Source organism: Argiope bruennichi, chromosome 7 (genome assembly GCF_947563725.1).
Source record: "Argiope bruennichi chromosome 7, qqArgBrue1.1, whole genome shotgun sequence".
NCBI classification, from domain to species: Eukaryota; Metazoa; Arthropoda; class Arachnida; order Araneae; family Araneidae; genus Argiope; species Argiope bruennichi.
In genome coordinates, this window is record NC_079157.1 from 10,072,943 (window position 1) to 10,133,890 (window position 60,948).

At 28.4% G+C, this 60,948-nt stretch overlaps 2 protein-coding genes across 12 annotated transcripts in view; both read left to right on the top strand.

Annotated features, from left to right (window-relative positions):
• Positions 1-7,633, top strand: part of LOC129975111 (retinaldehyde-binding protein 1-like) — a 248,683-nt gene extending 241,050 nt beyond the window's left edge. For all 9 annotated transcript variants that reach the window (XM_056088049.1, XM_056088046.1, XM_056088051.1 and 6 more), the window contains 3 exons: positions 1,781-1,974; positions 4,007-4,117; positions 5,563-7,633. In XM_056088049.1, the coding sequence (XP_055944024.1) occupies positions 1,781-1,974; positions 4,007-4,117; positions 5,563-5,736 (479 nt within the window). In that variant the 3' untranslated portion in view covers positions 5,737-7,633. The remainder of the gene's footprint in view (positions 1-1,780; positions 1,975-4,006; positions 4,118-5,562) is intronic.
• Positions 7,634-21,828: 14,195 nt separating this feature from the next.
• On the top strand, positions 21,829-59,297 carry LOC129975073 (alpha-tocopherol transfer protein-like). 3 transcript variants are annotated; one of them, XM_056087966.1, is made up of 7 exons: positions 21,829-22,122; positions 25,529-25,689; positions 45,288-45,467; positions 49,064-49,306; positions 52,433-52,626; positions 54,793-54,903; positions 56,785-59,297. In XM_056087966.1, exons 3-7 carry the CDS (start codon positions 45,308-45,310, stop codon positions 56,956-56,958), a joined length of 882 nt encoding a protein of 293 aa, XP_055943941.1. In that variant the 5' UTR covers positions 21,829-22,122; positions 25,529-25,689; positions 45,288-45,307; the 3' UTR covers positions 56,959-59,297. The 3 variants fall into 3 exon arrangements, with proteins under 3 accessions (XP_055943941.1, XP_055943939.1, XP_055943940.1); XM_056087964.1 differs by lacking the exon at positions 25,529-25,689; XM_056087965.1 differs by lacking the exons at positions 21,829-22,122; positions 25,529-25,689 and adding an exon at positions 42,162-42,333.
• The last annotated feature ends 1,651 nt before the right edge of the window (positions 59,298-60,948 follow it).

A 60,948-nucleotide genomic window follows, 5' to 3' on the forward strand; every position in this document is an offset into this window, starting at 1 on the left:
CTGTTTTGAAATAAAAATGAAGAAAGTAAAAAAAAAAAAAAAGGCAAATATTTACTTCTTGATACTACATATGATTCTCTATTTGCCTACAAATTTTCTTTAGATTGTAACATTTTTCATAATCAATTTAGTGTATCAATCTCATTGATCTCTGGTACCAATAATGGTAGCCAATTACTCACAGTCGCATTTTCAATTGAAAATTATAAGCTATTATTATGTAATAGGGCCATCTGATAAACAAAATTCTTTATTTGCTAATTTTTTAATATTATATCTATTCATGATTTTTATACAGAATTATTATATTTTAACCTGAATTTATGGTAAAAACATCAAGAGTTAGTGCAGGACACTATAATCATTTATTGGACACTTACATGACATTATATGTAATATTTTACTGTACAGTAATGTATGCCCGCGTGAGTACAGAAAATAAGAGACGAAAGGAAAAACAAAGTTTTTATCGACTGCTTTGTTGACAAGTGCAATATTTACAATAACTGACTAAACTTGCTTTCACCAACAGTGATTCATGCTTGATATTGTATCCATCAAAGATGCCAGGTTTTCATGTACACTTAAAGAAGCTGCGAATATTAGAGCAACGAGATTCTCATTTAAGCCAGATGTATTCACATTTACAAAGTTTTTCGGAAGTGCTCATAAAAAGTAATGGAGGCTGTATAAATCAGGAGATCGGGGTGGGCAAAGGACTCGTTCACCAAGCTCAATTCATCCCACCCCAAAAGCCTCTATTTCCTTTCCATTAAATTCATTTATCTTTCCTTCCATTTCTTATTTCCTGCGTTCGTGTCCCTCCGCGTCTCTTGCGACCATACATTCCAGAACAGCAAATGACAATTACAGCGTCCTGCACTAGCCCTTAAAGTTTGTACGGTGAATTCGGGATCACCTTACATAGTTTTCATATGGAATAATTCCTTGCTGTATCGGTTATTATTTTTTATTTATAAATAACCTATCAGAAATCTTATAAGCTGTCCGAAATTTAATACTCGAAAATAGAAACAACATTAAAATTAATTTAATCGGTATCTGACCGGTCTGTAGTTTAAGTATTTAAAAAGTTCGTGAATATTGTTTTTTATTTATTTGTCTACAAATTATCAGAATGCATAGCCAAGTAAATATCTACGATATTTCAAGCAATGATCTGCCCATGCTCATAATCAATTCTCTCCTTTCTTTTAGACAAATGGAATCCAGATGATCGGTTATTATTTTTTATTTATAAATATTCTATCAGAAATCTTATAAGCTGTTCGAAATTTAATACTTGAAAACATAAGCTACATTAAAATTAATTTAATGGTTATCAGACCGCTCTGTAATCTAAATATTTAAAAAGTTCGTGAATATTGTTTTTTATTTATTTGTCTACAAATTATCAGAATGCATAGCCAAGTAAATATCTATGATATTTCAAGCAATGATCTGCCCATGCTCATAATCAATTCTCTCCTTTCTTTTAGACAAATGGAATCCAGATGATCGGTTATTATTTTTTATTTATAAATATTCTATCAGAAATCTTATAAGCTGTTCGAAATTTAATACTCGAAAATAGAAACAACATTAAAATTAATTTAATCGGTATCTGACCGGTCTGTAATCTAAATATTTAAAAAGTTCGTGAATATTGTTTTTTATTTATTTGTCTGCAAATGCTCAGAATGCATAGGCGAGTAAATATCTACGATATTTCAAACAATGATCTGCCCATGCTCAAAATCAATTCTCTCCTTTCTTTCAGACAAATGGAATCCAGATGAAAGCAGCATATCAATCGGTTTGACAGCCTTAACTGCTCTCCTTTTGAGCATAGTGGAAAACCCAGTCACCCAAGTCTGTGGCGTCCGTGTACTGGTGGATGTGAAAGGATTTACCTTACGACAAATGCGCTCGGTCACGCCCAGATACATACATCTACTATCAAGAGCTTTAAGGGTATGTTTTAGCTCTTAATACAGAAAGATTATACTATTGAATTTCGAATAAGAATTTTATTTATTAAATTAAAAATATATATTACCAAAAGTTAAATGAAAACAAATTGTAATCAACTACCTGACGAATCAAAAGTTATCTGCGATTACTAGTTAAAAGTTTAGAATTAGAATATATGCCTCAAAACTACCTATGGAGCTAATAATAACTGGATAGGTTAAAAACTGGCAGAATCATAAGCAATAAATAAATAAATGAAATAAATTGTTTGTTTATTTCATTTTTTTTGAAATATTTGTTTAGTTAATAACGTCTTAAAGAATTAATATAAATAACTGACTTGCTGTATGGAGAAAATAATTGAGCCGGCGTCCTGGCCTACGGATAGCGCGTCTTTCCCATGATCTGGGCATCACGGGTTCGGGTATGGTTGTCCTTTACCCTGTGTTCTAACTGTGAGGTGTGTGAAAGAGCCCCCTCGTAAAAGAGAGATGTGCAAGCGAGTGTGTGAGTGTCATCTTTATATGAGCTAGAAGTCAAACCTTTGCCCTCGGATGCTCAGGGCCTTTACCCTCAGAAACTACTGCACAAACTCGCCTTAAATCGCTGACTTTGTCAGCGGGCTTGTTTATGGCAAGTACCATGAGTAACAACAACAGAAAATAATTTAGACGGAAATAGAAAGCTAAAGTTTTCTGAGTGGTAATCTCAAGGTAAAAAATTCAGGACTGGTGCCTGAATGCATCGATATGTCTGTAGTTCTAAATATCCTCATTAAGAAATGGCTATATTAAATATATTTAATATTGCTAATGTAACATTATTTTCTTCGTATTACCTTGCAATCAAACGAATTGAAAGAAACACTTTGCTTTAGTACTGTGTTAAAAAAATAAATAGAATGGAAGGCACGAAAAAAACATTTCTTTAGCTTCGAATTTAAACTGATTGCATAATTTTATGTACTATGTCAGAAATTGCTTGTATTTTGAAAAAAAAATACTATTATTTGTAGATAGTATAACTTTTCACAAAACTTTTTCATGAACATTATGAATTCTTAAATTTTAGACATTTTTAGCTGTGTTTATTTAAAAAAAATCACTTAATTTTCTAAATATTTTACATTTAAAATCTTATAATATAGGAATAGCCAACAAACACTTATTTTTGACTCTAGAATGTATATCATGTATATATAAATCATATTTGTCTGAAATAATACAGAAATGTTGAAGTAATAATATAGAAATTTAAAAAATAACATAAATTTTTTTTATTGCATTTATTTTTCCGAAAAAAATCATGTTACATATTTATTTCATTTCATACGATGTGCTAAAAATTACAGTTTTCTAGGTTTAGTTTGCAGTGCTAGTTAACTTAATCTTGTAGTTTGAATTTTTGTTCCAGCGATGACGACACCGTGATAAAAAATTAAATCTTCTTATACACGAGTAACATGATCGTGCGAGTTAAATTTTATTTTTATTTTATATAAAATATCTTTTTGGAAAACATGCTTAAGATATTTTTTCTAAAATTGATTAAAAATAGATAAAATATATAGCAAAATAAAAGATATCACTGAAAGGATTTTTTTTATTTTTAAATTTTAATGTGATGAAAAAAAAATCATTCTTCTATTACAATATTTTCAGAAATTATCGTGGAAAAATGCCGAAATTTAGTTAAAAAATAATTTTAATTAAGAAAACTCTAATTAAAAAATCTTTAAATATGCCCCTGAAGTGCGCATTCTAATCCTTTCGTTTATATACATGTGTGCCAAGTTTGAGAGTTCTAGGTCAAACGGCCTAGCCTGTAAAGTAGCAACACACACACACAAACATTCATCTTTGTTATAAATAAAGACAAGTAGAGATTGTGATGATTTATATTTATTTTCAATATTACTGTATTTGAAACGTTATAAAATTATTTATACAGTCTTTGCATAATTTTCTTTGTTGTATATGTAGTTCATCTTTAAAATAACTTTTCAGACTGTAATAAATGTTTCTTGTTTCAGAATTGTTTTCCTATTCGATTCAAAGGAATTCACTTTTTCAATGAATCAACTATCTTTCAATATGTCTGGTCTGTTCTGAAAATTGTCTTAACTGAAAAAATTCGAAAAAGGGTAAGTTTTAGCATTTATCTATCTATGCTTTGATAAAATTAATTAAAATAATAAATTTATTTTCTTAGAAAATCTTTTGGTGCTTCTAAAGTGTTTTAATCTTTATTACATGATTTGAAAAAGTACAGGGTGATACATAAAGTGGTATACACTTCCCAAATGCTGTAAAACAACTGTCAAAGATACGAACTATCTTAGCTAATCTTAAGTTAGATGTACTCTTAAAGTTTGTGTCTCACCCTTGACAGAAGTCACATAAGCAGTAGCACGTGTATCATGTGATGATTAGTCAGTCGAAATGGCGACGTCTGCAGTGGAGAAGGTTTTTTGTGTTCTTCAGTTTAGCAAAACGGAATCCGCAACTGTTGTGCAACGGCATTTTAGTCACAATTCAGAAAAGAAGTTCCAATTATAAAATCTATCTATCAATGGCATGAAAAATTTAAAACTACGGGTTATTTGTGCAAAGGTATAAGTCCTGGACGACTGACTGTATCACAAGAACTTATCATTCAACGAAGGCCAAAAAAAATGAACGCAGAGGGTGAGTCTCGAAGTGCAGATTTATCAACCCACTGTCCGGAGAAGTTTGAGAAAGAAACTGAAAATGATTCCATATAAAGTGCAGTTGTTGCAAAATCTGAATGACTTTGACAAATAAAAGATCTTTGAATTTTGTGCCTATATGCAGCTTCGTTTTGAAAATGATGATTTTGCCGATCACATTGCTTTCATTGATGAAGCAACATTAGATATCAGTGGGAAAGTGCACAAGCACAGTGTTCCATGTTGGGGAAAAGAGAATCACAAATTCACAGTGCAACACTTGCAAGATTCCTCTAAAGTAAATTTGTTCCAGAAAGAAAATGTACGGCCTCTTTTAAGGGGTCACACATAGAGCATCTTGGCCTGTTTCTAATAAAACTTAAAATAACCCCATACAATTCTGTTACAGGTATCTTGCATTGTTTTGGATTTATAGGACATTGAAACTATATACTTCTTTATCCATCGCCTTGTTTTTGAAATCTAAGCATGGATAACTAAATTTTACAAATAGTCACCTAAAACTGATAAAAATTGCAATTAGAGGGAGGGGGGGAGTTAAATGATGGCTAAATGCTATCTCTCAACAATAATCCTTTGTGAATTTTTTTGTTTCGAATGATCAGATGAGAGAAAACTAGATACTCCTAAGCTGGTACCAGTTTATATGGATCGTTCTGTACTTGTCATCGCCAAAGGAATCTATGTTTCCATAAACGGTACATTTCAGATCTCATAAAATTGAACGAAAGCTGAAGAATATGTATATCTTTTTCTACTTATTTTGGTCCATCTTATTGTTGAATTCAATGTTAAATGTTATAATTAATTTTTTAAGGGTTTTATCAATTATTTAAAAGTGGTTTGCAACTGACTAAACTTTATGTTTGTTTTTACAGGTACACTTCCACGGAGACAATCAGAAAAGCTTGCATAAATTAATACCCAAAGAAATTTTAAATGCCGAATATGGCGGCGATAATATTTGCTACGACGGTGGCGAGTGGTCTACGGAGGAAATTAACAAGTACGCCCCAACATTCCAGATGTTAATGACACAAGGATATTATTAGTAAGATATTCTTGTCGTCAAGGTGACACTGAATCGGAGTCATTTTCATATTACATGTATTAAAATTCAAAACAGTTTTAATCACGAAAGAGGAATTGTAAAGCACGAACTGCTTTATAAGGAGAACCATTTCTGTGCTTATATTTTTCCAGAGATATTCCTACTTCGGAATTTCTTGAAGAAAATGTGTATTTAATCACCAGTGAAGCCTTTGCATAGTGAATCAAAGTGATATTTGAAGTGATATCAACGAATTTTGAGTGAGAAAACTTATATGCATATTATTACTTCCCAAAAGAGAAAATGGAAATTCACGGGAAAATTGATATTTTCTGTGTTTTATTAAATAACAGAAATTTTCTTTGGAACGGAGAATCATTTCAGGTGAAAACTACTGAATAAATGTCTTTTCTACTTAACCACATCAGCTAAGATATTAATTTATTTATTTAACCTTTGTTAGTTTCAACTCTCTAAAAAGTATATAATGCATCTTATCAAGCGGAAAATATTCATAACAACATGAATTAACATAAGTATAAATTAGAATAACATGGAAAGTTATTGAATTGTAAATTCTAATTGTTTTTGTTTTTATTCTAACATAGTATATAGGAGCACAAAAGTAACTACAAAGCAATAGTATAAAATTTAGGTAACCGTAAACGAGATACTCAAGCCTTGCCTTGGCATCCTGGGTGAACTGAATGATAAGACCGCCATGATATTAAATCAGACACTGAGATGAATTCACCATAGCCCTCATTACGCCCCAGCTCCTGCTAAAGGGCACGACCCGAGTTAATTCAACCCCAACCAAAGTGAGGCCCCGTCGTGGAGGCAATTTAACCCCACACCATTTCTATACCTACCTGCAGACGAGAACCTGCTTACTTATATGGTAACTTCTGATCACCATATCTGAGAGGAGGCTCCCAGTGGGATAAAATGCAAATAAAATAAGTACCCTTTCAACCATTAAATTAATCCCGAATGCCACTATAAATCTAAAATACATATTGTTCAAAAAATGCGAATATGCCTCTGTAAAATGTTTTAACCTACATTTTCATATCTGACATGGGCATTTCTTGTAGATTAAACGTTTACCATCAGCTAAGATAGGAAGCGTTCCATAAGCAGTATTGCTGTTTCGCCCATATTCAGTTTTCTTTTTGTTTTCAGATAACGGCAGAAATTTTATAAGCCGCCTTATATCCAAGAAAAGCATTGCAACACTATTTAGAATGCTTCCTAACTTGTATTAATTCTGTAAAGTTCTGAGAGTAGTCTTAGAGATAAATGAAAAATATCCGACTTAAAAACGAATTTCATTTTGGAGTATGTAGTTACAATGGAAAATGCCGTCTATTTTGGAATAGATATTTATAAAAATTTAAATAAAATTGAAGTATGTTTTTAGTACTTCAAATCATATATTTCATTTTCGCGATGTATAAAATCATTCGCAGCTTGTTGCCAGTAAATGTATATATTAATATATTTAACACAAAATCGTTATGTTTTTATTTTACACTTTTTTATTTAAAAATTACTTTTGCTCTCTCTTTAAAATGAATTGTTAGATAGAAACTGTGTTTCTGTTGTTTCCGAATGAGAATGACAAAAAACATTTAAAATGTACTGTATATATCTTTAATTTTGTACTGTAATTGCTATTACTAGAATTGTATATTTTTTATTGTAAAAAATGCCTAACTTGTAATCTTGTGTAACGATTTGGAGGATGGCATTAAAGGATCTGTTGTCATTTACTGAATAAATGCATTATTAATGATGCATTTTCATTGTATAATATTTCAAATGATTATGTTTTGTTTACTCAATAATGTTTATAAAGATATGATGTATACAATAAAATCAAGACTTTTATTTTACTTTTCCTGACTTATTTCAAACGAAAATTTACTTGCATTTTCAAAGTAAATAGTTGTTGTTGTTGTTTTCAATGTTCTTGAAATTATAGAAAAATTATCTATATTTGAAAAAAAAATTAGCTCTGGTTTCAGATTCTTTTTAGATTTCTTTCCGAATAAATAAACTTTTTTGTAATTATATTCGCATGTGTAAATACGTCTCCGCGACTGTGAGAATACAATAATTTTAAAAGGCAAATAACTAAACTAATAAATGAAATTAAACATTTGGTTTCTGCAACATATGACATAACAAAATTGAAATCAAATCCATCAATAAAAATAGTTTCTCTCCTGAATATAAACCTGATTCGTTTTTCACGTAGTGAAACGACATTTATATACCAAAATTAGCAAAGATATTTTTAACATTCGTGTTGCCATTCAAATGAAATGAACATATTCTAATTATTGTTTTATTAATTTAAGATTGTATACTTATTGCCTATCCATATGAATAAAATATTTAATAGATGTATTTGTCTCCATGTTATCATGAACATAATTAAAAAATATTTTTAAAAAATGAGTAGGAGTAGTTTTCCCAAAATCTTCTCGTATATTCTAATAAACTTGTCATTCCGGAGAACGCCTTACATCGCACTGCCGTACAATAGTTACGAAATTTTTTTGGCGTGAATTTAGCATTTTTATTGAATCGTGCCATCTTTGGCGATTAATGCGTTAATAGTACCCAAAAATTGAATTTGTGTTTTAGACAAGCTTTTCTTAACCGATTTGAACAAATTTTTGGCACAAAACTGCACAAATTCCAAATTTTCGTTTTTGAATTATCGCGGTTATTTCTGAAAGAACTGACTGACAGTAAGTCAACCTGTGGATGCATTTGGCACAAAATTTGGTAGGTTTCTACACTATAGATATTAAGTGTGTGTACCAAATATTATTTATATAGTTATCTTAGTTTTATAATTATATTGTCAACTTATATTGGAATAGCTGGACAGACAGACTTCCTCCAAAAAGATTTTACTCAAAATTTGATTTAAATCTGCAAAGTTGGTGTAGAAATCTTATACCAAATTCCAACCGTCTAGCTCAAAGAATTTCTGAGTTTTCTTTGTCAGAGACAGACAGACGGGCATTTTCCAAAAATATGTTTTTCGAATTCAGGGAAGACATGAAGGTTCGTCAAAATTTCAAGTTCGAATTTTTTAACGACTTCTATACTTTCTCTATACTTCGTATATGAGTGAAAAGAACAGAGAAAAGCAGTGCACTGAAATTCTACTTTATTCCGTTTCTCTTTTCCAAAAAAAAGTTGCTCCATATCGCAAACTGAATTTCAAATTCCATTGTTTATTTTGTCTTTCAAATTTTATTGAGTTTTTTTTAATCAAGGAAAGAATATTTATGTGGTGTACAATTTCGAATATTAATTTTTTCTGGAAAGAATATAAAAATTTTAAGGTATTTTTACAGCAATTCATGTAAAGAAGAATCCCATTTTAATAATGATATTTTTTAATGCATTAAGAGTCAAAATATTTTTCGCATCAATAGAAATACCGCAACATATATATACAGTGGCTCCCAAAATTGAGTATACACTTCACTCTTTCTTCTTTCATTTTATTCTTTTTGATCTTAACATTCCTATTTATGGCTAATATTTATAAGAACGACAAAATATACATTAACAAATGTATTAGGCTAAAAAACAAAACGGAGGAATCAATAATATTTTTATTACAGTCATTTTTATGTCAAAGTTGCAAATTCCAAAGTTACAAAATTGAGTATACATCTAGCAAAATCTGTCAACAAAAAGAGAAAAAGATAAATTAATATTTTGTTGCATATCCTTTTGCATTTAGAACAGCTTGTAAACGGTGTGGCATTGAGTTGACAAGAGTTTGAGTTGTTTCGCCGGATATTTTCGACCATTATATTTCGATTTGGTATACTCTTTTTAAGCGTTCCTTGCCTCTAATATCGTGTTTGTGAACCGATTTTCCTAATTGTGCCCACAAATTTTCAATCACATTGAGATCTGGAGATTGAGAAGGGGTGTGTAATTGCATTTTAGAATTATACAACAACCATAACTTAATTATTTTAGCTGTATGTTTCGGGTCATTATTTTGTTGAAACAGAAAACTTGACTCTAAACCCAAATTCTGGGCACTTTGTTTTAAATTGTGCAAATATTTAATTTTGCCCATGATTCCATCAATGAAAACTAAATTTCCCACTCCTTTTGCAGACATACAGCCCCATACAAGAAGTGAACCACCTCCATGTTTGACAGAAGGATTGATATTTTTAGAAAGAAGTTTAGTATTGGGCTTCTCCAAACATAACATCGACTATCACTACCAAAAACATTGAACTTACTTTCGTCACTGAATATTACTTGATTCCAGAAGTCAGGAGGCTTTGAAATATGACTTTTAACAAATGAAATTCTTTTCTCTCGATTTACTTTTGAAATGAATGGTTTTGTTCTGGCTACGCGACCATTATAATTTGCTTTTCGGATTACTCTTCGAATTGTTTCTGCAGAAACATACATTCCAATTGTTCTCGAAGTAGATGTAGAAATTTTTGTAGCATTCACCTTAGGATTGTTTGCTACCTCTCGAATAACTCTTCTCTTGGTCGTGGCACTGATGATTTCTTTTCTTCCTCTTACAGGTTTATTAGCAACTTGTTCATACATTTTATACTTCTGGATAATTTTTGAACGCATCCGTGACTGTGTTGAATTTTCCTTGCAATTTCTCGTAGAGTTTTACCATCTTCAGACAATCGAATAACAAATTTCCAAATTTCAACATTTGTTTCATTTCTGGAGCTCATTATAACGAAAACGTTTGTTTTCGCTTGGAAATCAATGATTGCCAATTAAAGTAACCAAACTATTTTACTTATTCATTTGAAAATAACTAGTGGTAGTCAAGTCGCCTATTTTATAAGGTGTATACTCAGTTTTGTGACTTTGGAATTTGTAACTTTGACATAAAAATGACTGTAATAAAAATATTATTGATTCCTCCGTTTTGTTTTTCAGCCTAATACTTTTGTTAATGTATATTTTGTCGTTCTTATAAATATTAGCTATAAATAGGAATGTTAAGATCAAAAAGAATAAAATGAAAGAAGAAAGAGTGAAGTGTATACTCAATTTTGGGACCCACTGTAGGTTCCAGCTTGTTCGTACCGTTTATTGACTTTTAATATGTTAAATTATTATTATGAAATATATTTTTCAAACTTTCACCTTGTTATTTAATAAGACTTGTTGAGTTTGTGTGCCAACAAAAGTGGAACGCAGACAAACTTACTATTAAACGAAATCTTACTACATTATAAACAATATTACCAAATTAACATCAACTTATTCTCATTCAAACTCAAGTATCTTTTTTTACAACTTACTCAAAAATTCCATAATTTGTCACTGTTGCCAATCTGAATTAACAACTATTTGCAAAATAATATTTAAAATTATTAAACTACCCATGAGTTACTTTTAAATGAAATATTTATAATTTTTGTCGCAATATATAGTCCCCTAACAGTAACGAACGTTTCGTTAGAAAGTAGGAAGTAAATATCGCCAAAATTTAAATTTTGAACCTCAATGGCGTTTTAATAATTCTACCAGTTCGGGAAGTTGATTTAAGATCAGGTTGAGACACAGTTTCCTTGGTTTGAATCCTGACTTGCCATGGCGCAGACGTAATCTTCACACAAGTTGGAGCTGTAAGCTGCTCTTCTTCAGGATTTTCTTGTGGTAGTAGACATGCTCGCTTCAATCTGTCTATCGTTACATTCACTTCTTTATTCTTTATCCTCAGAGTAAAATATTTTGGTGCATGGCTGATAACAAAATATGCACCTTAATAAGATGGTTCGAGTGGCTTTCGTACTCTATCAATGCGAAGGAAAACATGAGACGTTGATTCTAAATCTATATTCTCAAGTATTTTTGATTGAATTTTCGTTGGGTTCCTTTTGGTCTCATCAATTCCATAACATTTTCTAAATCATTTATAAAAGTTCCTCGTGATATATGCTATATATTCGCTTTAAGCCGGCGTCCTGGCATAGGGGTAGATCGTCTTCTCCGTGATCTAGGCGTCCTGCGTTCGAATCCCGGTTCGAGCATGGTTGTTCTTCTGTGTTCTATCTGTGAGGTGTGTGAATGTGCCCCTTTTAAAAAGGGGTTTTGCAAGCGAATGCGACGAATGAAGTAGCTAAGTAGTACTCTTGGCGCTAGTTGGTGCTACTGAACGAACAAGAGACGCTCACTTGGCTTAAGTATCAGCGGGCTTGTAAAGTGCCATAAGTCTCAATAACATATTCGCTTCAAAGAATTCTCCAGGAAGTTTAATACGCTCTCCATACATCATTTCTCTTATTGTATAATTAGTACCGTCGTGGATCGCAGTTCGTAAACCTAAGAGCACTGTTGGTAACTTTAATAGTAAGTAATAATTCAAAGTAGTTCGGAAAGTTAATAGTAAGTGAGTCTGCGTTCCACTTTTGTTGACACACAAACTGAGCAGATTACAAACATGAATGCAATTGAAGCAGTCTAATAGAAATTATTGCGCTTGCAGGTTAAAAAATGCAAAATGAAAGCGGAAATGAAAATGCCTGAAGAAAACAATTCACTGCAACAATTGAAATCTGATAATCGGACTGTCTATCTAATTAGATGACTTTTTCTCTGGGAAGGGCTCATCTAATTAGATAGATGGTTCAATACAATGAGCAGATGTGAATCGCTGGGAGTCAACGTGTTCTGTCTATTTTCGCCTTTCTTCTCCTTTCATATAACTGAATAGAGATTTCAATGTGCTCCTTTGTGTATATTCTATATAATATTTTACAACTTCATTATTAACTGAACTAAACATTAACGTAAGAGCAGTTTTAAAAACGTTTAATGAAATAATTTGAAACATTCGCGTGAGACATTTGACTGTAGCCATTCGGCAATAAGTAATGATAACGATAACTGTACTACGCACTTAAGAGTTTTATTTAAATTTTTATTTTATTTAAATTTATTTTTATTTATTTTATTATTTTATTTTATTTAAAGAGTTTTATTTTATTTAAATCGAGAATCAATAGCCATAAAGAAAAATTTGTTTTTCCTTTTCAAATTTTATTTCATCGCTTTTTTTTTTTCTTGAAAATATATCATTATCCTGCCAACTCTTACAGATAGAAAAATTCTTATCGGTATTTCTCAACAATCCTATTTTTCTCAAAAAATCGAATTTTTCAAAAAACGGTACAGATATTGACCTGAAGTTTCATCACTTATTTTCTTCTATATAGTGCTATCTAAGTGAAATTCCAAACATTTCTTTCAAATCTTAATAAAAATGTGAAAAAATAGGGGGGGGGGGGGGTTCAAATTAACAGTTTTTTTTTTAATTTACTCCTGATCTAATTAAGCCCTAATTACGTTCAACAACTTAATTTATAAGTCTTTTTCAAATCTACCACTATTTAGTTTAAAGTTTACATCTATGGTAAATACACTTTTTTAACATGAAACACTGATGTTAAAACTTCTACCACCACTTCACCCCTTATTCAGTAACATATTTGGAAGCAAATTTAGAAGTCAACTTTGTTTAGCCAACTCAACAATTTAATTCAATAAAATTACTGTTATGTATTTTCCCCAGATAATAATTTGGCTGAATTATTTAAAATAAACAAATCTTTGTTTATAGATAAATAATTTTTTTTTAAAAAATTAATTTTATGAAGAAAATGAAGAGGTGTAGTTCTTTTTTTATTTTAAAGAGAAAATAATGAATTGTTAGAAAATTTTACATTTTAATCGTTCTCATATGGCTTGTTTCCAGCTTTCAAAGATCGTAAGCACTTCTTTTTTAAACATTTTTTAATGTGTTCCTTGTTTGTAAAAATAGAACGTTGTAATCGATTTTTCAATTAAAAGAGATTAAAATATAGCGCTTTTTGTGTTCTCAATGTTAATACACTATTTTAGCATTATAAAGTCTAATTAAAAATAAATAGATCATTTCAATTATAGATTCCACCTGAGTTGCTTCATTTGGTAGAGGATTTTGTAAAAAAAATTATAATTTGAAAATCCCGTAACATACATATTAATAATTCATAAAATGAATATTATAAAATAGTTAAAATAAAGTAATACCCTTTTTTATAAGAGTAATAAAACTACTAGATAAAAATAATTTTTTAAAAAATTCATAGAAACCTTCCATTTATGTACTATATCCTGGCTGGTTCCCTGGAATTATTGCTCCCTAAAATTTTCAATTACAAATTTTATGTAACTTGGTCTTTTATGAGCTTCTTCAACAAAATACTTTTAAGCTTCAAATTACGACAGTCATATAACTCACAATATTATAGAAAACCTTATGGTACTACCTTTTCATTATACTATGTATCTCTAATTTTCAATTAGCGCAAGTAAAATTTTAACTTTAAATTGAAACGGAAATGATTAAACAGCGATTAATAGAAAAATGTTTTTGTTAAAGTCAAACATATATTTTTTAAAAATTAAGTGCAAAAAAAAAAAAGAATCGTTTAGCATTAAAATTTTATGCATACTACAGAATACTTTTTATAAGTTATGAAATATCTCAACGAATTGTTCGATAAGATTTCTCCGATTCATCATAAAATAGTGTTTTTAATTTTACTTTCAAACAAATTTAAATAGCATAAATAATAATATTTTCTTTTCTTTCAATAAATAAATGTACTTATGAAAAAATTATAAAGTGTTAAATTTTATGCAATCCTTACTAAGGATTCAAATTTCATAACTCACTCAGTTTTAGTCACAATAAAATGGAACTTCCATTTTATTTATAATATTAGTTTCTCAGAATATTTTACTAAATATGGCTCATCGGATCAAGCGCCTGTATAAAAATATAAAACTCATTAGTCATTAAAACAAATTCGATTTTTCGATGTTATTAATCGCCAAATTACTCACCAAAGATGACACGATAGATTCAGTAAAATTGTTAAGTTCACGTCAAAAGTTAATATTTCGTAAAATATTGTACGCCAATCTCTGCAAGGCGTTCTCTTTGATAACACCTTCATTAGAGAGTATGCTAGAAATTTTGGGGAGAAGTTGTTAGTTGATTTACCTTATTTTACTGTTCATATATAATCATTAAATAAATGCTTATACTTAAAATAAAGATGTAAATTGTTTGGTTTTTAAACACGTGATAGAAAAAAAAATTATCTAAAGCAAAATAGCCTTTCACACTATATTCTTCAGCTGGAATTAGTGTATTCCAAAGATTTTTCTTGCTCTTTTACACAGCCCTCAGTCTCAATCAGACAACAATGAAAAACCTTTGACTTCATACGTTTCGATATCACACGAAACAAACATACGATCGCGCAATTGAAATATCAACAACAATTTGTTGAGTAAGCTGAAACCCAGAACATCAAAATACGCCCACCTAGATAACATCAAAAATATGAAGCTATGCAAATGAGGGTACTTTTATTTCGTAAATACAGAAATTAATATCTCATGTACATTCATAATTTGAAAAAAAAAATTATCTTTTATTTCCTAAACTAATTTCATTATCATTCGTTGAAGATGTATTTGTTTGATATTGGCAAAATTGAAACGGTGTTAAAATTAATTGAAAATTTTAGGAGAGCTTCAATTTTCCACCAAGTATTCTTATTTTAGCACTGTTTTATACAAATTTCGTTTTCATATACAGCCATATCTACGGATTTCAAACTTTTTTCCGCGTTTACTCGTTTTCTGCACATTTATTTATAATAAATAAGAAAGCTTCTTCTCTTAGAGTTTGGTAGCAATTAAGATGGAGATTTCAGAAAAGGGAGCAAAATATTATTTGTAAGACAAAATTGAAAACTATAAGCTTATAAATTCTTAAGCGCCATTATTCAATCAAGAGCCATCTAACATATTATAAATCTCAAATTCGTTCGTTTAAATTTAAATTCTTTGTAGTTTCTTATACAAAATTGAATTAAGTCTACAAGGTGTACAACATCTAAATTAAATTCAACAATCTTTAATTCTTCGTGACAAGTTTCATAAAAACGACTGTATTTTAAAATGCACAGTACACATTGTATGTGCTCATTGGAATTGGTTTCTAATTATATAATACATATGTCTGAATATTGTGTTAATGTATATTTTTAGGTTCTTATTTTATCGTTGAAGTGAATATTGCATGTCGCTTGAAGAAATTAAATTTGGAGGTGGGGGGGGGCAATAAACGTAAACGGGACGCAGGAATAGCCATAACTATAACCATAAACGAACACACTGACACGATATTAAGGCACACGGATAAATCTGATTGACCGGATCGTCGCAACAGCAACACTGGTGGGAACTATGGCTCATTCCAAAGGGTCATCACCGGTCACGTAACAACTCTTCCCATAAGAAGCACGTCCTGTCATGTGTAGCTGATCTCCCACCACCATTTGTGTACCCACACGGGTGACGAGAACCAACCACCATATCAAAAGCTTCTCATTCTCCTTTCAGAGGTGCCCCCCCCTCGGGTTGGATGGGAGGGAGAAATAGGTGCTTTGCTTAACAAAATAACAAACTGATAATTTAGACATACCAGATAATTTGCTGATACATCTAATTTAATACAGAATACCACTATCTCAAAAATATGAGATCTAAAACATGGGCTACTGCAAATAGAAACAGAAAAACCCAAATATGGGAAAAGTGTAATGAACGAAATTTCTGTAAATTAATACGTAACGAAAACATAAAATATGCGAAATATGAATAAATAGAATGGTTGAAAATATATAGCTTTGTCTTATTTTTCATTTAATTGTTATCACAGAGAGAAAGGAGAGAGACTTTTCTTCGCAAGAGACACAAAATGTGCGATACATTAAAAAAATGTACAACCTTTAGAACGATTTAAAATACAATCTGAATAGCGTCAAGAGTTGTGCAAACATATACTTTTGTCATACACATTGTCTTTTTTCAAACAAATAAATTGTTTGATTCGAGTTGAGGATATTCTCGTCTCAATGACAGCATTTCTTAAAATAGTATTATATGTAATTTTGTTACAAAAAGAAAAAAATATTTTATTAAATAAATTTTAAATCATTTTATGTAATCTTAAGTAGGATGAAAATAGTCTCTCCATAGCGTTGTTAACAATGTTTGAGTTCGCTGAATCAAAAGTGCCAACTAGTACTGAATTTACAGAGATTTTCAAATATAATTACTTCATATTTTAAACCGATTCTAATTGCCAACAGGGACGAAAAATTCATATAATCCATATAATATTTCGCCTGTGTTCAATTGTTTCTGTTTTAGGCATTGATATTTAATTGACTTGTAACTCATATACATATAACATTAACTTAATAATATTTTAATAAAACCGAATATAATTTTTAAGTTGTTTTTCTTTACAAAATAATCGAAGCGGAAGTTAAATCAATGAAATATGATCAACTGCCAGACAATCAAAACTGTTGTTTAGGTAATCACTTCATTAGTGAAACTAAAAAACGTTTTCCTTTATTAAGAGCAAGCACCATTAGAACATTTTCCATAATACAAAAACTTCCGTGCTTTTGATTATTGATAAAATTTGTTTTAACTAGAAAAAAATAAGAAAGGAAATAATTCTAAATGGGTTCATATATCATCAACGCTGATTTGCGACGTCACAAATCGATGGACTTTCATGTCGTGCCTGATATCGGATGTCTCCAAGCAACACATTCAATATTTGAAGTGGCAGGCCAATCCATCCAACTAGATAATCTAACTATTATGATGTCACAAACCATTCCCACTTCATCTCTATTTAGGAGCTGTTGATATATCACATTTTGAATAGCATCCTGAGACATCCCGGGGACAATTCCAAATTTATAATTGAAAAATCAACGTTTCGAGTCAGGACTCAAGCGAAAGATTAATAGATGATATAAATATAAATCAGGTTTATAAACTGGTTGATAAACCTGGCTTTGTTCGGAATTGAAATACATATATTACAATATTTTTAATGCAAAAACCAATTTTATTTGAATTATTATAATACACACAATCGTTTTATTATGTTACATTACTTGTCTGATTAGTCTTGGGCCTTGTTCACTTGTAATTGCTTGATGCTGACCGGTATATCCCTGCTTCCCTAAAGGTATGAAACAGAAGATATGAAAGGTAGTCCCAGAAGATATTCCAAAAAGATATGAAACAGAAATTCAAAAAATATATATATATAATAGATTAGAGTCTTAATTTTATTGCAACTAAAAATAGTCTGCGTTAAGATTTTTAAAAATTTAATAATTATTGAAGAAATAATAGCACCTAAAGGAATTAGTATCAGTAAAAAAGTAAGATGTTCAATTTTGATACGGTTTTAAAATATTTATAATAAAATGATTTGTTCCAAAATTACTGCAGGCGAATTAGTCTATTTTTATTAATTGAATAAGTCATTAATTTTTGCACTTTGAAAAGTTGACGGTATTCTTTCTTTTTCCTAAAGAATAAGTGTGCACAGTTTAATTAAAATCGGACATCTCATTTATAAAGAGATGCAACTTATATACAGACATAGCTACATTATTTTTTATACTAATATATTACAAAAAGAATCTTAATAGGCAGTATATCACCAACGAATGTTTGTCTTTCGCAAGATAAGTTAAGTTTTTTATGAAGCAAGAATTTTCATCAAAGCTTTCCGCATGAATAAACTGCAGAATGCATTTGCCAACTAATGATTAACATTTCGTACAGTGATTTATAAGATTTATGTGACTTGTGCTATAGCTCCGCATTTTCCTGCTAATTAGTGTATCCTTATTTTACTCAGAACAAAAAAAATATTTATTGCTTTCTAGAAGCTTTATTTATTTCAGACAGAAAATTTCGGAATTCCTATCGGATATTTGAGGAAAAGGAAGCTAACAGTAAGTATTGATTTCAATTCTATTCCTTTTAAAAGACCCTGTTAACTTTTTTTAGAAAGTTGCTAAAAATAGTTATAATAATCTTCTTTTGATAAACTCTAATTTTTTATTGCATTTAGTATGATTTAATAGATACAGCGAAACTTAAATGTGATGCCTGTATTTCCTGTTTAGACAATCTAATGTGTGTCAGTTTATATCAAACGGATAAATGTTTTTATAAAAACTTGTTGCTGATAAAATGGTTTGGCATTTGTACAATTTAATGAAAATCAGTTTGATTTTATGCTGCTAAGATTAAGCATATAATCGAAATAGATTCATCAAAAATACTAGATTTATGCTAAAGATTTACATTCATAACTATTGCTCCTTAATGACATGCAAAGTATTTTAAGTCCATTACCTAAGGTCCTTAATCTTATGCGGGGATTGAGAGATAAAATCTTAATTGCAGAGTACGCGAGAAAGTTTCGGGAAGACCACATCCCCTGGTTTCATTTATTGGAATTTATATCAAAATTCAAATCTAATTAATTGAAAAAATGCATATTTATATGCACCCCCCCCCCCCCCCAATTAACTTGCATTTCAAAAAATGTCTTAGATTCCGGGTCATTTTACAGATTATTGACCCTTTTGACTTGCGCACGAAAAAAACTACAATTGCGGTATTACAACTTAGCATAGAATGTTTACCGTTTTGGTCAAATTTCATTAGAAGTTTCTGCAAATTCCTCGGTTTTCTAAAAAAAAATAATGATATTTATATTATTTATTTATCGTGCCATTCTCGTGTTTATAATCGATAATGTTCTAAAAATAATAAAAAACTATTGAAAAATCTAATTTTTCAAAAAAAGAATTATTCTTAATACAATTGGTAATTTTAATTATCTTATGAGCTGCAAGCTAGCTTTAAAAGGGATTCTACGCTTCTAATCAGTTTTACAGTTTAACTTTTCTACTTAATTTCAGGATTCATCGTTTTGTTTCTTAGAAAGATTTATTTGAGTTGCTCTTTCCCTGTTTTTGTTCATAATTTTAATAATAGTGTTTCAGTTTACAGGAATAAATATAGTTAATGTTGACATGTTTATCTGATGGTTTATCTGATGATAAATAGAAACTTTAAATAATACAGAATCTAGGTATATAAATTTTATTTCACACATTTGGGACAGATTATCAATGATTTTCTATTATATAAATCCTTGAAAAACATCTTTATTCAATCAAAATATATATATATATATCGCTAAAAAATATTTCAGATGAAAAATTATTTCCAATTACTTATAATTTGCATGTTTTAGATGCCGAATATTCTGCAATGAATTTTAAAAATTTCTTTTACTATGCATGTAAACAATATACTAAATTGGTATAATATATTAACCATTAATATTATATATAATATATTAAATTGCATATATCGACAATTTATTAAACTGAGATTTTCTCATAACGAAAGCGAATATTTCACTTATTAATATACATTTTTAATTTGACTTGTTTCATATTTGTAAAAATGGAATGCTTAATGTTTCTTTTATTCCCTTCCAGACATCCTAGTGCTTTGAATGTCAGATTTTCCTGATGACAGTACACTATTTTAATATTTTCCAATCATCGATTAATTTAATAAAATTTTAATTCCTAATATCACATTTACAAATGGTACCAACTGGTTATGAAATTTTAAAAAAAGTTGTTTTCAATATTTTATAACATTTTAAACAATGAATTATGTATTAAAGACAGCAAGTAAAAGATAATTTAAGTAAAAATTCTACTTTTTGTATACCGATAAAATGTAATGCTTTTTTTATTAAATTTATTTAAAGGATTTTTTTTTTTTCGTCAAATGAGGACAAGAAACATTTTCGCATGTACTAGTTACTCATTGTTATTTAAGCCAATATATTGGCTCAATCACAAAATTTCGACAGTCACAAAAAAAATTCTAATTCATTTTGATTTTATAAAAATACTTCATCACACATTTTTATACGGTATTTCCTTTTTTTATTATTTCATTGCCCTCATGTCCAGAAAAATGTTTGTTTAAAAAAATATTTGAAATTATTTCTATAAACTTGAAAACTTTTTTTGCTGATATTTCCATAAAATAGGCTCATTCGTTGCATATATAAATTTTTTATATCACATTTTAGATGTGATAAAGAAGAAAAAAATTTTTTTGTATGTATTTGAGAAGAATTTCTCCAACCCAAAATGTGAAAAAACTCAAGTTTAAAAGTTCAAAGCAAAAGCAAGCTTTAAGCATTATTTCAAGTTATAATTTAAAAAGCATTTCCTTTAATGTTTCTTACTTTACTGATTGTAATTTTGTGAATAATTTTGATAAACTCTTCAAAAATATAAATTTCTGTTATTAAATTTGATGAAATTCCACTTACAATCTACATGGATATAAAGAAGAACATATATAATATTCTATTTAAAGTCTCTTGTGATATTTGTTGGAATAGAAAAGCCTAAAAGTACTGAATGTTATTGAAATGACCAATACCTTCAAGAATTATCATTTAAAAAATGATTTATTTGCATAAAAACAGCGATTTTTTTTTCAAAAGTCTTATTTAAAACTATCCTTTCTATCCTTAAAATGAACTCACTTCATTTCTTCTTTTCACAACAATAAAAGTGATTATTCAAATTTAAAATATTTTAGAATGTTCGGTGAACTGAGAAATAATCGATAATAATCGCCATTTAACAGAGACAAGATGTGACATAACACATTCCAAATCCCTCATGACCAGTAAAACAATAAATTATTAAAACAATGAATAATACCACAACTTTTATGTAAGTTCTGATTAATATGTTTCTAGCAAAATAGACTATCGATAGAGTTTTTATCAGAAGGAAACTTTCACGCACAAACTGGGAAAATGGATCAATAAATAGCATCTGTTCAAACTCTTATCTCCAGCGGGGATATTTTCTTCGAAACACTTTCTCTTAATGATACCGATAACGGATGCCAGACGCAAAAAAATAAAAAAAAATATCAAAAATTAAATGATAAATTGCAGGCGCACTACGGAATCATAGAGTCATATTTTTATTTATGGATCAAAGTCCATTAAAAAATTCAGTTTATCTAAGAAAACCTTGTTACACAACGGTTGTTTAATCTCTACTAGGAGAGGTCTCTACTGAGCATACTTGACACAGAAATTTTGGCAAGCTTACACGATTTAATTAATTCGAAAAAGATTCTTTGGTTGACCAGCTGGATTTAAATGATCGCTCGTTGGTATATATGAAATGATAATTTAAGTGCTTTACGGGAATTTCTTAAATTTTAAATCTGAAAGTTTTCGTTTATTCCCGTTCTATTTTTATGGATTGGACTAACTGCTTTTAAAATTCAAATATCAAGTTGGAAAAATTCAGCTTCTACTGTTTATTTTCTGGTAAGCAAAAAAAAATATACATATATATATTTTTTAATCTAGTTTTTCTTATATTATTCCCCTTTTTTTTCCAACCAAGTTTTACCATTCGGTGTTGCTCTAAACTACATCCATGTTTGAACGTTATATTAAAAATATATTAAGGAATAGCGTTTACTCCTTGTGTTTTCCAAAGGATGGTTTTAAAATGCCGAAAAGTAAAAATTTTCGGAATATTTTCGATATATCACGATTATATTTTCAAAAATTTTTTCACAAGTTCCTGGCATTTATTCTTTCAAGAAGGTCACAATAATTGAAAGAAGTAATTATTTTTTTCAGCGTATTAAAATATTTCCGAGATCATATCTGAAAAATAGAATAATAAAAAATTTCATAACTAAAATATAGAATAATATCTTTATACATTAAAGTATTCGAGAAAGAAATGACGATAAAATAAATAAATTTAATAAAATAATATTATATAAATATTATTATTATTATAAATATAATTATATAAAAATTACATTATTATTAATTGAAAAATATTATTATTAATTAAAAAATATTATTATAAATATAAAATATTGTATAAATTATATAATTAATATAAATTATTAATTATAAAATTAATCATTTATATAAATTATTATTAATATAAATAATAAATATAAAATTAATTATATAAATTAAATATAAAATATTAATATAAAATTATTAATATTATAATTAATTAATTAATATAAAAATTAAATTTTTTATATATTATTAATATAATATATAATTAATATACTTAAATTATTATAAAATTTAATAATTAAATTATAAAATAAAATAATTTTGTTAATTATAAAATTTAATATAAAATAATTCATTACTTTTTAATTCATTAATTTTTTCATGTTAATTTATTATTCAATATTATAAATACTATGAAGTCTTGAAATTCATTTTCCTCTCATTCATTACCAAGTTGTTCTGTTCCTATTGAATTAAGATTTAATTAATTTAATCGATCAATTGATGATAAATCTCTGAAAGCATTAGTGCATTTTTGCACTCTTTACTATACACAAGTGTACAAAATTTCAATAGTCTAGAACATTAATAAGAAATTTATGGATTACAAATTCCCCTTTTTTCAATCATGAAGCAACCAAGTTAAATAAAAGTGTTTGAAAAAAGAACAAGCAAGTAAAATGAGATAAAATATCGCAACATTATTTGATCCCATAATTCTGGAATTTTTGGTGTTGTTATTGTTGCTATCTAATTAGATGTCACTTAATTATGAATGAGTTGACACATTTATTCGATAAAGAACTCAGAGAACATGTGAGAAGATTATAGATTACCTGTCATTTTTGTACCGAAATTTGTCTACGACTGAATTAAATTTATTTTATGTTTAAAAATTCGATATTACAACTTAAGAATAACCGCCTTGTACACTTAAAAGATTAAGGTCATAAATGTAGCTAAAGAGTTTTTTTTTTCAAATTATTTCCTTAGACATTAATTATTATGATTATAGAGAAATTTTCTATATATTATTGAATAACTGTATGTAAAAAAAAGCAAAAATAGTAATTTGATTAATAGAAGCTTAATTGAAAAGGTTTTAGTGAGAGAATATCTTGTTCTAGCTAATATACAAAGAGCGCCCATAAAATAATAGCCGTCAGAAATAAATATTTCATTAATTATAAAATGTGCGTTACAAAAAGTTGTAGGTTGATATAAATCTGATGGAAAATTTTGAAATCGGATCACGTTTGAGGAAATAACGAACATATCTATTTCTTTAAAAATTATTTTACATATTTTATTTATTTATATTATTTTAGTTTTATTTATTAATATTATTATAATTTTATTTATTTATATTATTTTAATTTTATTTATTAATATTATTTTAATTTTATTTATTAATATTATTATAATTTTATTTACTTATTTTAATATTTATTTTATCGAAAATATGTCTGTGTATTAAAGAAGATAATAAAGAAGTTAGATTCATATTGAGTATCAAATTAAAAAGATATTAGTTTTATTATGGATATTCATCTTAAAATGTAATTGGATGTTAATTATATAATGAAATGTAAAATTTTTAATATGAATGATCGTTTTAAGAAAATATATATAAAAGTTTATTTTTAATCATTAATCTTATTAACCCTTTCGTGGAACCCCCTCACCGTGGGAAGTATGCTTCCCACCAAATTTATCAATCTTTGTATGAAATTATGTAGGTTGGAATAAGTTCTGACACATTTTTTTAGTAAGTCAGAAACTTAGATGCTTCAGTTCTTTATCTCAGACAAAATGATGTGTCTTGATGTGTTACTTAATTATTAATGAACCAAATTAATTAATGAATCAAATTAAATTTATCTAATAAGCTAAATGAATCCCTTTTCTTATTCTCATTTCAAGCCAAAAAATATTTTAACATAATATGACTAGGAAAAAAATGGCCCTTTAAAGGGTAAATGTGAGCTAATTTATATTTCTAAAGAAACTTTTAGTATACGTATATTTGTTATGAATTCCACTAAAAATTTTAGTAAAAATCAAGAAAAGCACAATTTGCAACGAAGACTATAAATTCGAGTCAATATGACTTCGTAGAATTTTCATGTGATCATGTTTAAATTCTCTTCAACTATTTAAGGATTGTTCTAAGTTTTAACCATCAAATTTACGATAATATATCTCGCTAATGATCATCAGAAAACACAGTTACAAATGTGATAAATTATTTGAAAATTCCTCTAAAACTAATTTTCTTGTCAAATATGAAGAAGTCGTCTGCTATTGGCTGCAACTCAATGAGATTTTTGTCTTTGCATAAATTGCATTCATTTAAAATTAATATTTTAGAATATTCCTAATACCAAGTATTTTAATGAAGAAAAAAATTTTAATTAAAAAAATACTGCTTGTATTCAATCATTTTAATAATGATTGACAATGACCAGACACGCATGGTCGTTGTCAATTTTTATTTGTAAGTAAAAATTTATTACGTTATTTTGGCTGTTTGCTTCACATCCTTACTTATTGTGTTCTTATTCTAAAATATCACTCTATCTTCTAACATATCTACTCTAAACTATCTTTCAAATATTTCTGAAATAAGTAATAAACTTTTCTAAAAAATTAGACTAGAGTGATTGGAAATGGCTATCTTTAAAATCTATAGCATTCTCCATTACTTCTTGCACGACTTTTATAAAAAGTAATTAGCACAGATAACTTTTTTATCAAAACATTAAGCTGTCACGTGCATCTTTTTCTGCCGGAAGTTCTTGAAACCTTGTATTTTAAAACATATATAAATAATCTGCATGTAAATAAAATTATAAGAAGAAAGAGTGTGTAGAATATTTATTTCCTTCGCTCCGATATCTTCCAGCGTGCTTACCTTCTTCAAGGTAAACATCACTAAACCGCAATTACAAGCAGACAGCTTCCCATTTATTCAAATGTAATCTGCACCACCTTGAAACCCAAACACTGACCACAGGAACGGATTTAGAAACGTAGACATTCATTTCCTGTTAGCTGCGGAAGAAGGTAAGCAAACGCATTTCTTCTGAGTACTTTATTTAAGTTTACTAACTGAAGAAACTTTTAACAAACGCATTAATAAATTAGAAAAAGCATAAATTTAAAAAAAAAATTGTCTTCTGTGTGAGCCAAAGTAAAGTGTCTTTGCAATTTTGGGCATTTGACGACTCCTAGAATTCCAGGATATCCAATTAGTGAATTTAATATTCCAAATTTCCTTGGTTCTACTTTCTCTAAAAGATATCATCTATGGAATGATTTATTGTGAGTAATATATTGTTCAAGGACCGGTTGTAATAAAATTTTATCGAACTAAAAAGCATTTTTTGCATTTTGGTTATGTTATTATTGGCTACGGTGAAACTTCTTTTAAATTTAATGTCCTTTTGAACACGTAACATAATTTTGTGTTTTTAATTATGAATGGAATGAACCTTATGATAATTCACTCGCATTATTTTGTTTGTGGCTTAGTTATTTTTATAATTCATTTGAAATTTTAAAAAATATTTATTTTTATTTGTCAATCATACGTAATGCTGTTTATTGATGAAATATGCTTTAATGTTTGAGTTTTAGTTCAGCCGCTTTTTATATCTATATCTTTTTGTTGGAATTTTATTTCTATAGAGCGTATCTTTCTATAGGAAATGTATTTAATATTGAATTATACATTTCGGAAAGAATTTTCGCTTATGTGAGATCACGGCATTCTTTCACTCGCTGTTACTATAGGTGCTTTCAAGTTGTTTTGTTTTTTCGACAAAATTATTGCAGCAAAATACTGCAATAATTCTATAATGAATATATATTTCTGGAGAAATGGCTAACTCGACCATCTCAATTTGTTTTTGCCATTTTTTTTTATAAATATATTTATTTCAGTCAGAAATTTTTGTCGTCTTACTTGTTTTTATATTTCTTAATTTAAATCATTTATAAATGATAAAATTAAAAATTGAAACAATAAAAAACATTAATGCCATTAAATGGATTGATGATACGTATATTTAATGCATTCAGTTTAAGGATTATTTTATAAAATGAATTGCTTACTATTTCAGAACTACTTACAATAAGTATATTCTTCAAGTGCTTTTTAATGATTTTTAATCGAAGAATTCATTATATTTCTGGAATGTTTAAAAAAGCAATAATGGAAAAAATAAGTTCCGTTTCAAAATTTAGTCCACCGATAATTTTGTCAAATACTAATAAAACTCTTACAAATATCTCATAGCAAATTAAACCAATTTCTTTATACATATAATTCGAAACATCGAAAATAAATGTTTTATTGTGTTGAAGTAAATTCATAAAACTTATTTAAGATTTCATAATTAGAATTGAAATAATTCCCTTTTTATCAAAAAATAGTGTATTTTTGAGGGGGGTGTAGTGTATTCTTAATTACTAAGTACCATCCTAAAAATTCTTAATCATGACAACTTTCTTTTATAAAATTTTGATTGTTTAAAAAAACATTAACAACTGTAACATAAGTTAAAAATGCTTACGCGGAAGCTTTAAATGCGTAAAATGATTACGCAACTGTCTGTTGATAAATTTATTGCGTAGGAAAATATTTCTGTAAAAAAAAGAAAAAATTCTTTTCCTTTGTTTCTATCGCTTTAAAATTTTTATGTCGTTTTAAATTTTCATTTCTCTTAATTTATGTTACAATTTTTCTAAATAATCAGTTTGAAATTGGACTTGATGGAGAGTAAAACTTTAATGTACAAGGAAAATATTTATGGAAAGCTATAAAATTTTTCTTTATTGAAGAAGTATGAGAAATTCCCAAACCACATTGAATATTTTCGCTTTTCCAATTTTTTTTGAATTTTTTTTTCAAAGCATTTGTTCTACACCTAATTTTTTATATTCATAATAAATTTCCCCAATAATATTCTAGAGGATTTAATGAATTATTTTAATTAATAGAAATCAAAAAAATATTTTTTATTTTATAAGCCATGTCACTTTGATCCATATTCGTATATAAACCCACCAACGCTTACCGCAGCATGTATTTCATACCTAACTACGTAGCTGCGTATGTAGGCACCCCAACAAGTACTTAGTAGACACGATAAAAATTTTAATATTATCCCGTCACAATAAGAAATCGATCGGAATTAGTTAGAGCCGTAGAAGTAAGTATACTTGTGTATTATTGAACAATTATTCTAATTTTAGTTACAATTGTTTTTAGAAAAACGGAAAGCTATACCATTATTTATACGATAGATATGTGGAAATGTATTCATCCTATTAAAAGTGATTATGATAAAATTTAATTCGTGTTTCAAATATAATTGGCATAGAAGACATAATATATGTTTTGAATAATCAGTATAAACAAATTAGTAATAATTACCTTTGTAAAATATTTTATAAAAAATATACGATAATGAAATTTTTTATCAATAAACTAGTAGGCGTAATCTTCCCGAAATTTTCTTGAATATATTTTGACAAAAATAATATTTCCCCTTCCGTCGGCATAAAAATATAAACGCTACAAATGTTCAGATTTTTATTTTAAAGGTCGTAAATGCGCTTTTTTCTGTTCCGTTGTAGTATAGTAAAGAACATCTAATTTTGAATGCTTTTTTTTTTCAATCGCTTGAAACTAAATTTGACACAGAACTGGAATTTCAATAATAAGATTACATATCGAATTTCATTTATTTAAATTTTTGAGTTTTTTGAGTTTGGGTACTTACATGCATGCAAAATTATATAACAACAGACGATTAATCCATTGAAAGATTTAATTTAATTATCTTTTATTAATTTTAATTTGATAAGGATCTACATTTTAAATGCTTAAATTATGTACTAAATTTCATTTAGCTTAGTCTTTGTATTTTAGTTATCACGTTAATATACAACGACGCAAATTTTAGTAACATATTCCATAACAAATTTCATATATCTAAGGAGTTATGTTTTTGAGTGAGTGCGTTTACATGCATAAGAATATGCAGACTGGCATACGGTCAACCCCTGGGCGGATTTAGTTTCGGAATTTGATTCATGCCTATATTATCGATGCTAAGTATGCTTTATATATCTAGTTCTTACTGATTCTTTCGCTGGAATTAGACAGCCCGAAGAACAGATTCACTGAAAAGAGATTTTTGTCCCAAATTAGATGCAAAGACTACGTATCAAATTTCGCCTGTCTAGATCAAAGCGGTTTTGAGTTGTGTTTACAAACTTTGTTTGAGAAGCCGACATATTCCTTAAAATGTGTTTTGGGGACTCAAAGAGGTCTAATATATGGAAATTCTTCAAAATTTCGTTTTTTTTTTTTTTTTTTTTTTTTTTTATGATTGCAATTCTCTCTATTTTTATATTCTTTGTACGAAAAAGTAAAAAAAAATCATTTGAAAATTGAATCAGCTGTTTTTTTTTATTTGTTTGCTAAATTGGTTAATTCCCTCAGTCTTGCCAAAATACCAATATTAATAGTTATAATTCCAAAGATTTTCTATTTTATATATTTTTACAACTACATCTGCAATCCACAATTTTTATTTTAATATATATTTTAAATGACATTTTTAGAACTGATATTACCTTATCACTTTTTTATGTCTCCTATTTTATGGAATGAATCGATTCAGTAAATGAGCGGCATACATATTAAACACATTTTTCCCTGTTAGTGATATTTTTTCTCAAAATTATTATATTTTAAAAGAAATAAGGCAACTTTTATAAAATAATTTAAAAAATAATACGATTTTTTTCAAGATTTATTGTTTTAATTGGTTAAACCATTTTTTAATCTTTACTTAAAACTTAAAAAAAGAGCTGCAAAAGATTTAAAATCGATTATGAGTCACTCCGTATTTCCTGTACTCTGCAAATTCACTGTTAGAAATATTAGTACAATTTATTATTCCTATTATTATTACCTAAACTGTAACTTAAGCATTTTTTAAATATATATACAGCATTGCTCTCATTATTAAAAAAAAAGTAACCAATTCCTAATGTTTTAAAAAGGAAAAGCAAGATAATTATCAACCTTATGTTCATTTAGATGCTGTAATATATTTTTAACGCAGTACTTATATTCTTAAATTTTGCTTTTTCTCCGTTGATTTCCTATTTTCTTCAATATCTAAAATTATTTATGTTTGGATACAGACGATTTCATTAAATATAAATGCTTTATTGAAATACTGAATGGTTGTAGGTCAAATATTTTTTATAAAATATGTTTTTTAGAACAATAATTAAGTAAATGGCAATAACCAGTTCAAAAGGTACTAATAAATATAATTTTAAAATGAATAGATAAATATAATTTAAAAATAATACTTAATATATGTATTACTTAAAAAAACAATGCGAACAAGGGAAAGGTAAATATATTAATTTAATACTTCGAATTTTTTTTAAATCTAAATTTTAAATTTTTGAAAATCTGCTGAAAAAAATATTTTTTTTCTTTATTAAAATATTTCTTGCGATTCGCATTAAAATTATAAAAATCATTCAATTTTTATCTTTGACCGAAACAATACTAATTATTTAAAAAGCAACCAAAGAAAACGTATCACCTTAAAAGAGTAATTATTTGCATTTAGTAAACGTTTACTTATAAAATACTTTAAAGAGGAAACTTTCATTTCAGACATAGAGAAAAAAAACTTGATATTAAATAAGCACAAATAGAATATAAATTTACACTCAAAATACGCTCAGAATGTGCTTCACAGCTTTGTTCATAGGAAGTTTTTCAGGGTGTCTATTATTCTATCGAAGGCATTCAGAATAATGTATAGTGCTCCTTAATAATCAGGCTTTATAAAAAATCTTCAATTCAATCAACAAATTTAAAATGTAATTTTTATAATCACAATGATATTTTTAAGAACGTTTAGTATTAATCTTTAAAAAAAATTCACAACTTGCTTTATTTCTTAATATTTGTTATAAAATAATATTTATAATAAGGTAATGTAAATTGAGATTGTTTTATATGAATGATGTAAATATACTAAGGTAGTTTTACCATTTGTTTTAAAAAGATTGTGTTTCTACTCCATACACAGATTCTCACGTAAAAGAGAAAATGAGTAAAAAACTTCATTAATATTTCTCACATCGGAAGAAAATTTTTGAAAATTATTTATCTGACTGAGGAACATATTGGGTAAATAAAATATAGATATCCTTAATTAAATTATTTTTATAATTCGTGAAGTTATGTTCTTTGATTTGATGCTAGAGCTGTAACTTAATCTAGTTTAAAAATAGAAATGCAAGATGTTTCCATTTTTTATGAATTTAACTTTTCACAATTAAACCAAAACTTTCAGTGAAATTTTATAGTATTTTAAAATTTCTTATAAGGATGAATACAGCTTTGATTCATTAAAATTAGGGTAAAGATAAAAAGAAAAGAACAAAATCATTATTGTTAAAAGAATTTCAAGCATAGTGTATCTACCTCGTGGAATAAAATATGCGCAAGGATCATTCTTTGATTTGATGCTAGAGCTGTAACTTAATCTAGTTTAAAAATAGAAATGCAAGATGTTTCCATTTTTAATGACTTTGTCTTTTCACAATTAAACCAAAACTTTCAGCGAAATTTTATAGTATTTTAAAATTTCTTATAAGGATGAATACAGCTTTGATTCATTAAAATTAGGGTAAAGATAAAAAGAAAAGAACAAAATCATTATTGTTAAACGAATTTCAAGCATAATGTATCTACCTCGTGGAATAAAATATGCGCAAGGATCATTGTAATTTGTTTTCACCAATTGTGGTGTCTAGTCATTGAAACTCTTTGTTACTTCATAGTAATATTTACTTTTAAAACTGGGTAATAAATGCGACATTGCTCGAGATAAAAATATTCCCACGTGTCTGTAGCGCAATAAAAAAGTAACGTGTAACGTAAAAAAGTAAGTGTAGCTTTTTTAACAGTTTATTTCGAAACTCAACTAAGATTATTAAATTATTAAAGCATTAAAATATTGCACCATTGGATCACACCCTCTCTTAATAGAGGTAAATGTGAACAGTACTAAATCAGAGAATTTCGTCTCCTGCTTAGTAGAGGAGCATCTATCTTTGGGTCCAGCTCGCATGAGAACCCAGTTTGAACTGAAGGGTTCCCTCTTTCGCCACCCCAAGAGGGGGGGGGGAGGTGCTGCAAGTGAGCTTGAACACCACGTTTTTAAAAATAAACTATTAAAATAATTTTCAGAAATTCCCCTCTTATGCTCCAATATTTGTAAACAAAATATTCTAGCATAAAACCTCAAACCATACCAAATTTGTGAACCAAATTTGAGATACTTACAGCATAACAAAGGTTAATATTATGCAAAATAAAATTCGGTTGCTGATTATTACACGGGGTTGCCATAATATGCGAGAATGTAAAAATATACGAAATATTAGCATTAAATAAAATCTAACATCTATATAAATAAAGGAACTTTTAAAGATGTTTATAATTTATTATGTTTTATAATTTAACATTTTTAACGTAAAAATGCTTTTATTATAATATACAAAATCATCTTATTACTTTAGAATATTTTTAATCAAAGTGACTTTTAATAAAAGACAGGTTGCACTAAACATTTTAAAAAGAAAACAAAGATATTTTTTATAATTTATTAATAATTTTTAAGTAACATCATAAAATGTTATCAATCATTACCCGCCTTTGGCGACCAGATAGTTACCAGGAATATTGCTCTCTAAAATTTTCAATTAAATATTTATGCATCTTTGTCTCTTATTTTCAGCTTCAAATTTTGATAGTCGCATAACTTGTATCATTATAGAAGCCTTACAATATTTTGTTCACTGTATTATATATCTCTCAAATTTGTTGTCAGCTGCCGTAAGATTTAAATTTCAACTTGAAATGGAAGGGATTAAACTTCAATAAATACGGAAAAAAATTTGTTGAAACCAAACATATTTTTCTAAAAATATGACTACAAAAAATTGAACCTTTCTGTATTGTAATTTTATGTGTACTACAGAGTGTTTTTTATAACTTGTGCAGTATTTCAAAGAATGATTTAATAAAAATTTCTCTTGTTCGTCATAAAATTCAGTTTTTTTTAATTAAAATATTATTTTATATCAATTAATAAATGTATTTCTGTAAACAATTATGAAGTCTAAATTTTATACAGTCCTTCGATCCTGTAAATCATATTCAGTAGAATTATTCTGACAATCTAACGTTTGGATCTGCGTTCAAGCCTAAATTCTTCAAGACAGTCAATGGAGAGGTCTAAAATCGCGCGTTTTTATAGAATGAAGGCATTCAAATTTTCATAATTCAATCTGTTTTAATTAAGAGTGGAACCTTTTTATTTAAAATTTTAGTCTCACAAGAATATTTACTAAATATGATTCACCAAAAAAATCTTTTGTATAAAAAAATAAAAATTCGTAATTCATCAAAACATTTAGTGATTTAAACTACATAAAGCATAGTTATTTATTTCATTTAGACGATTTTTATTAGATATGTAAGCCAAATAATAAAATTTTAGAAATTCGCTGTTGGGCACTTATTAGAATGGATATCCTATATATATATATATATATATACAGGGTGTCTCAAAAACCTTGACCGCGGCTTTTATTTCTTAAATATTGATCATAGACATATACTATACATTATAAAGTTATGTAAAAAAGGAACAAAATGTTATGAAATTGATTAAAATTTTCAGGGGATTAAACTCAGAAAAATTCAAAATTTAAATTTTTATACCGACCCGTACTAAAAAATGTTCCCCTTTACTTTAATAAGGTCATGTACAAAATTTCAGAATTTTATCATATATACTCTCAAAGATATGTTAAAACAAAGTTGGTGAAGGGTCAATCACAAATTAAAAGGCAAATGCTTCAGGCAGATGACACGAGGCAGGAATGTATCATAAAAAAATAAAATATGCTTCATATCTTTAGTTTTAAATAAAAATTTTAAAATCTATGCTTCCTGAAAAATACTTTAAATTTTTTTTTCATGAATTACAGAATATTACTTAAAATTAGCACAGTCAATGAACTTGTAAAAAAACTTACGTAATCTTTCCTTTCAGTTATTATTTCTACAAATTTTTAATAATTTTGAACCAATAAATAGCAAAATTATTATTTATTTATTCAATCATTACTTTCTTTGTTAATTTGTGTACAACTCCTAAGACACGAACATCCGACATGATTTTTCCTATTTGTGAACTCATATCCAGGCATTGAAAAGTGGTTTAAGTCAGCATTTATGTAGTTTCATATCTTTGAGACTTTTTGTGATAAATTGCTGAAATTTTGTACATGACCTTATTAGAGGATGGGGCACATTTTACTCACTGGGATTTTTTTTTTTTACGGGGTTCATATAAAAATTTAAATTTTGTATTTTTTAAGGTTTAATCCCCTGAAAATTTTAATCGATTTCATAACATTTTACACCTTTTTTCATGCAACTTTGTAATTCACAGTATATGTCTACAATCAAGGTTTTTGAGATACCCTGTATATATATATATATATATATACAGTGGTGGCGAAAATTGTGGTGGACATTTTCGGAAGTTCTTATGTTTTCTAACTTTGTATGCTTATAGAAAATGTAACGCTTCACAAAATGCAAACTCTTACATATCATTTTAAAGAGAATTTAATGCTGATTTCCATACAAAAAGCAAAATTCAAATATTTGCAAAACAAAAGAAGTTGAGTGGCAATAATTATCGACATACATTAGATGCTGATGACTGCAGTAAGTTATCAGTACTTAGTAGGGTAGCCTTTATTTTTTATTACAGCTTCAATTTGATATTTCATTGAGCTGACTAGAGTTTTTAGCTCGTCCTTTGTTATTGCTTGATGCCAGGAAACAATTTTAGCCTTAATTAATTCTCTTTCATTTGACGAACGCTTCATATGTACAAGAGTGTTCAAATAGTGCCATAAGTTCTCAATAATTTTGAAGTCAGGACTATTTCCTTACGATGATAATAATTCAATGCACTTTTTACTAAAGCACTCTTTTGATATTTTTGCTATGTAGCAAGGAGATGAATCCTGATGAAAAATAAATTATGTGTTGTTGGGAAATAGATCACTGATGGGAGATCTAAGTTTTGACTCTAGAATAGTATCAATGTATTTTCTTGCATTTAATGTATCATCGATAATATGAAGGAGACCAATATCGTCTGCTGACATGCATGATCAAATCATAACACTAACTGGATTCTTCAGAGTCGCCTGAATGTAGTCAGTATCTAGTTCTTCGCCTATTCTATTTCTTACCCATTTTCACTATCACTATCGAATAACTTGTTTCGGAGTGTTTCATCACTCCGAATAACTTGTAATTACTGATCATCTGTCCAATTAATGCGTTCCGTTGACCACTTAATCATTTTATACGCTGCTTAAATTGAGATAAGGATCTTTTTCGTTCAATTCTTCCTCTTAATCTAACATCTAATAATTTTCTCCTGATTGGTCTTGAACTGACATAAATGCCAACATCATTCAATTGAATTTTGATGGCCCTGATGACATTCTTCTATCTTGGAGACATATTTCTTTTTATTTTTCTGTCATCAGCAGATGTGGTTCACCTTTGCAGCCATTTCCTGCTTTTTCTTTATTGAATTTGTCTCCTAATATCGTAAACAAAATTTTCGAATTCCAGATGTAGTCACTGAACAACCCACCTGTCATGCCACTTCAGCATAGGAAAGACCACATTTATGTATCACAATAATCTTAGTTCTCTTTCTAGGAGCCCAATATATTCTTTTATTTGATGTCATTGATTCTTGGCTAAATATTAGAAATATTTACAAAAATTCCAACTGTGTATTAAAAAGTTTAACAAAACTTCTAACTTGCAATTTAGTTACATAAAAAAAGTCATACTTCTACAGTAAAAGCACAATAATGACCTGTTCCAACTATAAGCATGATATCAGCTTCTGCTAGCAGTTAATAACATTTGATTGGTTCCTAGAACAAAAACAATAATTTGCCAGGAAAGTTAGAAATTACAGTCCACTTCGACACTGTGTTTGTTATTCAGATTAAAGTAAGAATAACTTTTTTTTGTATTGCAAGTATTTGAATTTTGCTTTTTGTATTGAAATCAGCATTTAATTCTCTATAAAATGATATGTAAGAGCTTACATTTTGTGAAATTTTAACATTAACAAAAATGGCCACCACTGTGTATAACTTAAACCACATGTACCTTAAATTAACTGAATTATTAAATTAGTAATAGAACTATTTTAAAACGTCACAGAAAACTTTTTCTAGCATTTATTTTTTTAGAAACTATCACACTTACTCCATTTCTACTCCATATTTACTCCATTTCATACAAACACGTGCTGAACATTACACTTTCCTGCGTATAGTTGCAGTAAGTGTTAATTTAAGCTTTCAATTTGAATTTTTGTCAACGTGAATGGCAACGCGTTGATAAAAGCTAATTTTTTCAACGCACTCATAACGTGCTTGTGCAAGTTAAATCTTATTTTCATTTTGTGCGAAATAAATTGTTAGGATTTTAATTGTATGATTAAACTATTTGTTCTAAAATTCCTTAAAAATAGAAACTTAATTTATAGGTTAAAATGTTATAATCATTGAAAAGATACTTTTTTAAAACTTTAAATATATTCTCGGAAGTGATCGCTGAAAAATGCCAATATTTGGCTTAATTTTCAATTAATTAAATTTCTAATTAAAATTTCAAAAAAATCGCCCTAGGTGTACATTTTTGCCCTCCAAAATATGCATGTGCCCAGTTTGGTAGCTCTAGGTCAAAAGTGAGAGCTTGTAGAGCTACAACACACACACACACATTTCTCTTTATTATAAGTAAAGTTTATGAATGGAAACTAGGAGGTAAATATACAAATGACTTATCTATACTATTTTCCTTCAGTACGAATGGAATAGTAAAAAGAAAATAATTTTTATATAAATAGAAAGAAACAAAAACTTAATTTGAATATTATTAATTGCACCTCTAAATAATTTACAAATAATTTGAGTGTTTTAATCAGATTTTATATAAATTTTTTTACGTTATAAGAGGTAAAAGGTAGCAAATTTTTTATCTCTTTCACAAACTTTTACTATCCTAATTTCTAAAAATTTAGATTATTTGATGTTTACCATCACGTTTGCATGTTGTGTAACTCTCGATAACCTTTATCAAGTTATATAATTCACAATGCTTGATGCCCTTGAATTTCATGAAACATCTTCCAAAATAGATCAGATATAAAATGATCTATGAACTATCACATATATTTATTTGATTTTAATTCAAACTCTGAAACATCACATGATACAAAACAGCATCAAGGCTTGGTAAAGGCTATTGCTTAACAACTATTGTTATATCCATTGTATTCATTACATTTTTTGATAAAATTAATAATGAAAAATGTAATCTAAAAGTATTGTCATTTTTATAACCACATAACTTTTCTCCAAAATTCCGTAACAACAGTTTTTTTTATATATTTAAAAGTAAACAGATAAAGCAATCATTTATTGTTAATAAATTTTATATTTTGTGCTTTTCTGTTTTCAATTAAAGAAATATTTTTAATAAATTTATAAATAGAGCAAAAATATTATTTGAGAGTTTAAAAAGAATTCTTTGAATTTAGTGATAAAAGTGTTAAAAAATTTCTTTCAAAAGGTTATTAACTCCCCTCCTCAAATTCTTGCTAATATTTATGATAATATTTACTTCGAATATTCAAGATTTTTCACTTTATCTCGAATTTCAAGGTTCGCTCAAACTTCTGAAAGAGATAGTTTTCTCAAAGATAAATCGCAATGATACAGCACTGCAGGAACGGAAATCTTATTTTCATATGCTATCATACAGTGAGAGAAAATACTCTTTACATTTCATAAATGCATATATACGAAAGACAAAGAAGTCGCAAAAAATATTTATAACTGTTTTTCCATGATTTTATATTTATTATTATTACAAATATATGTTGATTATTAATTAAATTATATATTAATTCCAAGTTAATTAATATAGATCACGCTATAAATTATTCATATTGAGAAGTACTGTTCCCCTATTTGTGTCAAATTTCAACAAAAAATTTTTTTCTGAAGATAATAACAATAGATATAAAAGTATATAATATATAAAAATATATAATAATATAATTGCAAATTAAGACTAAATGCATAACACAAACAAAATATATTATTATATGTATATTTAACTGCAATCATCATCCTCCTCCTCATTATTACTTCTTTAAAAAAGTTATATATTCTACAAAATATTATATTCTAAAATTAAGATTCTTATGTCTTTTTAATTAAGTTAGCCTTTTAAAATGTAAATGAAATTGATGCCAGATATTTTTTTTAAATTACCGTTTGCTACAAATAAATCTGCATGTATATAAAGTGACTCCCAAACAGATTCTTAATAACGTACTGTTCTACTCATGACTAAAATTTAATAAATCAGGATAAGAATTATTTTAATGAGTAAAATTTGAAGTTTGAGAATTTTTTAATAAATTTGTTTTTGAAAAAAAACTTTATAAAATATTTTAAGGATATAGAAAAACTATTTTTTGAAAAATCAATGAGCAAATAAAAATTATTTCACAAAAGTCTTCGTACACTTTAAAGAATATACTTATTAATAAATATTGTGATTTTTCGGTCATTTAATAAGATATCCTATAGTATCCACAATTGCATTACATGTTTGGGCATAGAATGCATTAGGTTGTGTTTTTGCTTTTTTAATTTTTTTTTTACATCAGTGTTCCTCCATTCTTTTATCATTACTGTTTCAGTTTGGTTTTCGTATGAATGTTATGCCTTTGCATTCTAACTTCTAGTTACCTCCAAATATGCTCTTCTGGATTTAAATCTGGCGCCTGAGGTAGCGTTTTGTAAACAATTATAAAGACACAAGAAGCGGACGCTGAGGGAAATTCACTTGGGATTGTAATCCTGATAAGGAACAGAGCTGTTTCTAATATCCAAATTTTGGGCTGATAATTTTAAATGTTCTTTTAAGATATTTAGATAAAGATTATTAATTATTCCATCAATCAATATCATCAATCAATATGCACCCCCACACAAGAAAACCGCTTATTTTACTGTTCCAACTAAGTTCTTTGGATTAAGTTCTTCATTTTTCTTCTCCATGCAATCATATGTCCATCAGAACCAAAGATATTATATATATTTTGGCCTGCAAGTAAGGCATGGTTCTAACACTTTTCGAGTTTATTTATTATTGATTTGGTGAAGGAAAGCCTAAGCTTTACTAAGAGTTAACTAAGATATTCATGTTTTGCACTAACAAAGAGTTTTCTTCAGGTTGAATGTCGAATATCTGATCTAAGCACGCGTCCAACAGTTTAAGATAAAAATGGAAAAAGAAAACATTTTGGTAAACTCCGCTTAAATCTTTACAGCATTCAAAGGCCACAAAAAGTTTTTTGAGATATGTAATTACGTTAAAGAGGATTTTTTTTAAAAAACGCTCAAAAATAGTTATGTTTTAGAATATTTGCATAAAAAAAAGATTGAAAAAACCTTTATGAAACCAAAATAAACTGGTTAAGTGGCAAAAAAAAATTTAATTGAAAAAAAAGTTTTCTTACGGGGGGGGGCTAGAAAGTGGTATAAAGCAAAAATCTTCTAGTTTAGAGGTGTGTCAAATGATTTGCTAAAAATTTTGCAGATAGCTTAAGAAATATGTTATCAAGTTCCTGAACTAAATATATATTGGTGTTCCACTAATAAATAACAAGAATTTTTTCAATTCTTTTTTCACATTATGCACTACATTTTTTTTTTTTTCAATTTTTTTTACACTGATCACGCACTAAATCAACTATCAAATATTTCTAAATAAATACATTATTTATTCTCTAGTGCAGGAACTCTAGAAAATATTGAGTAATTATTACTTCAAACTGAACAAAAAAGTAAACATTAGATTTTAATTTATGAAGTTTTCAGTAAGAAAATTCAACCAGAGATTAGAATGTGAGAAACTGGCATCTAAAGATGTAAAATTGCGTTAAAAAGTGTGTAAATACAAGTATAAAAATTAGCATGACTTCCCAAAAAATAGACTTAGAAACAAAATTCTAATATTTTTTATAAAGAAATTTGTTTAAACATTAAGAATATTGAATAAAAAAAGCTTAATAATTTCTTAAAAAATCGACTTTCCAACGTAGTCACCTACCTTAACTTTAAATTTCTTATTATTTTACCTTTGCTTATTTTCTTCTTTATTTTCGATTCAATTTTCTTCTTTAAAGCGTTTTATTACATATTGAGCTGTAGAAGGGCATAAAATTACAAGTTTAGCTATATGCCAAATTGAATTACTATTATTGTAATGAAAAATAATTACTTTTCGAATTCTTCTTGATGTTTTCTTACACTGATAAGTCATTTTAAAATAATAAATAGAACATAGAAATTCAAGCAAGAAAGATTAAAGCCAAATGATCTTTGAAATGTTGCCAAAATGCAAAAATTAAGCAAAAGTCGCAGGCGAGAATTTTAGTTATGAATTTATTCGAAAATCTTAAAGTGTGAGAAGATTTTTGCATTTTGGTGATATTTTAAGCGTTTCATCTGCGTCTTCTTTCATTTTTATTTTTATTAAAGAAGAAATTAGCTTTAAAAAAATATATTTTTTAGGAGTGATATACAAAAAAAATCATGTAGAGATTATGTGAAAAAAGTCCTTGCTTCGTATTCGAATTCAATTCCATGTTGCATCGCTTTTTTTCATATTTTAAGAGTGTACGGACATTTTTTTGGAACCACTGTGAATATAAATGATCGTTGAAACAATAAATTCAATTTACGTGACAAACATACTTGGATATGCTCTTTTGTCACGTAACTGCATATTGTTTGACTATAAATGTGGAATATCACATTTCCTGTTTTCTTTAAAATGTACAATGTACTCAAAAATCAAATGGACTTGATATTTTTGGCGTATATCATGTGAACATAAGCTGACTTCAATGTCCTTTTAAATTAGTAATTAAAGCATTTCGTTTTTATTAAGAAGAAATTAGTTTTAATAAAATATATAAAATACATTCTATGTATTAGGGTGTCCCAAAATTTTCTTTCTAATTGCGCTATGAATGTTCTTATATGGCTCTGCTTGTACTAACATGCAGGCTTACCTTAAGCCTTAACATGCAGGCATAAGCCTTAACATGCAGGCTTATGCCATTTGGTGTAAGGACAATAGGCCATCAACTGCTAGACTACACTCCAAAAAAAGTTCTTTTGTTCATTTGGTGGGATTGGAAAGGCGTCATTTTTTACGAGCTCCTTCCTCAAGGTGACATAATAAATTCTACTAAATACAGGATCATCAACAGGATCAATTAAAAGCTGCCATAGCAAAAAAAACGGTTAGAATTAATGAACCGACGAGGCGTTGTTTTTCATCATGACAACGCGAGAACACATATTGCATTAGTCATCAGAGAGAAGCTCTTACAGTTTGATTGGGATATTTTACCGCATCCTGCATGCTCTCCAGATCTCGCTCTATCTGATTATTACTTCTTTCTGTCCTTAAAAAATTATCTTCGCGACAAGCGCTTTAAATCCATCAGCGAAAACAAAAGCACACCTCGAGGATTATTTCTTGTCCAAAATACAATTTTGGAAATAAGACATAATGATGCTTCCTGAGAGATGGAAGAAGCAAACGGGTTCTTATATAACAAAATAAATAATATCTTAAACAGTAAATATTGTGTATTCATTTCATATTAGAAATAGGAAAGAAACTTATAGGAGACCCTAATAGTAAACTCATTTAATAACTTTATTAATATTAAAACATTTACATAAAATAATAAATCTCGATTTATTATATATTAACTATAAAAAATATTAAGAATAATTGATGTAAAAGGTCTTTAATTAATCGTAAATGGTTCTTTATTTTCAAAGAAAGCAAAGAGTTGTGAAGAAACTTCTTTCAAGTGGAAATGGATAAGGAATAGATAAGTTCTTTGCGATTGAAAGTAGGTCACGAGTAAAAAAAAAATAATAAATTAAACAGTTTTTATTTTTAAGTTAATGCTTTCACAAAATTGTTATGTTTTCGTTTCTGATAATATTCCTAGCTACTTAAATTAACATTTACCTTTCTGATTATAATGTAATTTGCCTGCTAAAATAATAGAGAATATTTTTCGTTTCAAAATTTATTGAATAACTTCCGTTTTTTGGGTACGCTTCACCTTAACGAATATATATAAAATATCTGCTATTTTTATATCTTATCAAATTATGTCATACCACTTATCATAAAGTGTTTATTTACTGTAATCTGGAATGACATAATTTGCAAATTTTGGCGACATTTTCTCAACTCAATACAAACTCTTTAGGTTAGTATAGGCGCGTTTCTGTTTCATATTCAGAATACCTCATTAAAGTGCCTTTCAATAACCATTGTGAAATTTAATGTAAAAGAAATCAGAATTTTCAAGGGAAAATATTATTCTAATATGGTACTTGATTTCCTTTCGTCATAAATTTGTAAGTAAGACTTTTATTTTCTTTAATGTATTTTTTAGAAGTTTCAAAATCACCTAATAGAACAAAATGCAATTGCTTATCTGAGTAATATAATACTTTTAAAAATCTTTTTTGCCTTTTTCATATGAACTTCTGTAATCATTTTTGCAAATTTTGCATGCATTTCAGCACAGAATGTCGTAAAAAGTTCTTTTTATACTTGAGAATTATCTTGCCGTAGTCATATTAGAAAAGTGAGACGTAGATCATTTTACTCAAATAGTGAATGAATGAATTTCCGTATCATAGTATTCTTAATTTTTTTTCTCATAATTTTATGACATTGTTCGGAAAGTTTATTAAAACCTGAATATTAAAAAAGAAAAATTCTGAAAGTCTTGCATTAATTTCATGCGAAACATAATCGTTTTGACTCTAAATTATGTGATATTCTATAAACAAAAATATGTGATGTTCTATAAACAAGCATGTTGCCATTTTAAATAAATAAAAAGCTAGATTAAAATTTTTCCAAAAGATTTATTGCCTAATAAATTAAACGAAAACAATCTGTGTGTAAGCAGACGATTTCTAATTTTTGAGCAATGAAAAAAAATTCATTCATTCAGTTATACTTCTTATTTTTCATTGCAATTTTCCAACTAATTTATATTCATAAAATTCTTTTTTTGAAACGGTATACTACTTAAAATTTCCAAAAAAAGCTTTAGTCAGCCAAAAAAAAAAAAAAAAAAAAAAATTTAGCGACATTGAAAATGAATAGAAAAGTAAGATGTTGCTGAGACAATTTGTATAATACTCATAGTAAAATACAAAATATTAAATATACTGTTGAACATTTTTAAATTACTTTTGTAAAAAAAAAATTCAAACAATCAAACTCTCAAAATTCGTTTTAAATATTGAATTTTATAAGGATTTATTAAGTTCTTTTGCTCAGTTAACATTTTTAGAACACTATAACCAATAATTTAATGTTGTTTGAATTTATGATCTATATAAATGTGAATTTTCTTTGAATCGCTTTCATTTTTTTCAGAACAGACAAACATATACTTTTTTTAAAATTTTATACCTATGACTGAATAAAATTAATATAAAAGATTTTATCTTTTAGAATTCTTTTAAAAAGGAAAAAAATATATAATAAATGAAGTATTTATAGAAATTTTGCATGAAAGTGAAACTAAATGATGCAACAAGCTTTATTGCCTTTAAGAACATTTTGAAAACGAAAAGAAATGAAAAAATATCATTCTGATGCTATCAGATAAAACAATGAAAATAACAATAAAATCAATAACAGATAATTTAAGATAATTCATTTCCTATGTTATGTAATAAGCCACATAACAGGGAAAAAAAACATTAGTTTTCAGTAGGAGCTGATAATTAACTTGAATCTTATCAGAAAAAAAATTTCCAAATAAATAAACAATCCATTGCATAGAAATGATGCAATTATAGATCGCTTATTAAGCTTGCGAATAATTTGCAATAGCTTTTATTTATTTTGGAAGTGTTCAATTTATTTAATATACAACAAATATCAATTTACAATTTAAAAAAGCTCTTTAAAAAAAGAAACAATATAATTTAACAGATATTAAAAATATTTTTAAGGCGAAATAACACTTTAAATTAATTCTCAGTAAGTAAATATTGTTGTTTTTAATGACATTCTTATGTCTTTCAAAACTAATTGCACAGTTTAGTCAAGGCTAGCTCTTGCTTTATAAAGCTCATGCACTGTAAACTATTCAAAACTGGTTAACATTCGTAAATTTTACATAGAATCTATGTTTAAACTTTTATATTTAAAAAAATTGTATTTGATTTCAGTTTTTATTTCAATTTTATTAATTTATATTTCAAAATAATAAAAGAATTTCTTTTAATAACTAATATGATAGATAAATCTATTTTATATGTGACGTAAAATATAACGTAGCAGATATAATCGATCCAATCAGTATAAAATGGACTTAAGATTTTAAACTACACACAGAAAAAACTGCTATAATGTTCAAGATATTATCAATTGAATAAGAAAATTTAGCCTCATTAATTTGAAATAAAATAAGAAATATGATTTTTCTTTGTATTTATTCCAGTAGTATCAGGTGAAGCTTTTTAAACAAGTGTTTCTGAACGAATTGCAAGGGAAAAAAATTAAAAATCGGAATGAGTTTTAAAATTTATTGTTGAGAATACGTTAAATGAAATAAGTCTTTTCTGCTATTATTTCATACTCGTTTGCACAGTGATTGCATAGAACGAAATGAGATTCAGAAGTTTATTAAACAAGCTGAATATATTTTATCGTCAACAATATTTCCTTTCCAAAAAACGGCAGTGATAAATTTCGGGATGAATTTTTATTGAATGCATAACAGGAAATTGGACAAAAGGGAATAAAAATTGTTCCATAAACAAAACTAATTAATTAAAATTAATCCATATCCAAAATTGAATTGGAATTGATTTTATTATTAATTAAAATTTATTCTTCAAACTTAGATTTGAAATGCTTTAAAAAATAAATTAATTAAAGCTCAAATTGTTTGACCTTCCATAAATTTAAAATTTATCTTAATATGGTTCCTCGTTCCCGTTTCTGAAACCAATTATAAATGGTGTATTACACACCGATACACAAAATATATATTAAATGTGTTGTTCCTATTTCATTTTGTAATCCATTACGTATTTTGTTGGGGGAAAACATACAAGAACGCAGCTTAAATACTAGATTGCATTGCACGGACAATGAATTGTCTTCATCAAGTGACTGAGACGTTACATAAAGAATTTCTTATCATCTTTATATTTACCCTTAGTAATTTATTTCATATAGTTTGAAAGAAAATGTATTGCTTTGACTATTTTATTTGTTTACAAAATATATTCTTACTAAAAATATTGTTTGATTAAATTTCTGCCAACTTTTGCAGATTCATTTGTACCACAAACAATGGCTGCAAAATACCACGAATACATGAAGTCGAAGAACTTCTTACCTTTCACTTTAGATCGCTTGCCTCAGAAAATGGTGCAGAAAGCTAAGGATGAACTTAGAGAAACTGACGAAATCCGAGGTCTAGCTTTGGAACAATTGAGAAAACTAGTTCTGAGTAAGTAACTTTCATACCATCTCTGGTAATTTCAAAATGGTGGCAAGGTATCGGTTTCGGAACCGGAGTAATTCAGGTTCGAGACCCGATTCCACTGAAGAACCGTCATGTAAGCGTGTCTGATGCACGTTAAATCTGTCGGGGCTAAACGTCCCTCCCCCGCTGGTGTGTTGTAGAAATTTTTAGAGGTGTGTCCCAGCTCAGGTGTCGTTCTCGTCATCTGACTACGGTTCAGGTCCGTCCCAAAATAACCCTAGTGTTGCTTTAAAACGGGACGTTAATATAACTGAACTAAACATGTAAAAACATTGTTATATATAATGTACCATATTGAATTGAAATATTTGTAAAGTTAAGGGAAAATTCTACGAAAATATTAATATCCTTAAAAAGATATTTTTTAAATATAATAAAATAGCTATCAACTAATATAATAATTAATAGTAAAATAAAATCAACATTAAAAATGTAGTTTTCTAAGTCTTAAGATTATGCAGTGGAAATTGTAATAATTGTTTTGGAAGATACTAACATCAGTTTCCATTGGCAAATCATAACTATTACTTACACATTTGGCAACGGTTAAATATACAGGGTGTCCCAAAAAAATGTATACACATTTTAGCAGCTGATAACTAAGTTATTTCTTCTTTCTTTACATACTGAACCCATTGAACCGAGTGATGGCAGGCAGACTTAAATTTGAAGAAAGGAAATTTATTCTAAAATGCTACTGGAAGTATGAAAATGCAGTAGAAGTGCAAAGATAATTTAAGAGGGATTTTAACAAAGAACCACCTACACGAGTTACCATCACTCGAATTAGAGATAAGTTTGAAGCTGATGGAACTGTTCAGGACGTCCATAAACCTGCAACAGTTGTTCAATTGAGGTAAACATTGAACGTGAATGTACGAATATCCCAAGGGAATTGTTCCATCATGTGTGCTATTCCATCGCTTCGCGTTGTCAGCAGTGTCTGGAGCAGAACGGACATCAGTTTGAGAACAAGACAATAGATATATGCAATCAGCGATAACAAGACAATAGAATGATATTTGTAGAATCTTTTACATGTTGAAAATTATTCGAATTATAATAAACCCCAAATTTACAATTATTTAAAGTGTGTATACATTTTTTTGGGACACCCTGTATTTAGCGCTTGATTGAACTTTTTGTTTGCTGCCTTTTCTTTTATATGTTCTTTCTTCGTTCGATGAAGAAGCATGAAATTCGTACGATGGTTTGTTTACATTTGACCGTTGCCATTCGACAATAAGTAACAAAAGAGATTTCTGTGCCGCGTTCGTTAGCGTTTTATATATAGAGATTATTACAATGAAATTTATCTTGACTTTATAGATTCATCAATTGTCCACAACATTATTAGTAATGTATACGCTGATCACAAACCCTAAAGTGTACATACACACTTGAAACTTCGAAAATAATTCAAAATATCGAATTTTTTTATTATTATTATTGCTTCAAACTGTTCTCTGATTCTTTAGCTTTCAAACGATACCAAGATGTTGTCAATATTCTCAATATTTCTCGAGTTATAATTATTTTTCTTGAGGTACTTTCACTAAAAACTCCAGTTTCGGTTGTTGTTTTTTAACTCGTTTCATGAAGAATGATATTTTTCCATTATGTTGCGTCATTCAAACAATCATAACTCAACAAGAAATGAACCAAATACAATTATTTATATATCAAAATAATCTATATGAAACAGTGGATGTTTTTGTGTCTCAATCAAAGTTATATTTATAAAAATAAATTTTTAATAGCTATTTAAAAGTTAAAATGACAGAAAAAATATCGCTTTTTCTATTTATCGTTATAAATAAATTATTAAAAAAAAGCTATATATTTTTATAACTTGATTGAGGCAGACAACATGAAGACTAATATTTGGCATAATTTCCAATTAGAATTGTGTGTTTGTACAAATTAGAATTTAAGCTATCATGTTTCAAAAAATATGCTAATTAACTCATTAAATATTATATAATTAATTAATAATAAGTGTAATATGGTTTTTTCTCACTGAAAGGAGTTTAAACATATATTAATGACCTACTGTAAAAAAACTGGATTTTTAAGTTAAAATTTTAAAAAAATCTTCTAGTGTGTACGTACACCTTAATGTTAGACAAAAGGATGTTTTTCACGGAATAATTGATCCATCACCAACCTATGTTTCATTTGTTGCACATTAACGCTGTGTCTGTTCCATGACCAACTGACGAATTCTTAAATACTGATTTCATCAGAGCAGGCAACGCTTTTCTATGGTTCACGAAATCTTTATACAATGTTTGCATACCAAATTCAATGCAAAAATCGGTGACGGGTAGTCAGTCAGTAATGGTATTGTTATAGATCGACGTTTATAGAATCCCATATCGAACACCATCTGCCGAATAGTTCACTTCGAATTTTTTATTTTTTTTTATTTTGCAATGCATAAGAATTTGCAATTAATCGAGGGATGGAATGTTAGCAATTTCATTTTATCAAATACGGTAACCTATAGCGTTCTCTATCCTTGATGAGATGTGGATAGTTGATGCCTTGACTTTTAAGACTCGTCTACCAGTCATTAAAGTTATTTTTGTTGATACTATCAGCAATAGCAGGAGAGCGGTTCAGTAATAACAGTTCCAAGCTGTCAGGCCATGTTAATCTGCTTTTTGTCTAATTCTTTTAAATCTCGTCCTGTACTCACGAAAAACGCAGAAAACATTTTAATATAGAGCTGATGTCCTTTGCACTTGTAGTCTACATTTCCACGGTTGTTATGAGCGCCTAACACAGCTAAGTTGCTTTCCAAAATTCCATTGTATGAATACCACTGTTGCTATTAGCGATAGGCGAGGATCGAACTCGCAACCTTTGGGTTCGTAGCCGAGTAGCAAGACCACTAGACAAAAAAAATTTCTCATGTCTCGTAGCTGTTATCTGGCTTATAAAGCGTCACCACATTACTCCCCCTTCAGTACGTCGGAGGTGAGACGAACGATTTTTTGTCCTGTTTTTGCTGTTATTAGTGGTGATATATTGGCTGTTGCGTCTTATCCGTTTTTTTTTATTGGCTGATTATTTATCAGCTTCATTTATTTATTGGCTAATTATTTATCAGCTGCATTTTTTTTTATTGGCTGACTATTTATCAGCTTCATTTTATTTATTGGCCGATTATTTATCAGCTTCATTTTATTTATTGGCCGATTATTTATCAGCTTCATTTTATTTATTGGCCGATTATTTATCAGCTTCATTTTATTTATTGGCCGATTGTTTATCAGATTCATTTTTTTATTTATTGCTGGTAGAGGGCGCCACAACAGCTGTATGAAGGTTTGCGTAATTTGCGTCATCGGGTCACCAATGTTGCTATTAGCGATAGGCGAGGATCGAACTCGCAATCTTTGGGTTCGTCGCCGAGTAGCAAGACCACTAGACAAAAGAAATTTCTCATGTCTCGTAGCTGTTATCTGGCTTATAAAGCGTCACCACACCACAATGCTTTTGCTCTTCAACATATACCATGCATAATCATTTATTATGTCACATTTACTCTGTAGCTGAAAAGAATCTGAAGTGCCCTACCGAAGATGAGTACCTGATTCAATTCTTGAGGGCAAGAAAGTTTGACGTGAAAAAGGCCTTCACCTTACTACAAACCAAGTATCAAGTGAGGAAGGCGTACGCTGAAGTCTACGATGACATCGATGTGAACGAATTGAGAAAAGTCGTCTCAGCTGGAATAGTTTATTGCTTTCCTTACAGAGATGCGGATGGTTGCGTGGTTGTAGTGATGCAACTTTGTGAGTATTCACTTAATTAATTAAAATTTTAACAAACGATTTTTACCTATACAGATTGTGCTCATATCGATTACTGTTTGCTTAGAAATCGATTAATTGTTTTCTTAGTACGATGTTCCATTTCTAAGATGTACTTTCATTTTTAATGATAAACTTGCTGTTCTATAAATGGTCTCTGAAAATTGCTTGTAGATTGTCTAATTTAAACCGAATTTATTTATATTTATTAAAAAACATATTTTAGAAAGTATCTGACTGATGAAAATAACTTGATATGATATTATATCAATTACAATAAAACTCAATAAATGCTTGAATTTTTTTTACATACTTTTCAATAAACAAAGTTTTCACTAAACATTCAACATATATGAAGATTTATATATCAGCAAACATTATAAAGAATTAACATTATTTCCGCCAAAAACTTAATTTCTGGAAAAGGTAATCAAATTTTATGGTAATCAAAATCAATGGTGATGAGTAAATTGCTAAATAGGTGTTTACATATTTTTGAAGATTATTTATATTTTGAATGCTCAGCACCAACATCCTCTTGTACAATCATTGCACGGCGTATTATTCTTCCAAAGCAACCCAATCCGAATACTGCATATACTGTACGTGGTTTTGTATAACAAATAACTTGACAATCTAAGTTTTCTGTCATTTGAAATCCATTTGTTCGTGATATCTAACTAAACATGAATTGACATCAAAGAAATGGATTTCACTGAATAATTTAAGATGTTTGATTGAATTAAAACGAACAATATCTAAGTTTATTTGGAACTCTAAAAAAAAAAAAGAATTACTCCAGTGCTAAAATATTTATTGCTATTGATGAATGAAACGGCAAAACGTTGTAGCATGTCTAGTAATAAGTTCACTGATGAATTCTGGGGTTAGTCATTAATAATTATATATAATCAGAAACTTTAAAAATTCAAGAATGAAATTCTTATTACAAATTATATTTGCTTAGTTGGAAAGATGTCTGTTATAAATTGCAAGCTTGGACAAAAGTAATGTGAGAAATCCTAAGATTATTTAAAGAATCTTAGTTATGTTAACAAGTTATTTTAATTATATGCACTTGCTCCAAGAAAGTATGGTATTGTACAAAACAAGATATTTTCCAAAACAATCAAATATGTTTAATTATCTATAAAGTTAGTTATTCACCTGCTGATTTGGGTACATGACGCCTATACTGAATAAAAAAAAAAAAAATTTCTTTACATCTAAGTTACTATCTGGCTAAATTGTTGATGTCAAAATTAGAGATTGAAAATCCCTTTTCAGCCTCTAACTTTTAAGATATTCCAGTTGTCGAAATACTTTAAATGTAAAAGGTGTTCGTCTTAATGAAACGCTAATCTGGTTAATTGGGTTTATTTTTCAATCTTCAATATTAAGAAAGAACTCTATAGCGAAAAGAAAATTTCAACTCCCCATACCATTTTCACATATAGCATCATAGTTTAATTATATGAAAAGCTTTAATTATGAATCCGACAGTTTGTATTCTAAATTACGATAGCTACGACAATTGCCCAAGATGGAAGCTTCCCTAGGTGATTATGCAAATTCCTTCAGCAGCATATAAGGCTAGAAAAAGGTTTGATGCACGTTATTCCTTAAAAAATGTGTATTGGACGTATTCGTTGGGTTTCTGAAATGAGCAAATATTCGATTGAACGTGTTTTCATGGAGCTGACTTATCATGAATTGCAATATATCACAGTGGGGTGAAAAAATTCGGCAATCGCCACACATAAACGACACGACGATCAAAAGAACGTACGAAAGAATTAAAAAAACCGGCACAGTGATGGGCAATGTGCTAGCAAAAATGTGAAGGGAAAAAAGAGATGCTTGCAAGAACAGAACCTAATGTCCAGAAAGTGAAAGTTTTTGAATGACAGTGACATTCCATTCTTGCATGGCATAGAAAAGATAGGCGATTATTGTTTTATGCAAGATAGCGCTAGACCTCATCGCATTCGCGAAACTTCTATCTCTAAGCTGTACATTTTTACGATAGACTAATCTAGTTGGATTCCATTACGAAACAAATAATGGTGGAGAATGGTCACCTTCTTCTCCGGCTCTTAACCCTGTGCTACTATTTTTATGGGATGTTTGAAAGACGTAATGTATCTCATACAGCCCTCAACATTGGTTGACTTGCAAGCAGCAATTGAAACCGAGGTCAAGGATATTGGAACAGATATTTTGCAAAAAACAGTTGAGAATTTCGCCATTTTATTTGTTCGAACGGCCGATAGGTCGAAAATCTATTGAAAGTTCTCAATAATTATTCTCATTTGGTTTTGTTCTCATTTCTTGAAGTGTTCATGACACAAGCTTCACGCCTTAATTAGACTATGACGCTATATTTGGGGACTCCCACATGTTATACATCAAAATAGTTGTCTTGACGTGTTCTATCCGAAACTGTGAAAATTAGACGCTGCATATCTTGTGAGACATCCTGTGTATGTGTGTGTGTGTGTGTGTGTGTGTGTGTGTGTGTGTGTGTGTGTGTGTGTGTGTGTGTGTGTGTGTGTGTGTGTGTGTGTGTAAAATCTTTTTGAAATTTTGTGATGAGAATCATTGCAATAGGTAATCTTCCTATAGGAATCGACCTAAAACTCTGGTTTAAAACAAATAGGCATATTACATGCCATGCTTTACTTTTCGAAGCAAATGGAATTCCAAAATCGCAATTCCATCTGAGCAACTACTTCAAAATGGAGAATTATATTACCTACAACGAAACAGATACTATTCTAAAGCCACAGCCAAATCGGAAACGATTATTCTAAATAGATGGTTGAATACTAGACGAAACTTAAATTTCTGAAACAGATGTCGTAACAAAATCACAATTCCGTCAGAGCCAACTAGCTCAAGATAGAAAAGTATATCATCCGCCATGCTTTAATTTCCAATAAAAAAATCACATCAAAACCACAACCCCATCAGACCAACTAGTTCAAAGCAGAAAAATATAATTCTTCTTATGTTCTATTTTTCAAAATAGGCATTGATAAAGCATATAAAAAAGCGAAAAATGTAAGAATTTCTACTTCATGATTTTTTTTTCTGTCTTTCCTCCAGCCCGATGGAATCCCGATGATGTCACAATAACGCAAGGACTCTGCGCATTGACTGGATTATTGCTCAGAATTGTGGACGACCCGGCCGCTCAGATATGCGGCATCCGTGTACTGGTGGATGTTCGTGGATTTTCAATGAAACAAGTGCGCTGCGTCACGCCTAGATACATAACCTTGCTGTCTAAAGCTCTTAGGGTAAGTTACTAAAATATAAGTATTTATTATTGCGCGTAGAATGGAGAGAAAAATTGGAACCAAACATATGCAGTCACTCAAAAAAGTATTGAGACACTTGGCATGAATAACTACAAACCTATTTACCACATTAAAATAAAAACAAAATGAATCAAGAAATATTTTAACATTTGGAACACAATTTGTAAGGAAACTTTTATTTTATTTTAGAATTACAATTTGATTTGTCTTTTCAAATATAACTCAAAGGCAAATAGGAATAGAAACAATAGACACTTTTGAAATAAGAAATTCAACAAATATATAGCACATCAATAGAATTGAATGCACTACCACTTTTTTAGACCATAATTTTAAACGTAAAAGTTTCAACTGATACAGAAAAAAATGCGAGAAACATATATTAGTTGATGTGTGAAGGTTTGTAATAAGTCATTGTAAAAAGTTGGAAAATCAGTTCACTGTATAGAATATATCTTGAAATTGAGTAAGTCTACTGTTTTTAACAAAAGATTCAAGAAAACAAATAGTGTTGAAAACAAGCAAAGTTCAGTGCGTCCAAGGACATTTAATGAACGTGAAAAGAGGTGGATTGTGAAACAAATTCACTTTAATCCAAAATCTAGTGCAGTAAAATGGACTCTGCAACTTAAAATAAATTCGGAAAATCTGTAAATCCTAAGACTGTCAGAAATGTTTTAAGAAAACATAAATCTCATGGCAAAGTACCACAAAGAAAGCTTTATATCAGCAAAGAAAAATCGACATGCTAGGCTGGCATTTTCTAAAATGTCTGTAAAGCAGCCAAAAGAATTTTGGGGAAATGTAGTTTTAGTTGATGAAAGCAAGTATAACATTTTCAAGTCACATGGCAACCAAAAATTTGACTGAAACCAAATATAGCTGTGTATGTCAAAAATTTCCGGCCTACTTTCAAATATGGAGGTGGCAATCATATAGTCTGGGGTTGTAAGGCAGGCATTGTTGTCTGGAACTTACATTTTTTGATGGTACAATGAATAACCTTGTATGTCATAACATTCTCCAGGGAAATTTAAAGTATGAGAATCTTAAGACATTTTAAATTGTACCAAGATAATGACGCAAAACATACTGCTGTTTTTTCCAAACTGTTGGTCCTCTACCACTATCCTAGTTTTATTAAGACTCCACAAAGTCCAGACTTTAATCCCATTGAACAAGTGTGCGATTATTTGCAGCATAAAATATATGAACTTCAAATTTCTAACAAGCAGGATTTAAGAAAACATTTGGTCGAAGAATGGGCCGAAATCGATGGATCATTTTGCAAAAAAAATTGGTTCAATTCATGCCAAATAGACTGCGAGAGGTCATAAAAAGCAAAGCTCGACAAGATATTAGTTTTTGTTTATGTTGTTTTTCTTAAGTTGTTGGTAAATGTCCAAATATTTTTTTTTACTTGATTTCTTTTATTTTCGATTATAACCATAACTGCATCAATATGACAGTTTTGTTTGAATTATTCTGATTTGTATACATCAAAATAATATTTAACTCTTTATTTTGGTTTCATTTTATATTTAAGTAAAATATAATGATAAAAAAAATCTGTGAACTTTTAATGTATCCCAATACTTTTTTGACAAACTGTATAAGATAGTATGAAAACACATTTAATATTTAAAAAAAAAAGTCTTCACATTTTTTTCTTGCACACTCATCGACACTTTTGCGCACCCTTAGGAAAATGATTTTGGAGTCATTAAATTCGTTAGGTCCTCACACCAACTATCAAATAATTTCTCTTTAAAGCATTGAGTGAATTGTTAAACTAGATAAATAATGTTCCATTAACAAAAAAAAAATGAAATGCCAAGTATAAAATTTAATAAAAGAACTTCCAACTTTATAGAACGAATAAAAAATTATAGACCTTCAGAACTACAGAAAATTATTGACCTTCGCTATTCATTCATACTTAGTGACTGAGTAATCTATTTTCACATAGATTATTCAGTCAATTTAAACATAAAAAATTCTGTCTTAATTAGTTGACCCCAAAACAAAATTTTGAATTTCGCATCCGATATTGAAGCAGGCCAAAATGGCGGGAATATTTTTAACTCATTACAGACGGCCGTGGGAGATTATATATCTAATTATCTTATTATTATCTTATTTCAGAACTGCCTGCCCATCCGCTTCAAGGGAATTCACATCTACAATGAAACGATCATTTTTCAATACGTCTGGTCCATCCTCAAACTCTTCCTGTCAGACAAAATAAAAGGCAGAGTAAGTTTTGTTTTGTTCTCACTAAGCATAAGGGATTGATATTTAGTTTCACTACTAAAACTAGATTTCATATGTCTTCTCGCATACGAAGAAGAAATTGTGTAATCATAGAATGACACGGAAATTAGATGAATCGACATGTGTCATTCCTGTTCGATTAAATAAATAATTAAAAAATAAAATAAAACAGTAGGATTACTCTTTTTTTTTTCTACTTTCTCGTATATTTAACCTCTTCAACACCTTCTCTTCTGTTTTCTTTCCATCTGCCTCTTTATACCTTGAGCATATAAAGAGAATGGGCTAGTATAAGTGACTACCTACATCGAACAAAAGGATATCAAGTTCCAAAGCATTTCAGTTACTGAATTTTTCCCCTTAGAGTCTTCAGGAAGAATGACCCCACCCATCATTGCAGCGATTGGTGCTTCTTTACGCCCTTTCACCTCGTCACTTAGGCAACCACGTTATTTTTCACAAAGTTCATTCAGGTTCAGGCTCTTTTACAAATATCAAGACTGTCAAATCTCTTTTTTTTATCTTCGTCATCATCGAAGATAAGCCCTTTATTGGGCCATGTGCTCCGTGAATCGATTCCTTTAGGAAGCGAGGTGACAACCTTCCCAGGCCAAAACAGTTCATAAGCTTAAATCCCTCCCCCCGGGATTCCCCATGTATAGACTGCATTGTAATATAATAAAAGAAATTAAGAAAGCGTTTTTGGAGGCTTTTCTTTCCACCGATTGCATCCAAAATTTGATACAGTCTGCAATTTTGACCATAAAACTACATATAAAATTTTAATAATCTAAATCGGTGAGTTTTTGAGCATCGAATTCACATATACTCGGATATACAGACCAATAAATACTCCCCTGTAAGTTTCTGAACTATCATGTTGGCATGCATACAAGCTGATAGATAAAATTCTCTTCCATATAGTTTGTTTAAATTTTGATAGAAATTAACAAATTTGATGTTGAGATTACATGCCAAATTTTATCACTGTAGTTCAACGCATTTTTTTTAAATGTATTCAAAGACAGATAGGCGTAAATGCAGAAATTCTATCGTTCGAACTCGGGGATTTGGCATATGGTCTTTATAATAAAATTTGTATATTTCTATCAAATTTTGAACAAAATCCATTCAAAAGAAGTCTGTCTACCAGGCTGTTTGAATAAAAGTTAACACAATAAATACAAAACGAAGGAAGCAAGAACGGATTAAATTGGGTACATAGATTTAATACCTGTAATGTAGATGCCTATCAGATTGTGAGCCAAATCCAACAAAAGTTGAATAACTGTCCTCTTAGAAGCATGTAAACTCGATAACTCAAAAACATAATGGCTTCATCAAATTTGGTATGTGATTTTTTGCCAAGGATTTGCCAATTTATGACAAGGATTTATCGCCAAAATCTTGACAAGGATCACATGGCAGATTCAATAAAAATACTAATTTACGCCAAAAGCTAAAATTTGAATTTTATACGTCAGTACAATGCAAAGCGTTCTCCTGATAATACTTTTATTACAGTGTATGCGAGAAAATTTTGGGTATATAGCAATACGAGAATATAGCAATGCCATAATCAGACAATATTTCAAATTCAGTACTTATTCTAACTTGTTTTAATTATCTTAAATGTAAACTGGAAACATAAGATAAATTTTTGGTAACTTTCAAATAGCTTTCTTCCAATAAAATCAAAGTTAGAAAAATAATTCTTCATATAATTGTTTTTAGCTCTCTTACTTCTTCTTGTTTCTTTTATTTTTTCACTTCTTTTATAACTCTTACTTTTACTTCATCCAAATTCTTGCTTCTTAATCAAATTCAGTTTTAAAAAATACATTTTCATTTGTGTCATTCCAGGTTCACTTCCATGGTGACAGTCAAAAAAGTCTCCACAAGCTCATACCAAAAGAGATCCTGTCGTCTGATTACGGGGGCGACCACATTACGTTCGATGGTGCAGAATACTGTGCGACCTTGATGGAGCCTTTCTACGAAAAGTTCTTGAAGATGGCAAATGGAGGTTACTTGTAAGCTACCTTCGCAAACAATAGCGACCAACATGATCAATGTACAACACAATAAAGAGGTGGAGTTGCAGTGTCGAAATGACGACGGATATGTAAGACTCATTATGTCATCGAAGGATTGGAGCAAATCGGGTACCTCGAAAAGTATTCGAATTTTTGATTCGATAAGATAAACCATTTTTGATATGCTGCCTCATGTGACATCTAAGAGTTTAGAACAATTTAGTTTTATCCCTATTAGAACAAGTTACTGCACAGCATATCTGCGTCGTTCTTCGATATTCTTAATGTCGTGCAATAAACTATCGTATGAAGCTATCTGAATGTATGAAGTTATCGTAATATTATTCTTGTGTATTTACTGCTTCTAGGAATTGCAGCGATTTCCCAAAATATGGCGATATTCACAAGGAGATATGGAGATATTTCCAAAATATCTACATTTCCTTTGGGAAATGGAGACAATAACATTATGGAAATCTGGAAGATTTAAAATAAGCAACTATAATTTCCAAAGCACTAAATAACTAGCGAGTTCCTCGTCTTTATTTAGTACAAAAGTGTTATTCGATTTACGATGTAAGACCTTATCAAAATATAAAAATATAAAACTATTCAGGGGTATTTATTTTTTTATTATAATGATCATTATTATCATTATATTAAAAGATACCTTGAAAAATGAACATGAAGTTTTCATTTCTGTAACTTGAGATGTTTATGTTAAAAAAACCAGCTTTTTTCCCCATGGAATTTGCTTTGTTAGCGCTCTTTTCAACAATATATAATTCTTTCTTCAATAGTTATCAAAATCAGATGTCATTGGATATATTAGCTTACATTTACGCCTATATTTGGATTACATATTGCTTAATGTATAAAACAAAAACTGATTTGTGGTGTTGATTTGAGTTCATCACATTAAATAAAATAATTATAGAATTAATCATTGCTATAAAATTATTATAGATAACTCTTCATTAACAATACAACAACTTCCTTCATTCACACCAAAATAAGAAATTGCAAATAAGAATCACATTTTATTTTACTGAAGCAAAAATAAAATGGCGCTCTAAAAAAATGAGCAAACTTATGTAAATAACAAATTATTTTGTTATTAAGTATTCAGAGTTTCAAATTTAGTGGAAGGAGATAGATTTCAGCAAACGATTCTGAAAAGAGCTGCGATTAAAACAAATTCAAAATTAGCTACAAAAAGTTGAAAACTCACTAATTGTATGAATGGAATTTTTTAATAAATTTCTTAAGCTAAATATGTATGCATATACATATTAAAATTCAAATTAAATGCATTTTCAAAATATTACTATACTTATAGTCTTCTTATGCCATTTTTAATAATATCTGCTTTTTCCTTAAAAACAAATAGTATTTTGATAATTAATAAAAAGTGAATATATATATTTGATCCTTGAAAGTCTTCGCCAGTCTTTTTTGAAAGATATTGCGGCTGCTATTATTTATTTAGTCAAGTTATTTGTTTAACCTGTACATTTCACTGTCTCATTTGTGTAATATGCATTCACAGTATCATTTATAAAAATCATTTTTGTCTAAATTATAGTCTAGATATTTTTTTGTTATGTTTTGGTTATTTGTGTTATTAGATAAAAGATTAATAGCACTTAATTATATCAATTAAAAAATATTAATCAAAATAATTGAATAAATTATTATTTAAAAGGAATAATATTATGGCGATGTTCCCGAACGACCACTTGTATGTTGTGGATCTTTTGCATTCTTTTTATAGTAGTACAAAATTTCATTTGAAGAATTTGGGCGAGTATTGTTCATATGACTTGAAATTTCACCAATAGTGGTTGCGCTAATGTTATCGATACTATTTTTATGTTCTTGTGAATGAACATAAAAATAGTATAAAATGTACAAATGTGCAAACAATATAAAATGAAACATCGGTAATTTTCATCATATTTTAACGTCAAATTTTTCTGCTATAATAAACAACTTAAAAAGCTTTTTAATTAATTTTATTTTCTTTGTAATAAGTTTAATAATTAATTAATCATTATTCTATAAAAATTATTATTTCCATCTTTCTAAAGTCACCAATATTCTTTTTCCGTTTAATTAATACCTTTATCGGTTATTCTTCAATTTTTAGAATCTTTTTTTTAAATGTTCCTTTAAAAAATTCTCCCTTTGCATAAAATTTAACAGAATTTTCCCATTGATAGTGTTTCATAATTTATTATTGAAAAGATCCCAAATTGTTTACATATAATTTTCAAAGGATCGGAATAATATTTTTTATTTATGCGATCTCTGAAATGCCAAAATCGAAAGAAAAAAATGTTTTAAGAATTATTTTTAAAAATATTTATTATCTCTCTTCAATGTTATTTGATTAATTGTGTTTAAAAATTGATTTTGTATGAAGTGTTTACATTATAAGTACAATAAAAAGTGAAAATGGAATTATTGTTTTGTCATTTCTCCTCATATTTTATACTTTTACACCATAAATAAATAAATACAAATTATTAATAAAAAAATTGTATTTCGTACGCTCTAAAAACACAAATTTAACTTTTAAAGATTACGTTTTCATTTTTTTGTATTGTGATTTAAGATGACGCAAAATTTCTTGGTCGTCATATGACAAATGTAACTGAGCGTTTCAACTAGGCATATATCTGATTATTTAGCGCGGATATAAGTATCATTAAAATCTTAAATTCTTTATATATTGTGCCAGTCATAAAAAAATGGAATTGAACATTTTTGTTTATTAAAGGCGAAAAAAGGCAACTACGATATTCAAATATTTTTCAAGTTTACGCTTAACAATTATAAACTTTTAAATTCATCTACTTTACAAAATCGGAAAGAATATTTTAAGCCTACTTCAGACTATGTGCTATGTTGTTTTAGACTTAATATGCTAACTAATAAGTAGAATATTTAGACCTATAATACTAACGAATACATTAAAATATATAACTCGTATGAAAGCAATATATTAAATAATTCAAATAAAATCAGTGAGTAAATTATAAATTCTAAAAATTGCCTTATCTTTTATATAGTGAACTAATTTGTTTAGTTTTATTTTTACACTAATCGCTGCATCGCTGTTTTATTTGTTTGTAGGAAAAAACAAAAACATATTATTTTATATCTAATAGTTTCCAAATTCTTATATTTACTCTTTTTTCTAAAGAATTACCCTAAGTAGCAACAATTAATTAGTTATTACTCTAAAACTTAGAGGTAAGCGACAATTTCAATTTCATCATTTGGTACATACAATAAAATTCAAAAATTTATCAGGTGAATTAAAATAGCTAAATATGAATTAAGTAAGTTAAAAAAACAATATTAAAAAAATCTGCCAAATGGGCTCATTAAAAATTTTTTAAATTTTGAAGCTTGAAACAAATTTAGGTAAAATAGCTAAGCAAATTGCAACAATTTTAAAAGGCAATGCTTAATTACTGCAAGCACAGATTGAATTTTTAACTTTTATTCGAAATATTAAATGTAAAAATAAAAATATCTGAAGAAAACAATGTAACACAAATGCATTGGTAGAAGTACATGAATGATATAGAAATAGGTTTACTATTTTGACCAAAATAAATTGAACTGAAATATACTATGTTCGTGTCAACTTAGAAAACAATTATTAAAAATTAGTAAAAAAAAAAAAAAAAAAAAAATAGTAAGAAAATAAAACTGATGTCATGACAAAAAAAATTTCTTAATTTTAAGATGAAGAAAAAAAAAATTTATGCGGTTGTTTTTCAGAAGTTGTAGCGAAAAAATGCTAAATTTTTTTCAATCCTCCTCCCCATTAAAATCCCTTTCAGTAGGTCGTATAAAGATTTTAATAGCGCAGTTTATCATTCTAAAGAGTAAAGACCAGACGTGCCAAATTTCGCTCGAATTTGTCAAGTGGTATGAAGTTTTATAAGATTCAAACAAACAAGTGGGCTTTCAATTT

Coding starts and splice junctions, on each gene's coding strand:
- LOC129975073 (XM_056087966.1), top strand. CDS start 45,308: ATGGCTGCAAAATACCACGAATACATGAAGTCGAAGAACTTCTTACCT. Junction 49,307..52,432: donor GGTTGTAGTGATGCAACTTT/GTGAGTATTCAC, acceptor TCTTTCCTCCAG/CCCGATGGAATCCCGATGAT. Junction 52,627..54,792: donor TGCTGTCTAAAGCTCTTAGG/GTAAGTTACTAA, acceptor ATCTTATTTCAG/AACTGCCTGCCCATCCGCTT.